General features: G+C 44.1%; 2 protein-coding genes and 1 long non-coding RNA gene across 3 annotated transcripts; 2 read left to right on the top strand and 1 right to left on the bottom strand.

The window, feature by feature from the left end:
- Nucleotides 1–13,388: 13,388 nt before the first annotated feature.
- LOC128022725 (uncharacterized) lies at nucleotides 13,389–14,434 on the bottom strand. The gene is made up of 2 exons (XR_008185983.1): nucleotides 14,378–14,434; nucleotides 13,389–13,580 (listed from the first exon to the last, which is right to left on the bottom strand). It is a non-coding gene; the product is annotated as an uncharacterized LOC128022725 (long non-coding RNA).
- A 67-nt stretch (nucleotides 14,435–14,501) lies between these two features.
- On the top strand, nucleotides 14,502–43,099 carry LOC128022696 (natural resistance-associated macrophage protein 2). The gene is made up of 17 exons (XM_052610493.1): nucleotides 14,502–14,636; nucleotides 16,147–16,266; nucleotides 24,173–24,243; nucleotides 25,009–25,097; nucleotides 26,189–26,308; nucleotides 27,211–27,330; nucleotides 28,730–28,836; nucleotides 29,556–29,626; nucleotides 29,702–29,769; nucleotides 29,845–30,000; nucleotides 38,868–39,026; nucleotides 39,357–39,443; nucleotides 39,779–39,898; nucleotides 39,971–40,120; nucleotides 40,196–40,269; nucleotides 41,583–41,736; nucleotides 41,835–43,099. The coding sequence occupies exons 3-17, from the start codon at nucleotides 24,198–24,200 to the stop codon at nucleotides 41,940–41,942; spliced, it is 1,629 nt and encodes a 542-aa protein (XP_052466453.1). The 5' UTR covers nucleotides 14,502–14,636; nucleotides 16,147–16,266; nucleotides 24,173–24,197; the 3' UTR covers nucleotides 41,943–43,099.
- A 17,451-nt stretch (nucleotides 43,100–60,550) lies between these two features.
- LOC128022718 (pro-FMRFamide-related neuropeptide FF-like) lies at nucleotides 60,551–62,743 on the top strand. Its single transcript, XM_052610526.1, has 3 exons — nucleotides 60,551–60,712; nucleotides 60,930–61,051; nucleotides 62,315–62,743. Exons 1-3 carry the CDS (start codon nucleotides 60,557–60,559, stop codon nucleotides 62,433–62,435), a joined length of 399 nt encoding a protein of 132 aa, XP_052466486.1. The 5' UTR covers nucleotides 60,551–60,556; the 3' UTR covers nucleotides 62,436–62,743.
- Nucleotides 62,744–72,089: the final 9,346 nt, after the last annotated feature.

The raw sequence follows: 72,089 nt of genomic DNA, 5'->3' as shown, positions 1-72,089 counted from the left end.
GATTAACTAGAACAGAATCGATAGTCGGAGTCAGGACTGAACTTATAAACTTGAGAAGTGAATTCTGATGGCTCCTAAACTGGACAGCTGTGAAGTGGACTCTGAGAGCTCGAAGACTGAAACGGGCTCTGGAGTGGATTTTGGGGGCTCCTGGACTAGAATGGATTTTAGAGTGCACTCTTGAGGGCTGTCAAACTGGAGTGGGTTCTTGAGTGGACTCTGAAGTTTCCTGGACTGGAACGGGCTCTGGAGTGGGTTCTGATGGATCCCAGACTGGAGTGAATTCTTGAGTGGACTCTGAGGGAACATGGACTGGAGCAGACTCTGGAGTGAACTCTTAAGGCTCCTGTACTGGAGCGAGTGAATCAGTGGATTCTGAATTCTCACAGAATGGACCAGCGGACTTGAGACCACCGAAGTAGACTTTGCTGCCCTCCTCCTTCTCTTCCTCTGCTTAAGTTTGGTAATGGATGACTGGTTCTGGGCTTGATTAGATGAGTAAGGTGTGGGTGGGATGGTCCCTGCAGATAGAGTCTGGTGATGGTGATTAACTTCTTAACTAATTAACTAATAACTTGATTAACTAACCTCTTTGAGCTGCAAATATCTAGATAAGTTTCAGAAATCCAGACACTTCACTAGTTCCTTCTCCCACTCCAAAGTGTGCCCTCTAATGTATATAAATGGCACACCAGATAGATCCTGTGACACTAGGATGTCACACCTCTTCTGAAAGACCTACATTGGTTGTCAGTTATTTTTTTAATTGGGTTGAAAATCTGATTACTTGTCTATAAATCTTTACATAATCAAACACCTTGCTATAAGTCTAATTTACTTTACCCATAATCCTTCATGAAGTCTAAATCTATCTGAAGACAATTCCAAGAACTCACTTCATGTGCCGGAGCAATAGAGTTGTTTCTGGAGCCGGTCCCAGTTTCTGGAACAGTCTTCCATACTATATTTTGGGTGGCTTCTTCTTTATCTGTCCTTAAAACATTTTAATTCATTTTAATGTCTTGTTTGCTCTTTTCTGCTTCTTTTTATCCTGTGTTCTTCCATTTTTTGTGTTGTGCAGCCTTATTGCTGTTTTTTAAATGTGCTTTAGAAATAAATTAAACTTAACTGTTTATGAAATATGGACTTATATTTTGGCTGGAAACAATGGTTTGAAGTAAAAAATGTCTTAATTATTTTCTTTTTCTTACAATGATGCAGCTTTCGACTTCACAATACATTAATTGATGGACTGGAGAGGTGTAGATTATAGTGATGTTTTTATCAGTAGTTTGGACTCTCATTCTGAAGGCAACCTCTCACTGTACTTATCAAGGTTTGTTTGTCTTTAAATTTACTTAATATGAAAAAAACACAGAAGCCTCATAATTAACCTCTCTGTACTGACTTCATAGTTCAGCAAACCTTCATAAAGTATTTGTTTATATGCATCCATATGAAAATAAATAATTGAAACTAAAAGTGATTGGTTATAAGACAAAAAAACAGAGACACATAAAATAAACATTTAATACAAAGAAAATATCAAAAACAATGTTTATTCATATCCAGAAATCATGTTTTACATGCTGAAGATCAGTTGTACTGTAGGTTTCATTTGAGGAGGGTCATGTTTGAGAATCTTCCACTGAAAAAACTGTTTAAACTTCTTGCCTCCATTTCTCTGAACCTGCTTGCCCAGGTCTACTGACAGCTGCCAGTCCTGTGTAGTTTGGAGAAGCCCTGCTGTTCCTTTCTTTGTACCTGGCTTTTCTCCGGTTCTACTGAAGCTGATGGTTTGCTTCCTAATTCTGGACTTTAGGCAGATGGAAACAGCACTAGAGATGCTCTCTGTGATAGTCTTGAGCATCTGATCATGAAGCCAGGGGTATCGGCCTTCCCCCAGAGCTTTTGGGCAACAACTTAATACGTGCTCAAGGGTCCCCTTGTTCTTCTGGCAGAGGGGGCATGCTGGTGATCCGGCCAAGCCCCAGCAGTGCAGGTTAGATGGGCTTGGAAGAACATCATAGACCACCTGGACCAGGAACTTGATGCGGTGCGATTTCTAGCACTGCATCCACATCCTCGTCGAACTTCTGCCACTCTGATGTTGTAGAGGCTTGAGGCCACTTGATCCTTCTCTTCTCCGATGGCTTGGAGGGACTGATGGCACCACTTGGAGGCTCTGGGCTATGTGGGGTGCTTCCGGGCCCTGCTCCTCCTCTGTCTCACCAGGCGCTAGTCCTGAGCATTGTGATGGTGGTAGTCTCTCCTTACATTTCATCTTTGTTAGATGGATCTTTGGGCCTCTCTCAATTTTGCAGATCTTTCCACAAAAACACTCTTTTCTCGTCAACGTTTGTCCATTGCTGTTGTTCGTTACAGTTCGTTTGTCTGTCCGGCTGGGGTGCTCACCCCCCCCCCCACTCCCTCGGGCTCCCCTGGGGGTATATTTCATATGTTTGTTCCGTAGCTTCTTTGGATCCTCCTTCACAGGAGGTGCGGTTAGGGTTGCTGACCCGCGCCGCCCTGGTTACCGTTCTTTCGAGCTGTTATTATATATTATGTTATTATTACAGTTATTATTATCTTTTATAATTATTAAAAGTAGATAGAAAAGAATAGGCAACGCTGGTGTTAGAGGTTGTTCTGTGTGAGGAAGGCAGACTTGATTGAACACAGCTCATTCACGTGTTTTTGCAATGAAAGGAAGAAGGGAAACTGTAGTTCTCTAAAAGAGATGGGTTGAGTTATACGTGCCTGTCTAAATGATGAGGGAAAAACACCAGTGTGGAGTGATGTGTTGATGATGTGAGTGAGTGCAGGTTCAACTGCAGGAGAAACGGTTAGAAGGAGATGAGGTGGAATAGGATCAAGCGGACAAGTAGTATGGTGATTATCAGAGATGTATAGTAACGAAGTAGAATTACTTCACTACTGTACTTAAGTACTAAAAGGCGGTATCTGTACTTTACTAGAGTATTATTTTTTTCCCTACTTCCACTTTTACTTCAGTACATACTTTCGAGTTGAATACTTTTACTCCGATATTTTTTTTATGTGCTGCATCGTTACTCGTTACAATTATAAAAATGTTACGAATCATTCCATTACAAACCACTGCCAGAACTGTAGATGGCATGGCAGGTTTGTTGAAGCTGGCACATCATTGAGCGAATCAAGCGATTAAGAAGACTGCGCGTGCTGACTGAACTGCTGTGAAGAGAGAGATGAACACCGAGCCGAGCCAGATAATGACTCGTTCACGAGTCAAGAACCGGTTGCATCGGTTCTCGGATGACCAGTAACGTTAGTTCTTTCTGACAAGAAACGTTAGTTTCTTTCTGTTCGATTCAATAAACCAGTTGAAGAAAACAGTTCACCGATTCTTTTGCGCTCGACGCAATGGTGTCATTGGCGTTGACTGCACCTGGGCTCATAACATTAACACAGAATCAGTTCAGAATCAATCACCAAAAGAATCAGTTCGGTTCAGACGCTCTGTTTGTCAGTTTGCTTCACGCTGAATCACACATGCGCAGTATCATCAGCTCCTCGGTTCACGAATCGGACGCGTCTGACAGAAACGGTTCTTGACTCGTGAACGAGTCATTATCTGGCTCTGCTCGGTGTTCATCTTCAGTTCTCTCTTCACAGCAGTTCAGTCAGTCTACTGTTTGATTCAATGAATTACTCCGGGATATGGTTTGTTTTAACTCAGTGGGAGTGTCAGACACATTAAAAAAGTTAACAGCTTAAGTCATTTGTAAATTAATGCGAATTGGAGACGCGAACCGTTTAAAACGATTCAGTTCGATTTGGTGAACTGTTTCAAAAATATACGGTTACATCTAATGATTCTTTTGTGAACCAGATATCACAAACTGCTTTGTTTTGAACTGTCTTACAACAGACACAGAAGAGAAAATAATGCTGAATAAAGTCGTAGTTTTTGCTATTTTTGGACCAAAATGTATTTTCGATGCTTCAAAAAATTCTAAATGACCCTCTGATGTCTTACGGGTTTGAAACAACATGAGGGTAAGTTATTAATTACATAATTTTGCAAATTGGGCTAACTAACCCTAGTAACCGTTTTTTGTTTACAAGAAGTTACAGTCAAAGGAATTGTGATTGTCCTTTAGGTTAATCATTTGAAATAGTAAAAACAATATGTTGAAACTTTTGCCTACTGTCTTTAATAGCTACATAACACAATACTTCTACTTTTACTTTCAGTACTTGAGTAGTAAATTTTAAAATAGACTACTTGCAATACTTAAGTACAAAAAATGTTGAATACTTTAGTACTTCTACTTAAGTGTGGTGCTTAAAGAGCACTTCAACTTCTACTCAAGTCACTTTTTTGATAGAGCACTTGTACTTTTACTCAAGTCTGGGTCTCTAGTACTTTATACATCTCTGGTGATTATGGGACGAAGCAGTATATGATTTTAATAAATTAAACTTTGTCGAAAACTGTCGACTACGCCACCCTAAATCAATAAGGAATATCAAAATAACCCAGCAATTAACACTAGGTCACGCATGTTTGTGTGTGCCCTGGAAGGTCAGAGACATGAGCACAACATATTTACCAATGGTCTTTTAATAAATGTACAAAAATAGTTAAAATATTATGCTCTTTTAAAAAAGAGTACAAGTAATGGCAGTTTACAAGAAAGGTGGTCACAGGAGGCAGTATGAAATAACTGTAAAAGGAAGTAGACGATACAAATCCTGTTTATTTGCTGCTGGCGCATGGAGCTATCACAGCAATGAGGAAGACACACCAGGGCTTTCAAGGTGGACTCAGATTCATGCAAACCCCATCCCTGAAGAAACGAGAGGGGGATCGATGAGAGAGAAGACCCATGCCTCACGAACGCCCAGAAGAGGATATCACTCCACATATAATTCTCACCAGCTACCTAATTCTGTTACAATCAGAAAGGATGAGTTTGGAGAATTCTGCCTCAGAGAGTGAAGAGAAGGATGTGAACGAGTGGTCAGTGATTCTTGCTGGTAAAATGTGTTTGCCAGTTTATGATGTTGTCATTTTATTAATAAAGAATGTGGCAAATTTGTCAGCTGGAAAATGTTTTAAAGAGCATGTATGTCACGGCACGTGATGCAATGAGGCAAGGAGATAGAACCAATTGCAGGTAGTCGTTTATTTAGGGATAATCCAAAGGGGTAAACAGTCCAGGCAGGGTCAAAACCATAGAATCCAAATCGGAACATAAACAGGACACGAACACGGGGCAAAGCAAGGCAAAGCAAAGCAAGGCAAGGCAAGGCAAGGCAAGACAAGGCAAGACAAGGATGACGGACATGAAGTAACATTACATTAAACAAGGACTCCGTGACACAGACTAAGACAGACTGGGTATAAATAGACAGAAGGATAATGAGGGAACAAGAGAACGGTGGGGGACAATCAATTACACAACAAGGAGGAAGGTGACCAAATAAGGGAGGAGGAAGTGATCTGGTGACAGACACCATGAGCAAGGAGGACATCTAGTGGAACCCCAATTAACAACAACCAAGACACTGTGACAGTACCCCCCCACTACGGAGCGGCTCCCAGACGCTCCATGACAAGACACAACACAGAGACCAGGAGGGAGGCGGACAGGTGGAGGCTTAGGGGGAGGGACGGAGGGCCGGAAAAGAAAAACATGGGGAACAAACACCAGAAATGTAAACATAAAACAGGGAGACCAGGAGGGAGGAGGACCGGAGGAGGTTCAGGGGGAGGGATGGAGGGCAAGACTAACTATGGGAAAACAGACAGAAACCAAACAGAAACCAAGAACACCAAACAAAGTCCAAGGAGGGCATGTTGAGGCGTCCACCAGGGCGGAGCAGAGGACCACCACAACAGTGTGGTCAGGGCGGAAGCCCCCCAGGGCGGAGCAGAAGACCACCACGTCCTCGTGGTCGAGGCCGGAGTCCACCAGGGCGGAGTGGAAGACCACCACAGCCATGTGGTAAGGGCGAGGGCCCCCCAGGTCCAAGCGGAAGACCACCACAGCCATGTGGTCAGGACGAGAGCCCCCCAAGGCGGAGCTGACCTCTGTGCGGCTGTACCAACGGGACTACGAAACTCCGGTAACCTCCTGGTGTCTTTACTGGACTCCAGAAGATCGGTGACTTGACCTGACTCTGGAGAGTCAGCGGTGACTAGACCTGACTTTGGAGGGTCAGCGGTGACTAGCCCTGACTCCGGAGAGTCCACCGAAACCTGACTCGACTCCTGAGAGTCCACCGGAACCTGCCTCGACTCCTGAGAGTCCACCGGAACCTGCCTTGACTCCTGAGATTCCACCGGAACCTGCCTCGACTCCGGAGAGTCCACCGGTACCTGACTCGACTCCGGAGAGTCCACGGGAATCTGACTCGACTCCGGAGAGTCCACTGGAACATGACTCGACTCCGAAGAGTCCACCGGAACCTGACTCGACTCCGGAGAGTCCACGGGAATTTGACTTGACTCCGGAGAGTCCTCCGTAACCTGACTCGACTCCTGAGAGTCCACGGGAATCTGACTCGATTTTGGAGAGTCCACTGGAACATGACTCGACTCTGAAGAGTCCACCGGAACCTGACTCGACTCTGGAGAGTCCACTGGAACCTGACCCGACTCCGGAGAGTCCACGGGAATCTGACTAGACTCTGGACTGTCTGTGAAGACATGAGGCGCCTTGGCTTCGGGCACTGTCTCTGGAACGGTTTCGGGCACCGCCTCGGTCAAGGCATCGGGAGCGGCCTCGGACACTGCATCGGGAGCGGCCTTGGGCACCGCCTCGGCCTCCAGAACTGCCTCGGACACTGCATCGGGAACGGCCTTGGGCACCGCCTCGGCCTCCGGAACCGCCTCGGACACTGCATCGGGAACGGCCTTGGGCACCGCCTCAGCCTCCGGAACCACCTTGGCCTCCGGTACAGCATCGGGCACCGCCTCGGCCTCCGGAACAGCCTCAGGCACCGCCTCGGGCACCGCCTCGGCATCCGGAACAGCATCGGGCACCACCTCGGGCCCCGCCTCGGGAACGGCAGCGATCCGCTCGAGAATGTCCTCCTGGACGGCAGCGGCCCGCTCGGGAACGTTCTCCAGGCCTTGAGGAACGGTAGACGTCCGTCTCCTCGTCCTCTGTCCTCTATGACCGCGAGTCGGTGTCACCTGTGGCGCTGGGTTGGCGGCCATCTTGTGCTGTGGCTCTAAGCTGGCGACCATCCTGTGCTGTGGTGCTAGGCTGGCGGCCATCTTGGGCCGTGGCGCTAGGCTGGTGACCATCTTGGGCTGTGGCACTGGACTGGTGGCCCACCTTGTCCTGTGGCGCTGGACTGGCGGCCATCTTGTACTGTGGCGCTGGACCGGTGGCCAATCTGGGCATTGGCACTGGGTTAGCGGCTCTCTTGTGCTGTGGCGCTGGGCTGACAGTTATCTTGTGCTGTGGTCGTCTGGTCAGAGGAGAACTGGCCCCCCAACTGAGCCTGGTTTCTCCCAAGGTTTTTTTCTCCATTCTGTCACCGATGGAGTTTCGGTTCCTTGCCGCTGTCGCCTCTGGCTTGCTTAGTTGGGGTCACTTCATCTACAGCGATATCATTGACTTGATTGCAAATTAAAACAGACACTATTTCAACTGAACAGAGATGACATAACTGAATTCAATGATGAACTGCCTTTAACTATCATTTTGCATTATTGAGACACTGTTTTCCAAATGAATGTTGTTCAGTGCTTTGGCGCAATGTATTTTGTTTAAAGCACTATATAAATAAAGGTGATTGATTGATTGATTGATTGCTGGATTGCTGGATTGACGGCCATCTTGGGTTGTGGTGCTGGCTCAGCAGCTTTGACGTGAACAGTCTTGGGAACTTCTAGGATCAGTGACAGCATGGAGAAATAGTCTAAAAATGATTCAGCGGCCATCTTGAGCGTTGGTGCTGAGCTGGTGGCCATCTGGTACTGTGGTGTGAGGCTGGCTTCATTCCTGCCTCGTGGTGCGGGGTTGGTGGCCATCCCCCGCAGCAGCGCTGGGTTGGCGGCCATCTTGTGCTGTGGCGCGGAGCTGGCGGCCATCTTGTGTTGTGGTACTGGGTTAGCGACCACTTAGTGCTGTGGCGCTGGGCTGGTGACCATCTTGGGTTGTGGCGCTACCATGGCGGGCGTGCGCTTCTTCTCACCTCTCCGTCCGCCATGGTGAGACGGTGGCTCTGACCCATTCCACAGAAGCCCCGGATCGAAGGGAGGCCATGGTTGAGAACGATGCCTAGTCTCCTCTCGCCCACTCCCTCCTCGGAGACCTCCCCTGGTCCCCCGGAAAACCACCAGGCGAGTTCCCTCAAAACCGCCTCTGTCCCGCTCTGTGGCTGGGGATGAGGCATGAGCAGACATACCGCTGGTTCTCTGTTGTGACTGAGTCCTTCTGTCACGGCACGTGATGCAATGAGGCACGGAGATAGAACCAATTGCAGGTAGTCATTTATTTAGGGATAATCCAAAGGGGTAAACAGTCCCGGCAGGGTCAAAACCATAGAATCCAAATCGGAACATAAACAGGACACAAACACGGGGGAAAGGCAAGGCAAGGCAGGTTCCTTGCATACTTTACTGTTACTGTTACTGTAGTGTTGTATTAGCTGCTGCAAACATATCCACAGAGATATGATCTACAGTGTTGGTCATCTTACTCAAAAAAATTAATTAGTTACAGTTACAAATTACTTCTCCCAAAATGTAATTGAGTTAGTAACTCAGTTACCACATTGTAAAAGAAATTAGTTACTCAGCAAAGTAACTGTGACACAATTTTTTACGTTCTATAATGCTATTACGTCCTATAACATCTTTAATGTATAACATGTTTATAATAACTGATTGAAGAATAAAAACACTAAGTATTTTTTAAAATGTTGTATTTATTTGAACTCAATAGATTGCATATGATATGCATAGAAATAAAAAGTGCTGTGTAAACTCAACTGGCAGAACCCCCCCCCCCCCCCCCCATGACATGAATTTGCGTCTATTATGAAGTAAATTTCACGAGCGAATGAAGAGTATGAACTAAAAATGTTCAAGCTTCCAACTATGCGTGAATAGCGCGATTTATTCGTGCAAGTTGCTTCTGATGTGAACCAAAGTCCTGTGTGAACACAGCATTAAATATTCAGTACAGTAACATGTTGGCATGTGTTGATGTGAGGTGGTTCATAAGATTTGAGTTGCTTGAGGGAGACTTGGATGAAGTGTTTTTTCCTGGGCATACCGTGCATGTTACAGAAACATTCTTGCCTTTAATTTCCAGTACTTCCAGTTCGAGAACACCATTATCGCTGACACTGTCTTGTGTTTAGTGCAGTGAGACAGCGTGAGCAGGCACCGTCCACCCAGCCAATCATCATCGGATTTACAACGGTGTCAGGCAGCTGATGTGTAGACACTAGCCAAAGCATGGCACCATGAGTGCAGGTAGCTTCATCAATGGCCAAATTATATCAATTATTATTAGGGTCCAAGCACCGAAGGTGCAAGGCACATATTGTATCCGTTGGTGTTCTTCTTCTTCTTCCGCCGCAAGTCTATGGTAGCCCATAGAACCGATTGCGGGAAAGTTGTATAATTTGGCACACTGATAGAGGACAGTCCCAACATTAACCATAGCTAATTTGAAGTCTCTAACTTCAACTCTCTAGTGCCACCACTTGACCAAAGTTTCAATATTTTTATGCTAATAACTTGAACCGTATGCCAGAAAATGAAAATTATGTTTTCTTCTGAATCCTTGGCTCATGCCAAGTCGAATGAATCCTCTTGACCTCTTGGTCAAAAGTGATAAGCCATTTAATCATATTACTAGTGGTTGTATTTATGATTTTTCAGCCATTTCAATTACATCATCCTAAAATTGCTGTAATTGCTCACTGTTGCATTTGGTGTGTTCCTCCATGCGATGCTTAGCTCCTAAATTTGCCGGTGGAGTGCTAGGCCCCGTAATTGCTGCTTGCAGCTATATTTATTCATTCATTCATCATTGTTAATGTTGTTTTATATTTGGGGGAGTTGGAGGGGGACAAAAGGTGGGGAGGAGGAAGGAAACATAGGAACATATGTTAAAGAAATGAAAGAAACACATATGTCTTGTTGTTTTCCTGGTTGAGTTGTTCTGTCCTCTCTTATGTCAATCTGCATGTGTATATATGTATATTGCTTGTATTGTGTAAAAAGGCATTTGAAATAAATAAATAATAAAACAACCACTTCCATCATAATAAATGGTCTTTTAGGCTTTTTTTTTTTTTTTTGCCAAGGGTATACGCAGCATTGGTCCTGAAGTCAGGAATGGAGGGGATGGGTTTTCTCTAAGACTATGTTTACACTAGTGCGCTTTCATTTTAAAATGCATAGTTTTTGCTACAGATACACCTGGCCTCCACAGCTGATGAGAGGTTGTGATGCACTCTTGAGAGAGTTGTAACACATCCAGATATATTATAGACTGACTTCTGCATATTCACACACAGCTCTAGGGACTCCAGATGGCCAAATAAAACAGGATACATCTAGATAATGTTCTTCTGTTGATTCACAACAACTGTCCAGAAAACTACACGCTCAGCACGTTATGTCAGCACTCTTCTTAAAGGTCCCGTTTTTTGTGCTTTTTTTGAAGCTTTAATTGTGTTTACAGTGTGCAATATAATGTGTTCATGTTTCGCATGTAAAACAACACAGTATTTTTCACACAATTCACCTATCTGTATACCGCTGTTTTCACTGTCATAAAAACGGTGATGACTTCCTTGTTCTATGAAGTCCCTCCTTCAGAAATACGTAACGACTTCTGATTGGGCCGGCGGTTCCTGTGTTGTGATTCGACAGCAGCGGAGCGCGCGGCCCTCCTGGAAACGTGATTGGTCTAGTTTTGAGAAGCAAGTGGGCAGGAGCATGTGCTGGAGATGTATTTATAATCACAGGAGCGCTTTTACTGACGAGATGCGCATTAAAAACGCATTAGATTTTTTGCACAGCCCTAACATCTAGTTAACAAAGCTAAACAGCGTTGCCCTTTGTGTAGTAAGTTACAGAAACTGTTAAACGCACCAACTTAAATAATAAAATACACTTACCGGTTGTGGTCCATAAACAACACCTTCTCCAGACAAAGAGGGAACTGCTCCATCTTTCAGGAATAATCTTTGTGTGAATCCAGCATTAAACTGATTGAGATTGAGAAAGTTGTCTTCAGCAAAATGTGTTTTACACATAAAATAGTTTTACATGTGGATTATAATTTTCGGGAACCGAGTTAAACATAAATTGTAACCATTGATCTCTAAGTACAGCGTTCCTGGGAAGCCCAAACAAAGATGATTGGACTCAGAGATGAAAATAACAGCGTTTCGACGACATGGAGACAAACACAAACACAGCTCTTCCTCCTTCTCTGACGGACCACGCCCCCTGTTTGTGTATTCATGTGGGAGGAGATGAGTCAAAAAACTGTTTTAGTGATGTCATTACTGCAGGAACTAGAGGCATGTAGTCCAAACGGGTAGTTTTTTTGTAGGCGAATTCTGTTAAATAAAATATCTCCCTTGGCATTGAACTTTGAGCTTTAGAATTTTACAGATATTATTTATACTCTAACAACAACATTACACACTAACTAAAGTTTATGGGATCACGAAGAACGGGAGCTTTAAGATAAGAAAAACAAATGTGTGTCATCATAACCTGTAATAACACGGAGAGGCCAAACAGCGTCTGACCACTTGAGTTAATTTTACATTTTTATGATTTAATTAATAGCTTTTCATCTGTTTACAAAATCCCTGCACTTCCTTCACAAAAGTGATAAACCAAAATATGCATAAACATTTTATAAATAATATTTTACAAACCAGCTGTTAAAGCTTTATTGAAAGTATAATACATTAAATAACAAATGTAATTAAATGTGAAGTGTATGCTACTACATTTTCATTACACAAATGTCCCATTAAAAATATCTACAAATTGATCTAAGTGATCCGATATCGGGTAGAAACCAGAGACGCTGTTCTAAATGAGCTTACATACATTAATAGGTAACAGCTTTCGTGTTTATCAGATTATAAATAGATTTCAGGAAAACCACTGAAATCTCAGCGCTTTTCGACACAGTAATGACGTAACGAGGCCTCATTCACTGAAACCATGTGACTCCGGAGTCCGGCGGTTCGCCTGCGGACGTCACGAGAGGGGCGTGTCCTGAAGAACCACGCGAGATGTCACAACGAGATGTTGTCGGGCTGTGTTCGAAACCGCATAGCCTCTAAGTAGGCACTTAGTTTCAATAAGTACTAACTTAACGAGCTCTAAAAGAGTACATACTCTACAGCCTGAATGCGTATGTGTGTATGAAGCATGAATGTGATCTGCTATGTTGATCCTGTGACCTACGAAGTTAAAACAAGCGCAAAATCTTAAAGATATGAGTGGCAGTTTTAATTAATCTATTTGTAAGTATCTTGATAATGATGAAACTTGCAAATGTTGTGGTCTTGTTGAAGAAACAGCTGCCGTTTTAGTCTGTGATTGTAGTATAGCCAATACTGTTAAAAGTTTTTTATCTTTTTAACTCCATTAATGTGATCAAGATTTATCCTTAAAGCTTTTTTTATTACGAAAACCCCAAATCGTTACCTCTTGAATATTTTGTTAATTATTTTATGTGCAAAATCTCATAAATGGCATAAATCTCCTGGTGTTTTCTTCTTTTTCCTGTTGAATTTAACGTTTCATCCCTTAGGCTTCTCATGATGAAGTATTCAAAGATATTTAACCTTGTCTGCTTTTTTTCTGTGTATATTATCTCATACTATGAACACATGACATTTTTATTTACCGTTTTATACCATTATGATTGCTCATTGTTAGATACAACCATCTTACCCTGATCTTTTATGTGATAAGTTTGGCAATAATAATAATAATAAAGAGGTACAGGCTAACACCTCACAGCATCACTGACTCAGCAGTCCAGTACAGTTTCTCTCAGCGACTGCAGCAGTGTCTGCACACGTCGATCAGCTGCTCGAAGATCTCCTCTCTGGAGAAGACTGATGATTTGATACTCTAATAATGGAAGTATTACTACTTCAAAATTAAGATTACCCATAATGAATTGCTTCTCTGGCCCATCCCAACGCTTACGTGCAATACTAATAATGATAAATGCCAACCAATATATATATCTTTTTTTCTTAAAATGACATTTTAGTAAAAGAAGCCAAATTTATTTTTTGTTGTGACATAGCTATGCAAGATTATACACTAGTTGAACAAATGCAGTCAATGTGAATACATTAATTGTCAGTAAAGCAATTAATACATGAATAAAATATTTATATTTTATTTACTGACAACAAGAAACATGAATAGATGATCAAAATAATGTATAAAAGTTAGCATCACAATAAATACATACATGTACAAGTCAACACCACATGAAACAAAGCGTCTACAATGATCTTGTATTATTCGATCCCTTTTCCTCGCAGGTCCTGCTCCACCAGAAGATCTGCAGCAGATGAACAGACATCAAGAATCAGAAAAGTGCTGTAACTGTTGGAAATTACAACAGTAAAAATAAACTTAAGATGTAAAAGCTGTTTTATTGATGACTGTAGAGTACATCATTCCTCCATCAGTGTCTCTTCAGCAGATAAACACTCGTGTGTCTCCTCTGTCATCTATCTGTGATATACTGCTCTTATTTACTGATGGAACTCGCTTTTTATCCAACACAGATGTTCCTCAAATTACCAATATTGCAAATGGACAAATTAGAGATATCGTATGTTTAGTTATTCTATATAGATCAGTTTGTTCACATGACTTACACTCATCTAAAGCAGTGTTGACAGTGTATTCTACACAATATCACACATATCACTCAGAAACCTGTTTCATCTCTATTAAAGGAGCTCATCTGCAATACTTCTCAAAGACGATCCTGTCAGATGATAAACAGACATTAAGTAATCGTCTTCAAGATGTGTATATGGTTTATGTAAATACACTTTTGAGACGTGTATTTGATGTTAGTAATGCATTATGAAACGTGTTCCTACAGCACATATACTATATTATGTAGGTCACAGACAGGGTTTAGATTAAGCCAGGATTAGGTTCAGTTACTTCTCCGTGAAACTGGGGGATAGCGTCTTTACACCTTTAGTTTATATGTTCCTTACTTTACTTCTAAGTTTTAATAGATCATTAATTCCATAAAAAATACCACTGTACGAAAATGACTTATACACTTCAATTAAAACAATTATTTTCAGGAAAAAAAAATAAAATAAAAATGCTCACCGTTGTGTCTCAATGTAAGCGGCCATATTGCCAACAACATCTCGTTTTGACATCTCGCGTGGTTCTGTGTGATTTGAGAACTTCAAGCCACGCCCCTCTCGTGCAGTTCAGCTCTGTTTGGAAGCTTGAGCGCGCGTCACCTCCGGGGTCGAGTCTGCTTGTGTCACCGCCACCGGCTCCGTGCTCAGATGCAGATCCTCACTGAAGGGTGACATTAACGGAGGACCCTCCTCATCCTCATCCTCATCCTCATCCTCAGGTGAGTGTGATTGACAGCTCACTCCAGGCGCTCAGTGTGGACAGATCAGACAGAAACAGTGTGTTACAGCAGCAAACATGTCTGAGAGTAGAGGTTGTACAGTATGTCGTTACAGAGGCACATCAGCGTGATTGTTGATATAACCATCACAGAACGTGTAGTGGTTTTAATGGGAACTGTATTGGTCCTGTGGCTCTCTATTGGTTATGTGTCACCTTCTGTTGGTGGCTTGTTAAAACCATTAAATCCTAATGGGAAATCTGCCAAAACACACTACAGGAAACCATTTGGAATGGTTTATGGGTTAATAGTTGCCGGTTTGTAGTGGACACCAGTAGAATATGTGTGATGTTTTCTGCTGTACTTCAGCAGATCTGTGTCTCACTGCATGTGTTGAGTGAGACTTCCTTCATCCTCATCCTCATCCTCATGAGTCCGTGTCACCAGAGTTTACAGGACTCAGTCTGCTCTGGAGAGATAACTCTGTACTTACTGAGGAAATGAAGCAGTGAGTCTGAATCAGGAGAGACATCTGCACAGATCAGACGAGCTCTGAAGGCTTGTGTTGTGACAGACAGGGGTGTATCACTGCAGGAAGGCTGTTGTTATGGAGTATGGACTCATATTTGAGCAGAAGGCAGTGGTTTGAAGCTGCTTCTTCTGTAGGTTTCACTAGATGTTACTGTGTGGAGTAATCTGGTGGAGTACTGTGATGTTTTATTACTGTAAACTCACTGAACCTGTCCTGAGCTGTTCATTTACACGATCGTTGTGAAATAATAATATACCTTCTGTTCCTTTGTGTGTGTGTGTATGTGTGTATGTGTCGGAGTGTGTGTGTGTGTGTGTGTGTCAGAGTGTGTGTGTGTGTGTGTGTATGTGTCGGAGTGTGTGTGTGTGTGTGTGTCAGAGTGTGTGTGTGTGTGTGTGTCAGAGTGTGTGTGTGTGTGTGTGGGTCAATGTGTCAGTGTGTGTGAGTGTGTGTGTGTGTGTCTGTGTGGGTGTGTGTGTGTGTGTGTGTCTGTGTGGGTCTATGTGTCAGAGTGTGTGTGTGTGTGTGTGTGTCTGTGTGTGTGTGTGTGAGTGTGTGTGTGTGTGTGTGTGTGTCTGTGTGGGTCTATGTGTCAGAGTGTGTGTGTGTGTGTGTGTGTGTGTGTGAGTGTGTGTGTGTGTCTGTGTGTGTGTCTATGTGTCAGAGTGTGTGTGTGTCAGTGTGTGTGTGTGTGTGTGTCTATGTGTCAGAGTGTGTGTGTGTGTGTCAGAGTGTGTGTCTGTGTGTGTCTATGTGTCAGAGTGTGTGTGTGTGTGTGTGTGTGTGTGAGTGTGTGTGTGTGTCTGTGTGTGTGTGTGTGTCTATGTGTCAGAGTGTGTGTGTGTCAGTGTGTGTGTGTGTGTGTGTCTATGTGTCTGTGTGTGTGTCTATGTGTCAGAGTGTGTGTGTGTGTGTGTGTGTGTGTCGGCAGGTGTGTTCTGTGCTGTTTATCAGAGATGTTTCTTGTGTTTTCCACAGATAGAATCAGCCGAGGTCACGAGCACTGTTTCCCAGAATCCTTCACTTCAGATCAGGTGAATGCAGGTGCACACTCTGAAGCGCAGTGCTTGGGATTACTGATCTTCTCTGGGTTTGGCTGTAAGTAGACGTTGTTTCACACACAGCTCATATAATACTAGGCTCCAGCGGCGGTGTTTAGGTGTGTGTGGTTAGCAGCATGTGTTCTGATCGTCTGAGCTTTCAGATCACTTTCAGTTAATGCTCTAACTAGTGCTTCTGATGGGAAACCTTCCTTAAGGTGCACCTAAAACACACGTCTGGACATTTGGCATTGAGATTTCATGAGTTTACATACAGCATTTATTAATGTTAATTTCAACATTCACTAAAACACTGAACTTACAAACAATGAGCATGTATATGTATAACTAACAATAACAAAGAGTTATAAATGCTGTAAATGTATTAATAAATTATGATTTTTAGTTCATATTAGTTAATGCATTACCTAATGAGAGTTTATTGTCAGAAATGCACTGATAGAAATTTTCTAAAGAACAAAACATGCAGACATGTGGACATGCAGTGAAACGAGATCTTGTGCCTCACAGGACCACGGTGTACATACAGATAGACATACAACACTGAAGTGAAACAATACAAACCTCTACACAACTAACCTACTGACAGATAAACGATTTATAAATATATAGACTATACGAGTGCTTCACATAATACTGTTCATGTGCAAAGAGAAACATAAGTCAAGAGGTAACAGTCAACAACATCACAGTCACATCATGAAGAAAATGAAGGGGATCAGTCACCGTTGAATAGCGTACTATATTTCCTTTAGGAGCACACAACTACTGTACAACATCAAATACCATACGTGTCTAAACCATATATTGTGTAATAAATCTGTCCCTATCTAGAGGCAAAACCTTTTAGATATCCATTCAACCCTAAAGTTCTGAATAACCACACATGTCCCGGGGTTATCACAGTGTTGTAGATGTTTCTTACAGTTGTTTCATCTACAGCGATATCATTGACTTGATTGCGAATACATGCACAGACACTAGGGCTGGACGATTATGGCCTCAAAGCAAAACCTCGATGAATTGAACATGTTACCTGGAATACGATTAATAAACGATTATTTTGTTTCTGTTTAGTTGTTTTGCCCTCGCAGTTCTCTGACAAGGTTTGTACTGTAAGCAGGGCCATAGCTGGGGTTAGCAGGGCCCCGGTGCAGGTCGTACCAGTGGGTCCTGTCTGAAAGTGTTTAATTTGAGTTCGTTCTGTTTATCTGTTTGTGCTATGTACAGTGTTTAAGTTTTTCAAGTTTGTAAGTGTCCAGGTACAGAAACTGAATAATGAAATGTAAAATAGCACTGTAAAAATTAAGACACCTTCAAGATTTCTCACATTATCAGTTTATTTGCTATAGTTTAGAAAATGGTAACAAAATTTGACTAGAACTCAAGACAGAGTTAAACTTTTAGAACAAATTCATCTTGATAATTTCAGATAACTTTGATTGTAATCCATTACATGTATTTCTATCAAACAAAATGCTTTGTTGGCCAATTACCAAGCAATGATTAATTGTGTTCAGTCTGTGGTGTGAAAAAGTTGCATTAGCAATTCCGCAAAGGAGAGCTCAGTTCAGTGTTACTGTGTGTGAGACGCGGCTCTCTCTCGTGCGCACCGAGCACAGCGCGAGTAACCAGCTACTCAGTTCAGCTTTTCTGCGTCTTGTGTTTGAATGCTTTAAAGTCTTTTGAATGGTTACGTTTGAAAGTGCCAAGGCTTAACCTGTTAAATGTCACTTGTTATATATCACTTGAAAACATAAAATCTCAAAATTCATCCTTTAAAACCCATTTTAAAATCAGACATTGCATTACCATGTAAATGGCACATCAAAATCATGTTACAAAATGTTTTCAGTCATTAATTATTAAAATTTAGGTTTGTATCATGCACATTCATGACTATCTTCAAAAACGTGAATGACAGTTAACAGGTTAATCACACGTGAAAATAATACACTTTCATGACGACACACAGCAGCGTTCTGTCAACTGTCCTGAGCATCTTTTTAGACTGGCCTCAGCCAGACGGTTGAGATCAACTATTAAAGGTGGAATATTTTTTCCTATTGAAAGCACGATCTGGCATCATAGCTCACTATCAGCAGTTGTTTTATCTATGTTAGTAACATTTCTTATAGATTATTCCTCGGTGTAAGAGATAAATAAAGATCAGATAAAGGTAAATTAGCACAGTACCAGTACGAGTGATTGCGTGTGTGAATTAGTCATTGTGTCTCTATATTATTGTGAAGCTGTGGGTTGTAAATAGCCTAGTTCCTTCAAAAGTAGAAAAATATGCTATAATAAGTTTTGAGATTCTAAGCTACTTTAGTGATCACAGAACAGCACTGACAACTAGTTTTTGCGTTCCTCTGTGAGCGCGATCTTCACAGCTGTTTATATGAGTGTTCGTGCCACAATGCAGCTGTGCGAACATGGGAGCTCGATATAATGATACACATCCCTTCATCTAATCGCTTACATGTCCAAATCATAAAACAAATACAACTAACAAAGTTTAGTGAAGACGCAAGGCTATGTGTTGAACCGGCGTTCACCTCCGTGTTTTGCTTTTATGCCACTGACAGGAGAGCAGAGTCATGTAGTATGACATACGCGGTAGTATGTTTTTAAGGGAGAAGTATTTACAGGATTAAAAAAACAAAATAACCGACATGGGAAAATTAAGTCGGTTAGAGGTTCTGAATTTCGGTTTCGATTACTTTTCGATTAATCATCCAGCCCTAACAGACACTATTTAAACTGAACAGAGATAACATCACTGAATTCAATGATGAACTGCCTTTAACTGTCATTTTGCATTATTGACACACTGTTTCATTGAGAGGTAGAACACTAATATTCTTCAATAAGGGTTTAAGCATGGGGAGAGCAAACACTAGGTGTTTTTCTCAATGTCAAGGAAGGATCCTTAGAAGCCAGTATTTCGAGGATGCTACGTCATCGACATCCGTCGAAGGACTGTTCCAATGTCGAGGATCCTCGGAATTTCAACCAAGGACTGAGTCCTTCGTTCGAAGAATATCCCATACACAGGAAAGGATGCATATGTGAATCCTTCGCGCTCTTCGCGCTCTCAAATCACCCACAATCCTATGCGCGCAGCTTTGCTATCTAACGTTAGTTCAAAAATTCAAAAATGTCGAACATTAACGTAGTCGGAGCGTTAACGGTTTTTATTTACGTCACCAAACATTTGTTATAATTGTAGTAAATATAAGTAAAGTTTGACGTTTAAATGCCAGTACAAATGACTACCGTATTGATATTGTAAATTATACAAATACAAATGGTTAACTGAACCGGACCTGTCATTTAACAATTGGTTGCGTCAACAGCATTTATTTTATAAATAACTAGTTACATTCACAGCGTTATTCAAACGGACCTTTTCACTGACGCAATGATGCAATTACGTGCACTTGCTAGCCTGTTCCATTTATGTGTTCTCCGTATGCTAAAGAGGACTCTCACCTAGCCTCTGAAGGAAGTGACTTGGAAGGATCAGTACTACCAAGGAAGTATCCTTGACATTGAGAAACGCCTACTCCCAGCTCACTAGTGTCCTTCCTCAAACTTCCTACTCCTCTTATTCTCTGATCTGGAGAAACTTCACTGATAATAACTCCCTTACGCCCCCTCATGACTGGGAGTAAAATTACCACTCACTTTAAATACTTAAGTAAAGTAACATCTTACTAGATATGTTACATTATTCAAATGTTTAAAACTTTGGCAGGCCCTTGCCCATTAGGAGCTAACTTGGCTGTAAATGCATCCCCTGCACGAGACAATGGGTGAGTACAAACCCAGACAAGTTCCCCTTATCGGAGGGTCTCGGTTGTCCACTCTGGGCTCTCATGACATTCTCTTTCACTCTTTCCAAGAACAATTGCTGGCCTTCAATAACTTCATATCCAGATTGGTCAGGAGAACGATATTGGAATTATTCCAGGGGTCCTTTCAAGAGCAATCTCTGATGGTTGTCCTTAACATATGATGCAATCATGACCTTAAGCCTTCTATTCACCTTTTCTGTCAAGTTAGTCTGCAGCTGGTATGCAGTGTTGAGTTTTTGAATTGCACCCCATTGTCTTGAGGTAGCATTTAAAAGTTGAGATGTAACCCATCGAGTAAAGATCTCCTTAATAAGAACATTAGTTATCAAAGGTGTTTGAGCTGACCGCAAAGGGAAGACCTCAACCCACTCACTACAGTAATCCACAGTGACCAACAAATACTCGTTCATCTTCATGCTCCTCAGAAACAGACCCATAAGATCAACACCAACCATATATCCAGGTTCTTCAACAGGAGTAGACTGAAGGGTTCCAGAAAGTTTGGATATGCACGACTTGTATTGCTGACAAACTTGGCACTGTTTATAGCAATCCCATACATCATGTTGAATTTCTGGCCAATAACACCCCATTGAGCAATCAATATAATGTTTTCATGCGCCCAAGATGCCCACTCAAAGGATTATCATGGGCAAACTGGAGAAATTGCTGCCGTAGATCTTTTGGGGTGACTACCTGCAAAGTATGGACCTTTTGACCACCAGGAATAGATCTAAACAGAAAGTTGTTTTGATCAACATATCTGATCGGTTGGGGGTCAATAGCGTTGAACTTCACTTCATCCCACAAAATCTGCAATCATTGGTCACTTTTCTGGCTTCCTAGTTTATTGGTAAACCTCCATTCACATCTTTTGCTTGGCATACTGCAACACAACAGAGTAGCTCTTCTTCAGGCATTGCATGGGACAGTGAATCATTCACTACATTACATCTCCCTCTCTGGTAACTCACAGTAAAGTCAAACCCCTGTAGTCTGATAGCCCACTTAGTAAGTCTTGATGTTGGGCGAGGATGGCTAAAAACCCAAGTGAGGGCAGCATGATCTGTGATTACCCCAAAGGGTCTCCCTTCCAAATACTGTTGCCATTTCTCATCCTCCTTCTTAAGTGCATGGAGTGGAGCAACACGTTCTGAAAAATACAGAATAAAGTGATGATATCACCCAACAAGACCTAAGAATCACTCATCATCTTTAACATTTTTGGGGGTAGGAAAATTCCTAACAGCATTCACTTTGGAATCTTCTGTCTTGATCGCTTCTTCCGAAATGAAAAGTCAGTGATTTTCTTAGTAATTTACACTTTTTAAGATTAAGTGTCAAGCCGGTGGATTCCAATGAAGGAAACACCTTCTTCAGATCTTGGAGGTGTTATTGAATGTCTCTGGGGTGAACGAAAATGTCGTCAATGTACACAAAACAGCACTTGCCTATAAGATCTTGCAGAACTTTATTCATCAGCCTTTTTGAACGTTACGCTAGCATTTTTTAACCCAAACAAAAGACGAACAAACACATATTGGTTGTACTTGGTGACAAAAGCAGTTTTCTGGATAATACTCTCATCCATTGCCACTTGCCAGTATCCACTCTGGAGGTGTAGGGTGCTGGATATCGTAGCTCCGTAGACAGACTCCAAGATATCTTTTATTTGAGGATTTGGGAAGCCATCCAGTGGAGTTTTAGCATTCAATGCACTATAATCCACACAGAAACACATTCCTCCATCCTTCTTGGGTACTAACACTACTGGAGCAGCCCATGGGGAAGTAGATGGACGTATTATACCTTTACTCAGCATGGCTTTGACAGCAATGAAATTTTGCTTATTGACGGGAAAATGATAGGCTCTTTTATGTACTGGCATAGAGTCGCTAGTTATGATCTGGTGCTTAATGATAAGTGTTTGGCCATACAGATCCATACAGACAGTCAGCCAGTTTAGCAGCAATCCTTCTAAACGCCTCTTCTCTGTTCGGGAAGCATCAGCGAGGTCTACCATCACCCACAATATCTGTGGATACTTGCACTATTGGCAGTGCACAGTATATGTTAACTGAGCGTACCTGATCAAAAAAAAGAGAAAAAGTGTAATGCTTCCTTCTGTCCAGGCAGTGAATACACAGAGGTGTTAAAATCCAGCTTGACTCTACATGACTCAAGGAACTCAAGGCCTAAAATGAGTGGAACAGCCAAGTCCTCATCTTTCATGATGAACAGTCGTTTGTGCATCCATTGTCCAGGGCAAATGTCCGTCCACGACTGGACTGCCAAGACTCTGTCTCTTCCTTCCATCTTCTCCATAATGACTCCTGGATTATTGAGTAAGAGCTACCTGTATCCACAATGGCTTCAGAAGGTTTGTTACGCAAAGTTAGTCAAGGTGAAAAGTTTGACATTAACTCTTGTCAACAATGCCATGCTGTGGTGTCCGGGCTTATCTTTGCTGTACTTATCTGGCCCCCCTTTCCTAAAAGATCTTTCTGCTTGCTGGTGCTTCCAGAAAGCCCTTTCCTCAGAAATCTCCCGCTCTATCAAAGTTCCTGTACGCACCAGGTCATCAAAAGTATTGGCTGTTCCTCTTAAAATGCTTGCAAGATGGGGATTACAATTTCTCAAGGTAGCCTGAAGAATCTCCTTTTCAGTCACGGTTGGTTTAAGCCTAAAACATTAAAGCTCTGTACTGGAAAGCACATTTTTGAATATCCTCTTCCTTGTTTTCTCTCTCGTATCCTCCTCTCTGCTTCAACCTCGTGATAATAGGGTAGGAAGGTCCGCAAAAAGGTAACCTTGAACTGACTCCATGTTCTAAATGTGCTTTTTCGGCCTCCCACCAATCTTTGGCTGTATGTGTCAGCACAGATGGTAATGTTGCAAGTATCTCAGCATCACTCACTGGACGTACAGCTAGGTTCTCTGCACACTTCTCCAGATAAGCTATTGGGTCTTCATCTACTGCACTACCAAACTTAGGGAATTCCTTTTTACAGCCATTTGTAAGACAGCTGGTGTAGCGTGGGAGGCAGTTGTGCATCTGACATTGATGTGGTAGTTGGTGTAGAAGCAGCTCCAACCGTAAGACACAACAAGGACTTGAGTTGGATGTCCATCCTTTTCATACTATCCATCACAGCTTTTCCCATCTCTTGCAATTGGTCTTCTAGAGATTTCTTCAGGAGTCTAGTTATCTTTTCTATTTAGCTATCCATCTTGGGCATAGACTCAGTGTTGTCTCATGCAGGAGATTCCGCCAAGACTACAAGAGATAAATATCCTAATACTAACAGTACTAAAAAATATAAATCAGCTATCCATTACAAAGGCTTCCATGAATTGTAACCTACCACTTGGGTGAACAACTGGGGAAAAGATTGGTGTTACACATAGATTTATTGGAAAGGCATATAGCACAGGATTGATTAAAAAAACATGCATTCAATTCACTCTTCAGGAAATTTGCTAAAGATGTGAATACATCAATGAATGTTATGAATACTCAACACGTATCAGTCTTGTTTACACTGAATTAAAATAAAATTACAATTATTCTCACCTGAAAAATGTTGGTGGCCAAGTTTCAGTGCTTCCCTAGTTTCGTTATTGATGTTTTAATCAGGCTGTTTCTGGATCACACATCTTTCACGCAGCATTTTTAGATAGAAGATGAAACAGACTTTCACAGACATCTCACATTTTTACAAACATTTCTTATCTGTATGTTAAAAAATAATAAATAAAACATCATTTATGATCATTTATATCATCATTTATGCATAGAAATGTTATTTACTGCTGTATTTTGATGTGACTGATGGAAGACGCGACTAAATAATCACAAACGTCATTGATTATTTTCACGATCGATTATTATCAGCCCCTAATCTGATCGTTTATGTGGTCAAACAGATGATACAGATATATAAAGTGAAATGTAAATGTGTCCCGTTCAGCAGACTGTGTATGAGGTTAATGAAGGATAAACTGAGTAATAAGTGAGCGTGCTCTATTAGTGTGGAGGATAACTGTGCTGCTGCAAGCGTGATGTCTGCTCATGTCTTTCAGACTCACAGAGACGCTCGAGGAGCTCATGAAGACTGAACAGGAGGAGGACGCCGCGCAGGAAGCTGAGACACGTATGATCACGTCTCATTCCTGCCCAAATCTGTTTCAATAAATAAACAATTAAAGGGGAAATTGTGTAACACTTCATTTTAAGGGGTTCTTGTTACATACCTGACATGAACTTACTATTATAATAACAATAAATTATGAATAATTACATGAAAGTCACCCTAATCCTACAGTAAGTACATGTGGGTAATTAATATTACTCCGTATAATTACACTGTAACAAGGACAGCTGAAAGTGAAGTGTAAGCAAAGATGGCTGTCTCTTCAGGAATAGCACTGGTCTGATGGAAACTGACCACACAAACACTGAAGTTATCCAGTGAGTTAAATATTACAACAGTGGTGCACTTAGAAGCAGTTTCTGAACCAAAGGCATGTACTGATCGGTTGGATGTCAAGAATCCCGATGTGTGTATGTGACTGTTATTACATATTTGTTGATGGCTGATATTTTAGAGAGTGGTCAATGTGAATCCAGCACATGTGTGATGGGATAACAGAAAAACTGTTGAACACTGAGCAGCAGATCGTGTGTTTTCACTCGTTCCTGTCTGACAGTGTGTGTGTGTGTGTGTGTGTCTCATAACTGGCGTCGTTTCCTCCAGTTGTACCGTGCTGGTGATGTCATATCCATGTTTATGATGTGTCATATGGTCTGCTGAACTCACTGACTCGGCTGTGGACGCAGACGTTGGCTGATGTCTGATAAAAGAGTGCGGTGGACTGTGCACTCTTGTGAAGCTGAAGGGATGTGTGCTGTGTTTCAGAGAGCGGCCCTGTGTCTGACCCGCAGCATGACCCCGTCTCCACATACTTCGAGCAGAAGGTTCCCATCCCTGAGGATGACGTACCAAAGGTACCTCCACGACCGAAAGACCAGTCCGTCTCATTATATTCAACAACACTACCAACTCCGTTTATACTCTTGACTTTGCTCTTTATTGTTTAATATCAAACCCTGCTTGAGATGTGATTTAAATAATCTTTTATTCCTCATCATATACACAAATAAATCAAAATTTATGTTATCTCACATCAGATGGATACTTATACTTTATCATTGATTTCCAGATGATTCGATGTTAAAGAAACTGTTCACTCAGAAATGAACACTAGCTGAAGATCTGTTCATCCTCAGTTCATCTGAGATCAGGAGGAGTGTGTTTCTTCATCAGGTTTGTAGAAATGTAGCGCTGCATCAGTGTCTCATCAATGGATGAATGGGTGCCGTCAGAATGAGAGTCTGATAAAAACATCACAATAATCCACAGCACTCCAGTCCATCAGTGAACATCTGGAGAAGACAAAACCTGAAACACATCCAGCATTAAGATGATTTTAACTAAAATATGAGTCTATAATAACACTTTCTCCAGCTGTTTGGACTCTCATTCTGACGGCACCCATTCACTGCAGAGCATCCATTGATGAGACACTGATGCAATGCTACATTTCTCCAAACCTGATGAAGACACACACTCATCCTGATCTCAGCTGATCTCAGTGTTCACCTCAGTGTAGACCGACTCACAGACGTCCAGTGTAACCGTAGACAAAGTGTTTCACGATCAGTCAGATCAGAGAAGACCGTGACACGTGCCATATTAAATGACCTTTCATCATCATAATAATAAGCTGTAAGGTATGGCAGTGCAGATTAATGAGCGACAGAGCTGTTCTCAGGCACGTGTGTGTAATCAGTGATTCATCCTAACTCATGAATTACTCCAAGCACGAGATCAATCATGATTTCCTCAAGCACAAAAAGAGGAAGAGACTCTGAAGAAGCACACGGAAAAAATAGACAAATTCAAAATGTTAGGAAAGCAATTGGTCAGCTATCATGAGGTCTTGAGAGGATATGAGATCAGCCACTGTTGGGTGATAGACCTGAGGATGGCACATGACCTCTCCAGATCTCAGATGTGATGCTCTTCCTCTCTCTAGCTCTTCAGCTTTCGTAAGCTGTGGGCCTTCACTGGGCCGGGTTTCCTGATGAGCATCGCCTATCTGGACCCGGGGAACATCGAGTCGGATCTTCAGTCTGGGGCTATAGCTGGTTTCAAGGTGAGTCCAGAGTGACCAGCACTACACCTTCAGTCACACGTCTGTCCTCAGCTGCTGACTCCTGATTCAGTCCTGTGGATGGTGAAATACTAGAAAACCAGTCCATTGCCAAACGATGTGATTCCCCTCTTCCTTTAGCAACACCAAGGTCACAAGATCAACTCAGAGAAAACAAGAACTGATACAGTGACTGCAAACACAAATCATTGCATACTCAGCAGAGCGGATGTCAGGCAGAAATGCATAAAGTTCTGGGGTTTACACTGACAATAATTGCCCCTAACTGTAATATTGAACACATCTTAATCATTTATATTTAGGAAACAAATATGATACCTGTAGAGAAGCACTGTTTCAGCTTTATGAAGGTCCTTTATCTGTGTGTCTCTGTGTGTCTCTCTGTATCTGTGTGTCTCTCTGTGTGTGTGTGTCTCTGTGTGTGTCTCTGTGTGTGTCTCTGTGTGTCTCTCTGTATCTGTGTGTCTCTGTGTGTCTCTCTGTATCTGTGTGTCTCTCTGTGTGTGTGTGTCTCTGTGTGTGACTCTGTGTGTGTCTCTGTGTGTCTCTCTGTATCTGTGTGTCTCTCTGTGTGTGTGTGTCTCTGTGTGTGTCTCTGTGTGTGTCTCTGTGTGTCTCTCTGTATCTGTGTGTCTCTGTGTGTCTCTCTGTATCTGTGTGTCTCTCTGTGTGTGTGTGTCTCTGTGTGTGTCTCTGTGTGTGTCTCTGTGTGTCTCTCTGTATCTGTGTGTCTCTCTGTGTGTGTGTGTCTCTGTGTGTGACTCTGTGTGTCTCTGTGTGTCTCTGTGTGTGTCTCTGTGTGTCTCTCTGTATCTGTGTGTCTCTGTGTGTCTCTCTGTATCTGTGTGTCTCTCTGTATCTGTGTGTCTCTGTGTCTCCTTCAGCTGCTGTGGGTTCTGCTGGGGGCCACCATCATCGGGCTCCTGCTGCAGCGTCTGGCCGCTCGTCTCGGTGTGGTGACCGGGATGCATCTGGCCGAGGTCTGCAACCGTCATTACCCCACGGTGAGCTCCTGACACACACACACTGGACACTGTCTGTAAAGCTCAAACAGCTCCACCTTCACACACTGCTGCAGTACGAAGCTTCTTAGATCTTTCCTTTAGTCTTGGACTACATTTATTTGATCAAAAATACAGTAAAAACAGAGAAATATTATTCTAATGTAAATCATCTGTGTTCTGTGTGAATCTGTGTTAAAGTGTAATTTATTTCTGTGATGCTCCGCTGTATTTTCAGCATCATTCCTCCAGTCTTCAGTGTCACATGATCTTCAGAAATTAGAATAATATGATCATTTACTGCTCAAGAAACATTTCTGATTAATATCAATGTTGAACACAGCTGTGCTGAACAATATTTTTACATTTTTCAGGATTCACAGATGAACAGGAAATTCAGGAGAACAGTATTTATTTTAAATGGAAATAATTTGTAACATAATAAATGTCTTTATTGTCAATTAAACTTCTCATCAGTTTAATGTGTCCTCGATGAATGAAAGTAAGATTAGAGTGATTTCTGAAGATCATGTGACTCTGAAGACTGGAGGAATGATGCTGAAAATACAGCGGAGCATCACAGAAATACATTACACTTTAACACAGATTCACACAGAGAACAGCTGATTTACACTGAAAATGTTTCACAACTTTTTCTATATTTATGATTAAATAAATGCAGCCTTGCCGAGCAGAGGAGATTTATATATACAGTCATGGCCAAAATACTGGCACCGCTGGTAAATCTGATCAATGAAGCTTGTGAAAATTCATCTGCTTTGTTAATCCTTTTGGTCTTTATTTAAATTATTCACAAAAATGTATCCTTTCATTGGATAATAAGAATTTAAAATGGGGGGATATATCATTATGAAATAAATGTTTTTCTATAATACACACTGACCAAAATTAACGGCACCCTTTTATTCATTACTTTTTGAAATCTCCATTTGGTATAATAACATCTCTGAGTTTTCTCCTATAATACCTGATGAGGTTAGAGAACACCTGACGAGAGATCAGAGGTCATTCCTTCACCCAGAATCACTCCAGACATTATTATCCAATGAAAGGATACATTTTTGGGAATTTTTAAAATAAAAGATCAATGCAGATGAATTTTTACAGCCGCCTTTGATCATATTTACCAAGGGTGGTGATATTTTTGGTCACGACTGTGTGTGTGTGTGTGTGTGTGTGTATATATATATATATATATATATATGGAAAAGAATCCTTCTGAAAATCTGGATTGATTCTCATTATAGTAAGGTTCCCACACTGATATTGTGCATGTTGTTGATGGTGTATACAGTGTTACTGGACACTGGCAGATGTCTGCTGCTATCTGTGGGCTGAGAGCTGTGTGGAGACGCCGGTGTGTGTGTGTGTGTGTGTGCAGGTGCCGCGGATCATCCTGTGGCTGATGGTGGAGCTGGCCATCATCGGCTCTGACATGCAGGAGGTCATCGGCTGTGCCATCGCCTTCAACCTGCTGTCAGTGGGCAGGTACATCATCATCATCATCATCACACGATCACAGCTTCAGCTGTCAGGGATGTTACAGTACACATTCACTTCTGTCATTACTGCAGAACACTCCTCAGATCAGATCAGATCAGATCTCTATAGGGCTACGAGTGTTCTGATGCTAATGTGTGGGACTCCATCTAAAAGCCTTTTCCTCTCACATATTCAGTTACAATAGAGTTTTCTGAACTATTAGACTATCCTCAGCTCATCCCAGATCAGGATGAGTGTGTTTCTTCATCAGGTTTGTAGAAATGTATCACTGCATCAGTGTCTCATCAATGGGTGCTCTGCAGTGAATGGGTGCCGTCAGAATGAGAGTCTGATAAAAACATCCCAATAATCCACAGCACTCCAGTCCATCAGTGAACATCTGGAGAAGAAAAAAGATGAAACACATCCAGCATTAAGATGATTTTAACTCAAATACAGAGTCTATAATCCAGAATAACACTTCCTCCAGTGAAAAAGTGTTCTGTCTGAATCAGGAGAGAAATCTGCACAGATCCAGCAGCGTTTAAACAGATCTAAACTAATCTGTGAGAGACAACAGCAGATGCACTTTCAGCACAGTTGAAAGCAGCTGTAATTGTCCTTCTGATGGATATGAAGTAGCTCCTCAGTGTGTGTGTTATAATCAGTGATTGATTGAGGATTTGTAGAAGCGCAGCTCACTGATGGCTGGTGCTCTTCTGCAGGATTCCTCTGTGGGCCGGAGTGCTGATAACCATCTTCGACACATTCGTCTTCCTGTTTCTGGACAAGTACGGTAGGTCAGCGCTGGAGGAGGATCGCAGCGGCTGCTGTCGGGCTCTAACGTGACTGTCTGCTCTGTGTTCTTCAGGTCTGAGGAAGCTGGAGGCGTTCTTCGGGCTCCTCATCACCATCATGGCTTTCAGCTTCGGTTACGAGGTTGGTGCAGCTGCAGGTGTGTGAGTGTGTAAGCGCTCGGTGTGTGACGTGTGTCTCTGCTCTGCTGGTCTGCAGTATGTGCGTGTGGCTCCTGACCAGGCCGAGGTGATGAAGGGCATGTTTGTGCCGTACTGCAGCGGCTGTGGAGCTGCGCAGCTGGAGCAGGCCGTCGGGATCGTGGGAGCCGTCATCATGCCTCACAACATCTACCTGCACTCCGCTCTCGTGAAGGTCAGTCAGCACAGATGAAGTCTGAATAAACCAGTCCAGCATCTCTAGCGTGTTACGTGTGTGTGTGTGTGTGTGTGTGTGTGTGTGTGTGAGTGTGTGAGTGAGAGAGTGTGTGCGTGAGTGAGTGAGTGAGTGAGTGAGTGTGAGTGAGTGAGAGTGAGAGTGAGTGAGAGTGAGTGAGTGAGAGAGTGTGTGAGTGTGCGAGTGAGAGTGTGTGTGAGAGAGTGTGTGAGAGAGTGAGTGAGTGAGAGAGTGAGTGTGTGAGAGAGTGAGTGAGTGAGAGAGTGAATGAGTGAGTGTGAGTGAGTGAGTGTGCGTGAGTGAGAGAGTGAGTGTGTGTGTGTGAGTGTGTATGTGAGAGTGAGTGAGTGTGAGAGAGTGACAGTGTGTGTGTGAGTGAGTGAGAGTGTGAGTGAGTGAGTGTGTGTGTGTGTGTGAGAGAGTGAGTGAGTGTGAGAGAGTGAGAGAGTGACAGTGTGTGTGTGTGTGTGTGAGTGAGTGTGAGAGAGTGACAGAATGTGAGTGAGAGAGTGTGTGTGAGAGTGTGAGTGAGTGAGAGAGAGAGAGAGAGAGTGAGTGTGTGTGTGAGTGTGTGAGTAAGTGAGAGAGAGAGAGAGAGTGAGTGAGTGAGAGAGTGAGTGTGTGAGTGAGTGAGTGAGTGAGTGCGTGAGTGAGTGAGAGAGTGAGTGTGTGAGAGTGTGAGTGTGTGTGAGAGTGAGCGAGAGAGTAAGTGAGAGTGAGCGAGAGTGAGTGAGTGAGAGAGTGAGTGTGAGTGAGTGAGAGTGAGTGAGTGTGTGTGTGAGAGTGAGTGAGAGAGAGTGTTTGAGAGTGTGAGTGAGTGAGTGAGAGTGAGACTTTGACTTTGACAATCCTTTAATTTACCATTTTTCGGACAAATTACATAATTACATTACTACACATAATATAACTACACACAAATTCCACCACACCATACGTAATAAATATTACAATTTAAAAATTTTCTAAACACCTCACAGTTTAAAAACAGATCAGAAAAACAAACCATTCGTTGTTTAAGAGAAATAAAAACAATTAGAAATTAATTTGCAGAGAACCATCAATATCAATTTCACATAAACACTTTTCCACTCCCCAAGTATATTTAAATGTTTCTATGTCTTTAATCAGTTGATAGTACGCATGTTCCACCGTTAGCCTTGATTTGACTAAACCCTTTAAGATAGCCACTGCATCGGTTGACCCCACACCATTTAGTTTACCTTTACGTGACAGCCATATTGCCATTTTGGCCTGCCCAAACAAAAAGTTTAGCATCACGTGGATCTGCTTTCTATTTTTTTTATACATGGGTCCATAAATAAAAAGTACAGGTGAGAACACTTCTCCTAAAATTCTACACCATTCTTCTATTTGAGATAGCAAAGCTTCAAGTCTACCACAGTAAAAAAACAAATGCAAAACAGTTTCTGTTTGCCCACAAAATAGACATTCCTCCCCTACCTGTGGATCAATGTGTGCTCTGTATCTGTTTGTGGCTATTAAACCATGCACAATTCTCCACTGAAGGTCCCCGCACCTTTTTTCAATGGGAGGTTTGTACAAGGTCCCCCAGCTTCTTTTAGGGGAAGTGCCTGGTCCAAAATCCTCCTGCCATTTAGATTCTTTTAGTCCTTCTAAAGAGTTCATATGTGAGACTTTGACACATGTGACATACAGTGCTTTTTTCCCAGTTTCACTGAAAAGTTCCATTTCAGGAGTCTTGAAGGTAAGCAAAATCCCTTCCCTTTCTTGAAAAGCATTAAAAGCAGGTGCAATTTTTAACTCTGGGAAAGGAACATCTATATCTTCATTTGATGTCTCCAAACCACGTTTAAAATCCGTTGGCAAACGTTCAAAGAGCTCATTCAACAGTCTCTGTGTCAAGCGAATTGACCTCACCCCCAGCTTAGCGGCCAGCATCTCAGCAGACATCCATTCATTCGTTGTTATTAAATGTCCAATCTTTGTTATTCCAACATTCCTTAAAACAGTCCTCATTGTTGATGACTTCAAATTGTCCAAGTCCACAACAGGGTTGTACAGCAGGGGTTCCTCTCTCATCCAAAGGCCTCTCACATCCTGGAGATTCCTTGATACATTTAATATTTTCCAGGCTTTCAACATAGACTGATAAAAAGGTGTCAGTCCAGACAAATCCATTCCTTGAGTGTCCATTAGAAAGAAATGTCGGTCTAGCCCCATATTGCCTGCTTTTCTTAAGAGGGCACAAGCTACTCCAGTCCAGCTTACATCTTTTCCATAAAGTAGTCTTTTTGCCGTCTGAAGCCTGAAAGTCTTTATTCTGCTTCTAATGTCCACCAATCCTTGGCCTCCTTCTTGTCTAGGTAGATATAACGCAGATGCTCTCAGCCAATGTTGACCAGACCAGAAGAAATTCACCAGACGTTTTTGAACACTTTCCACCAATTCCTCAGGGGGTTCTAAGACAGTCATTTTATGCCATAAGGATGAGGCAACAAGGTTGTTGCAGACCAAAACTCTTCCCCTGTACGATAGCTGGGGGAGCAGCCAATGCCAGTGAGACAACCTTGCACTCACCTTTTCCATCAGGCCCTCCCAATTCTGTTTCTTATATTCCTCTCTACCTAAAAATACCCCTAAGTACTTTAACCCAGCCCTTCCCCACTGTAATCTAGCTGGAAGCTGCGGTCCATTATAATCCACACCACACCATAGTGCATCACTTTTATCCCAATTTACTTTGGCAGATGAAGCTTTCCCATAACTCAGCAAAATATCTTTTAAAACCTGAACATCATATCCATTTCTTAAAACCACAGTGATATCATCAGCATATGCTGAGATTTTCACACAATCATTACAATTTAGAACATTTGTCTGTAACCCCGTTAGCTTTTCTCTCAATTTACAGAGGAGAGGTTCAATGACCAAACTATATAGTTGCCCTGAGAGTGGGCATCCCTGTCTTATGCCTCTTTGTACCTTAACAGGAACACTTAGTCCACCCGCCATTTTTATCATACATGTGGCATTATTATACAACAATTTTATCAATGAAACAAACTTGTCTCCAAAACCAAAAGCCTTTAAAACCTTGAAAAGAAACTGGTGATCAACTCGATCAAAAGCCTTTTCCTGATCTAATGATAAAATTCCTATATCAACATTATTTTCCAAGGCATAATCAATAACATCACGCACTAAATGCAAATTATCAGTGATACATCTATCTTTTATACAATAGGATTGATCTTTGTGTATAATTCTGTGCATTATCTTGTTTAACCTGTTAGCCAAACACTTTGATATTAGTTTATATTCGGAACATAAAAGTGCAACCGGTCTCCAGTTCTTTATTAAGGTAAGATCACCTTTCTTGGGAAGTAGGGTTAAAACTGCTCGTTGACAGCTTTTAGGCATCAAACCTATTCGAAAAACTTATTTTAGTACTTCGTGGAAATCAGTTCCAATTAAGGTCCAGAAGTGCTTATAAAACTCGCCAGGTAGACCATCTATACCTGGGGTACGACCTGAGGCAAGTCCTGATACCGCAGCACTTAATTCACCAAAGGTAAGTTCTGAATCCAAAGTTTTTTTATCTTCAGCGTTTAAACAGGGAAGGTTCTGTAAAAGTTCATTCTGGCTCTTCTCATCTGTGTTTTCAGCAGAATATAACTTAGAATAAAAGTCCACTGCCAATCTTCGCATTTCTACGGGATCGCTTGTATCATGACCATTACTGTTTTTCAAACTAAGCATTTTATTTTCTTGTACACTTTTATGTTCCAAGTTAAAAAAAAAAGAAGTAGGCCCATCCATATCTTTCAATAACATAAACCTGCTCCTCACAAGAGCACCCTTAACTTTCTCATTTAGAACAGAACTCAACTTTAATTTCTTATCACTCCACTCTTGTACATACGCATCAAGATCTCTCATCATGTTCTCTTCAATGACTAGAATTTCTTTCTCAATCCCTTCCAAAGTTCGTTTCAAACACAAAGTTGAGTAAGATGTATATTGTTGACAATATTCTCTTATATGTGTTTTACCAATTTCCCACCAGAGAATTATGTTTTCATATCTGCATTTTTCGCTTTTCCAAGTTTCCCAAAAATGCTTAAAGGATTCACAAAAAAACTTATCTTGAAGTAACTTTACATTAAAATGCCAATATGACCTCTTATTTCTTCTCGATATCAAAGTACAGTCAACAGTAATAAGCTTGTGATCAGTAAAATATGTGGGGATAATAGCTGTATGTACAACTCTATTTTTCATATTATTTGATAAATACAATCTATCTAAACGTGCAGCTGAAATTCTCCCCTCATTCACCTTTACCCAAGTATATTGTTTTACCATAGGATTGTTTTCTCTCCAACTATCCGTGAAGTTAGAAATTTTTACAATGTTAGCTAAAACCGTAGGTGACTGAAAATTAGGTTCTTCTCCATTTCTATCAAGAGATGGATCAAGTGTACAGTTCCAATCCCCTCCTAAAATGATCAAATCATTAACCTGCTGTTGTTTTAAGAAGATCTTCAATTTATTAAAAATATTTATCCTATCAGATCCAATATTAGGTGCATATATATTAACAAAAACAAAAAACAGACCATTAATATCAGCTCTAACTGCCAATAACCGTCCTGGTTCAATTTCTTTTTTTGACAGAATTCTAACTTTAGTGGTAGGAGAAAAAAGAATTGCAGCTCCTGCACTCAGGTTAGTCCCATGAGTAAGAACACACTCATTACCCCACCACAGTCGCCAGTCAACCTCATTATTCATATCACTATGAGTTTCTTGCAGGAAAATCACATCTAAATTTTTCAACCTGATAAATTCTATTATATTTCCTGCCTTCTTCCTATCCCTCATCCCATTAACATTTAAGGATCCCACCCGTAAAGTGTCCATCAGAAGAAGAGAGAGAAAAAAGACAGACAATAAGAAAAGCGTATTACCCATAGTGATTATTAGTTAGATTTTTTACCCCTCTTTGGTCCAAATTTTTCAGTTTTACCTTTATGTCGAATTGCAGTGATGTGTTTTCTTAGTCTAAAACGCTTCTGCTGTGAAAGCTCTTCATGATTGCTATGTCTCCTTGCCCACATAACAGATGTTATAAACTTCTCCAAGTCTGGAAAAAAATCACTAACTTCAACTTTTCTACCCTTCGTTTCATCAAGAAATTCACTGATTTCAGCCACAGTATACAAATCTTCCTTCGCCACTGTTGGCATATCTACACCTTCCACCCATTGATCATCATCTTTCATGCTATCATCTGTACATTGAGACATTCCATCCAACTCATCTACTGAGCCTTCCTCCACTGTTTGTACATCTGTCTGTGTCACATTCTCAACCACATCTTCAACTTCATGATTTGAATGCCTGACAACAGCATAACTACATCCAGCTTTCTCACCATCGCTTTCACTCACCTCATTATCCCCGATGATTCGTTCAGCAGGCCTTTTCTCTGTCACTTTTTTTCCTGCCGTTGTAATTTCCACGATATCCGAACTGTTGTTATCTTTTGACGATCCGCTCTCGGTTGAAACGACAGGCAAAGGCTGTTCATTGTCCACTTTTTTGTGCGGGCAATAGAAACGTTTGTGGCCCAAATTTCCACATTCGAAACACTTAAGATTATCAGTACTCGCATACAGCATATATGAACTTTCTCCATGACTCACGCGGAACGAAATCTCTAAAGTGCGCTCGGGAGAAGTGAGAAACATCAAAACCTGCCGCCTGAACGAAAGGACGTGTTTCAATGCCGTGTTTTTACATCCCAGCGGGATCATTCTAACTGGACTAGCAATTTTTCCATAACGAATCAACTCTTTAATGATGGCTTCATTTGAGATGAAAGGTGGCACGTTTGAAATTGTTACTTTCGTGGCCGGAGCCGCCAAGGGAGTCACAGGCACAAAAGTTTCATTGATCCAAATCCCGCTCTCTGTCAGCTGATTCACTAACTGTTCCGTTTTTAAAAACACTACAATCGCCTTGTTCATTCGTGATGCTGAGAGAATATTCTCAAAACCAATCAATTCTCCCACCACCACGAGAACATCCTCCACGCTAACACCGGGCTCGACCACACACCTGCACCCATTTCGCATGGACACGTGTGGGTTTACCTGTGCAGTGTCAGATGCCATACCGTCACGCGACAAAAGCCGCGAGCGGCTAAAAATACAAAAGTACTTTTACTAAATAATAATTAAATTTAACACCAAAGAGGGGAACAAAGAAAAAATTAGATAAGAAGAAAAGTTTTTTCGCTCGCTCAAACCAACACACTCCACTCTTCCACCACACTCGCACATGCGCACCCTCTCGCTACCCAGCATGCAACACACCAGAGAGAGTGAGAGTGAGAGAGTGAGTGTGTGAGTGAGAGTGTGTGAGTGAGTGAGTGAGTGAGTGAGTGAGTGTGTGTGAGAGTGAGTGAGAGAGTGAGTGTTTGAGAGTGTGTGTGAGTGAGTGAGAGAGTGAGTGTGAGTGGGTGAGTGAGTGAGAGTGTGTGAGTGAGTGAGTGAGTGAGAGTGAGTGAGTGTGTGTGAGAGTGAGTGAGAGAGTGAGTGTGAGAGTGAGTGAGAGTGTGTGAGTGAGTGAGTGAGTGAGTGAGAGTGAGTAAGTGTGTGTGAGAGTGAGTGAGAGAGTGAGTGTGAGAGTGAGTGAGTGAGTGAGAGTGTGTGAGTGAGTGAGTGTGTGTGAGAGTGAGTGAGAGAGTGAGTGTTTGAGAGTGTGTGTGAGTGAGTGAGAGAGTGAGTGTGAGTGAGTGAGTGAGTGAGAGTGTGAGAGTGAGTGAGAGTGAGTGAGTGTGTGTGAGAGTGAGTGAGAGAGTGAGTGTGTGAGAGTGTGTGTGAGTGAGTGTGTGAGAGAGTGTGAGTGAGCGAGTGAGCGTGAGTGAGTGTGAGAGAGTGACAGTGTGTGTGTGAGTGAGTGAGAGTGTGTGTGTGTGTCTGTGTGTGTGTGTGTGTGTGTGAGTAAGTGAGTGAGAGAGTGTGTGTGAGAGTGTGAGTGAGTGAGTGAGTGTGAGTGAGTGAGAGTGAGAGTGAGTGAGAGTGAGTGAGTGAGAGAGTGTGTGAGTGTGCGAGTGAGAGTGTGTGTGAGAGAGTGAGTGAGTGAGAGAGTGAGAGAGTGAGTGTGTGAGAGAGTGAGTGAGTGAGAGAGTGAGTGAGTGAGTGAGTGAGTGTGAGTGAGTGAGTGTGCGTGAGTGAGAGAGTGAGTGTGTGTGTGAGTGTGTATGTGAGAGTGAGTGAGTGTGAGAGAGTGACAGTGTGTGTGTGAGTGAGTGAGAGTGTGAGTGAGTGAGTGTGTGTGTGTGTGTGTGTGAGAGAGTGAGTGAGTGTGAGAGAGTGAGAGAGTGACAGTGTGTGTGTGTGTGAGTGAGTGTGAGAGAGTGACAGAGTGTGAGTGAGAGAGTGTGTGTGAGAGTGTGTGAGTAAGTGAGAGAGAGAGAGAGAGAGAGAGTGAGTGAGTGAGAGAGTGAGTGTGTGAGTGAGTGAGTGTGTGCGTGAGTGAGTGAGAGAGTGAGTGTGTGAGAGTGTGAGTGTGTGTGAGAGTGAGCGAGAGAGTAAGTGAGTGTGAGAGTGAGCAAGAGTGAGTGAGTGAGTGAGAGAGTGAGTGTGAGAGTGAGTGAGTGTGTGTGTGAGAGTGAGTGAGAGAGTGAGTGTTTGAGAGTGTGTGTGAGTGAGTGAGTGTGTGTGAGAGTGAGTGAGAGAGTGAGTGTTTGAGAGTGTGTGTGAGTGAGTGAGAGAGTGTGTGTGTGAGAGTGAGTGAGAGAGTGAGTGTTTGAGAGTGTGTGTGAGTGAGTGAGTGTGAGTGAGTGAGAGTGAGAGAGTGAGTGTGTGAGTGAGAGTGTGTGAGTGAGTGAGTGTGTGTGAGAGTGAGTGAGAGAGTGAGTGTTTGAGAGTGTGTGTGAGTGAGTGAGAGAGTGAGTGTGAGTGGGTGAGTGAGTGAGAGTGTGTGAGTGAGTGAGTGAGAGTGAGTGAGTGTGTGTGAGAGTGAGTGAGAGAGTGAGTGTGAGAGTGAGTGAGAGTGTGTGAGTGAGTGAGTGAGTGAGAGTAAGTGTGTGTGAGAGTGAGTGAGAGAGTGAGTGTGAGAGTGAGTGAGTGAGTGAGAGTGTGTGAGTGAGTGAGTGTGTGTGAGAGTGAGTGAGAGAGTGAGTGTTTGAGAGTGTGTGTGAGTGAGTGAGAGAGTGAGTGTGAGTGAGTGAGTGAGAGTGTGAGAGTGAGTGAGAGTGAGTGAGTGTGTGTGAGAGTGAGTGAGAGAGTGAGTGTGTGAGAGTGTGTGTGAGTGAGTGTGTGAGAGAGTGTGAGTGAGCGAGTGAGCGTGAGTGTGAGAGAGTGACAGTGTGTGTGTGAGTGAGTGAGAGTGTGTGTGTGTGTCTGTGTGTGTGTGTGTGTGTGTGTGTGAGTAAGTGAGTGAGAGAGTGTGTGTGAGAGTGTGAGTGAGTGAGAGAGAGAGAGTGTGTGTGAGTGAGAGAGATACAGAGCTACAAAATGGCCATAACGTTGTAATCAGAAGAATTACATAAGTTATGCTATGAGATGAAATGGTTTTAATTGGGCATTAATGGGTTTAAAGAGTGAATACTGAAATACCAAATTGTCGTGTCATTCATTCAACTGATTCATTCATTCTGAATGTAAAGTTACTGAACCATCGACTCAAAATGTGTTGGATGGAAAGAGTTTCCTACTTCTTCTTTTTGATCAAATAAGTACAGAAATGAGTGTAACTTGTTTGTGTATTACTTCTGTAATTGGGTTTTCTGTATTTGTCATGAAGTCCATCTGATGTGTGGTTGGTTATTCAGCGTGTTTTCTTCTCTTCAGTCACGAGACATAAACCGAGGAAACAAGAAGGAGGTGAAGGAGGCCAACAAGTACTACTTCATCGAGTCCTCCATCGCTCTCTTCGTCTCGTTCCTCATCAATGTGTTTGTGGTGGCCGTCTTTGCAGAGGCCTTTTATGGCAAGACCAACATGGAAGTGGTGAGCACTTTCATATCCGCTTCTTTCAGTGGGATACTTGACTGTTTCACGTCTGAGTTTGTGTGTGAATTAGGGCTGGGCAGGGTGACCCTACTGTTTTTACTATACTGTGTATTTCCTGGTATGCAAATATATCTAGTAATATATCACATTTCTTTTTTTCCTCCGTCTCACACACTAGTGAGATCAGTTCAGAGCACTGTTGAAAGAACTGTTGAAACTGTGTGAACACACAAACACAAGTTCTCATACTGTGAAATCAGTTTTTGGTCATGTGACCCACCCCAGTATGATGTGTGTCTCATCACTCCATTCATATTTTCTCTTCAGGGTCAGAAGTGTAATGAAACAGGAAGTCCTCACAGTGAGCTTTTCCCAGCCAACAACCAAACACTGGAGGTGGACATCTACAAAGGGGTAGGACTCAAACGCATGCTTTACGCCAGATTGGGAATAACCTCACACTGACAGTCACAGAACACACTCCCCTGTGAAGGGAGTCCCTTTTGTGTTTCCTGTAGCTCATTCTGTAGATGATGTGCTCATGGCTTCGGTTCCCAGGAACACTTTGAACACAGTGCAGGTTGTTTTGGTCAAAAGCAATGATGGAAACTGAGTAACAGCGCCACCTGTTGGTCAAAATGTCATATTTACTAATTCATCTTTGGCTTTCAAAGCAGGTCATCACTGCACATGTTATGTTGAACTCTGTGTGCTTGAGAATGATGGAAGCGCTCTGTCTGTGATTGAAGGGGGTGGTCCTGGGCTGTTTTTTCGGCCCGGCTGCGCTGTATATTTGGGCTGTTGGGATCCTCGCCGCTGGACAGAGTTCAACCATGACAGGGACCTACTCGGGTCAGTTTGTGATGGAGGTAAGTGCTTCTCCAGAGCGTTGGGTTCACTGTTTGGGCATGTTTGAAGGCCTCCCTGTCCCCGGCTCCCAGGGCTTCCTGAACCTGCGCTGGTCACGCTTCGCTCGTGTGCTGCTGACGCGCTCCATCGCCATCCTCCCCACGCTCCTGGTGGCCGTCTTTGAGGACGTGCAGCATCTCACCGGCATGAACGACTTCCTGAACGTGCTGCAGAGCATGCAGGTACTGGTGTGTGAGGTGTGGAGCCGCTGCTGGACCCAGCACATCTTCTGACCTCATGTTCTCTGTGTTGACCAGCTGCCGTTCGCTCTGATCCCCATCCTGACCTTCACCAGCCTGACCTCACTGATGAACGACTTCGCCAACGGACTGTGAGTACCCTGTTATCAGAACCAGAGATCTGCTGAAGAAGGGGAGACGAACATCAGACACGAGTATTGCACTAGTCAGGTGTCTGTCCTTTAGCAAGCTTTGATACTTCACTACTTTCCAAGGCATGCTGTTTTAAAATGACACTTTCCAGGCCTAGAAAAGTCATGGAAATGTACTTCACACGTCTCTGTGTAATAGAATATATGTTTAATCAGGCGCTGAATCTCGCTGTGGGATTGTGCACTGCTTTTATAGCATGTCAGGTTAGTTAGTTAATAAATCCTTCACTACGAGAGCTGAGATACAGCGCTTTCACTCGTGTTTGGGACAGTTCTTCTAGTTCTCATCTGCAGGTCTAAGTCTAGAGCTTTGGTTGATCTCAGACTCCTCAGCGGTCACATCCAGAGCCCACTCACAAACACCTCGTAACTGCTACGGTTTCCATTGCTCCTGACTCATGAAACGGTCGGTAAGAAATGAACAAACTACTATCAGTGACGCTCAGAAAGCTCAGAAGGGTCCAGACTTTAGACTTTGTCCTGGAGCTCATATCTCAGTACACGCTCAGTAGATGTTATCTTTATTAGCAAACCCTATATCTGATGTCTAAACAAGTTCATTCTTGCCTAAAAATATGTCTAAAATTACATTCTGTGATGCAATGACACGTCTGCAATGACACGCGCTAACATTCATGTAAACTAATGGAGCATCGGGTCACGAGTATTGTCTGAAAAGGTCATGGAAATGTGACTGCAGCAGCAGTGTGTCGTTCATGAAGCCTGCTGAAGTAGTGGATAACTCTCCCAGTGCATTATGGGTGTTGTAGTCTTTCTCTCGTCAGGTAGCACTGATCTCAACAGTGTTCTTATCTCTCACTGCATAGACAGCCAAGCTTTGTTGAAAGCCCATTCCTCCAGCGGTCAAGTTCCCCTTCAGGATCCTCATATTCGTGTTTAACAGATTAGAGATGGATGATGATATACAGTAGTTTACATGATAAAGTAGGGCAAATATATCGAACTTTAAACTCTTTTGCATTGTGCATCAAAGGCTGAAATGTTTTAGGTGTCACAGTTGGAGTAGGTAACTTTAAGTCAAATCTAAATGAATAATGTTGAAATAACCCAGATGAATGGCCATGATGTGAGACGATGAGGAAGAATGAACAGGTCATATTCTGGAGGTCAGTGATGAAACGGTGTTCCTCAGCTCTTCAGGGATGACCTGGAGTCCTGGTGGTGTGTGACACACAGGTTTGAGTGTGCTGTGATCAGTAGATCTGCTGTAGGTGACCGTGTTGTGTTTGCAGCGTGTGGAAGATCGGCGGGGGGCTGCTCATCCTGCTGGTGTGTGCCATCAACATCTACTTCGTGGTGGTGTATGTGACGGCCCTGGACAGCACCGTCATCTACGTCTGCTCCGCCCTCCTCTCCATCATCTATCTCAGCTTCATCCTCTACCTGGTGAGAGATCTGTCTGCTTCACCGTGAATGACCAGAGCAGGAACAGAAGAGTCTCAGGGCTGACCTGTGTGTGTGTGTGTGTGTGTGTGTGTCCGCAGGTGTGGCACTGTCTGATCGCTCTCGGCGTCTCCTGTCTGGACTTCAGACGGTCGGTTCAGTATCCGCCTGCTGTTCTTGTGGATGAAGAACCAGAGCTTGATTCCTGAGCCAAACATCTGATCGTGTCCATCTGTTCTTCTACTGTGAGGAACGTCCTTACTGTGACAAACAGCACAATCCAAATATTTGACTTTATCTTTGCCTCCTTGCATAAGTTCCTGATCCCTGTCTCCATGTTTTATAGAAGTTTATGACTCACTAACTTACTAATGACTGTACCAAGAACAAATGTGCTGGTTAACTGCTCTCAAGATGATCTGGAGTTATTTAAAGGTTCACAGACATTTGTTTTTATGAGTATAAATTGCGTGTTTTAATACCTGAATGAAAGAGAAATCAGTATTCATATTCCTGAAGGAACTGTACACCAGCAGTGAAGTGAGATACCTCACACAGAGACTGTGCTTCTGACACTAGATCACCCATCCAGCACTGACTGAGGTTTCACTGAGAGTTCACCCCGGAAGGACACACCTGCATCAGTTCTTCTGGTGAACACAAAGGTGAATGATTTTGAAGAACATGGATAACCAAAGAGTTGACGGTAGCCATTGACTTCCACACTGTGGAAGAAAGTAGAGTGGAAGTCAATGGGAATTCTTCAAATCTCTTATTTTGTGTTCAATCAAAGATAGAAAGGTTTGGAATGACTGAATGATGACCGTTTAGTGGTTCTTTTTTCTTCTCATTTCAAGATTCTCTTATTGTTGGCTGTTCATTTGGTTTAGGAGCATCACTACTTTAAACCTCTGTTTGATCAACATCTGTCAGTACTAGCAAGAGTTTATATAAGAAATATAAAGCAACACAGTTCTTGCAGTTTTTTAAAGAAGGAAGCAACAAAAGGGCCTTTAATGTTTCATGGTTTTGCCATGTTCTGAATTCTGATGTGTCTTCATTAGATGTGACTGAAGGTTAAATGTTTCCCTCAGTGTCAGATGTGATGTGAGATGACTTTGATTTAATGTTTCTGCACTTGTCTGGTAATAACAGATGTAAGTTAATTTGGTGTCTGACACACATACTTGTTCTGCTATATGTTTTAATCACATTCCCTGCTGTCAAACACAAGGAATAATTAATATATATAAAGATATATTTATGTTTTAAGATACGAACCATATGTGTTTGTAGCTGAAGAATCTGACAGGTCTGTACACACTGTACTCCGATAGCTGACGAATTAATAAAAGCCCAAAATGTTTTGATGTTGTTGAGATGTGTTTAGTGCTACACAGTTGTGTACTCGAGTGAGCTGTCTGTGTCTGAGACACACTAGACCACATTCAGCTCAATAATCATTGTGACAGCACTCAACAGAGGACATGTATGGACAAAATAAATGTTTATGACAAGCCTTGAATCAGGAATGACATGAGGATGAGGAAATTTAACAGCAGTACGTTTTCTCCATTCTAGCTCAAAACCTATGCTTTACTCTCAAGTGCTTTTCTACGTGACAGAAATGCAGTATTAAGTGTGTTGCAATTGCTGTGAATTCAGTCTTATCTATCATTACTGGTTCCTGTCTTTTTTTTTGTTGTTGTTTTGTTTTTATTAATTTACTCCATTTTAAGGTCCTTAAACCAGCAAAACATCGACAGAAGTTGATCCCAGTCCAGCCCTGATTAAAACTATTTAATTCAGTCTCTAATTGTTACGGAATACCACAGGAGGCTGAGGAATAACAGAAAGACAGTTTATTGAGGCACAAGCAGAGGAGCGGGTAGTGCTGGGTAGAGTGATATGGAGTATGGCAGTGATGAAGTGATCCATAGTAGCAGGGTAGAGACCTCGAAGGAGGGAGATGTACCACACACACACACACACACACACGCAAGGAGAAGGCTGGGGACTTCAGGAGATCGCTGGAGAGAGGTAAGTAGAGATAGAGTTAGTTCTTAGAGTTAGCATACAGGTAAGACCTTGTTGCGAACGAGACCAGACCCTGACTGAGTCCGTGTGTGTCTGGTATTTGTAGTGCAGAGGTGATTGGCTGATGATGAGGGTCAGATGGAAGTGCTCAGTATTCAGGTGAGGGCGTGCGTGGTGAATGAGTGGAGGTGGAACCTGGCGTGTCTGTAACAGTACCCCCTTCTCCACGGCCCGCTCCTGAGGGCCGAGGACCCCGACGACGTGGTGGACGTCCTCTTCCTCTGGGAGCTGGCCGGTTAGGATGACTGGAGTGGAAGGTGTTTAGTTAGTTCGGATGCAGGATGTCGTTGCGTGGGACCCATGAACGTTCCTCTGGACCATATCCTTCCCAATACACTAGGTATTCAAGTTGTCCACCACACCGGCGGGAGTCCAGGATGTCTCTAACTTCGTAAGCAGCACCGATTTCTGGGAGGACTGGAGGGGGGCTTCAGCTTCGCCAGGTTCTGTGGAGGGAGAAACAGGGGGATGGTGAGGTTTCAGGAGAGACACATGGAAAGTCAGGTGAATCCGGTATTCAGGTGGTAATTAAACTTAGTAAGTGACCTGATTTATCTGCTTAAGGATGGTGAATGGGCCAATGAATCTGGGACTTAGCTTGCGGAAGGGCAGGAATTGGCGGATGTCCCGAGTGGACCTTCTAACCGGGTTGGTATATAGGGGCCTCGGATCGGCGAAGGTTGGCTGTCATTCTGCGCCTGCGTAGGGCCCGCTGGAGTTGGTGCTGTGCCGCGTCCCAGACCCCCTCGCTCTCCCGGAGCCAGTAGTCGATGGCGGGGAAATCCGAGGGGGCACCTGACCAGGGGAAGAGTGGAGGTTGGTAGCCGAGTACGCACTGGAATGGAGTGAGTCTGGTGGTAGGTTGTCGCAGGGAGTTCTTTGCGTACTCGGCCCGCCCTAGGAACTGGTTTTAAAGGAACTGGATAGACCAGGAGTGGAGCGGTCATAAATGCCTTATTGAGGGAGTTGAAGGGCTCTGTGGTGGCTGGAGTCCAAGAAAGTGATTTAGGCTTATTTCGGAGGAGACTAGTGAGAGGGTTGTTGATGGCACTGTAGTTCTGGATGAACCGTCTGAAGAAATTGGCAAAGCCAAGGAATCGTTGGAGTTCAATAAGGACCACTTCCGTCAAGTATATTTAAATGACAATTATAATTGCATACAGTTAGTGTTGGCGTTATGGTTATGTTCTGGGCAACACTCCACACGCCTGTCCATGCAGCCATGCTTGGACAGAGCGGGGAAAGCAGCAAGACAAACCCCCCTGGGGTACAGAACAGAGCCATAAGCATACATAATTACAATACTCAATTACATGAGTTGTAAACAAAATGTCATGGAGACTGCTTCCAATGAAGACACTGTAAAGAAAAAACAAATTAGATCAGATTACAGGTTCAGTTGGTGGAGTTGGGGTTGGAGGAGGGAGTTAATTGCAAGCAGCAATGCGATGGAGAGACACTGAATAATGGGAATTTAAATAGACTGCAGGAGATAGGTTTCAAGAATGGATTGGTACATGTCAGGAACAGCTGACTGTCAGCTGATGCAAGCGTGACTCACGTGACCTGACTGAACTAACGCGATGCTCGATTTCAATCAGGACCACTTCCGTCAAGTATATTTAAATGACAATTATAATTGCATACAGTTAGTGTTGGCGGTATGGTTATGTTCTGGGCAACACACCACACGGCTGTCCATGCAGCCATGCTTGGACAGAGCGGGGAAAGCAGCAAGACAAACCCCCAAAACAACCATATGCCAAAACTCCCCAACACAACTGATGCAATTTGAATGGCCAGCAATGAGAAATGTTGCTTGATGCTATATTTATGGGGGAAGCATCACCAAACTCGGAGAAAAGCATACAAGCATGTTGCTTAGCTGCTAATGCAAAATATTTAAGAGAACAGTATGGGGGGGGGGGGGGGCATACAGCCCTAGCAGCAGCAGCAGCCTAATACGATGGAAGTTAAGTATAACATGCTGAAAAATCACATTAAGGAGGGGGGGTGGGAGCGTCAACCAAAGTTAAGCAATTGAGGATGTGCAACAATTATGTTCTTGGAATGCTTAAGCAGCTGTGATTGTAAAGGGGGAAGCATACGCCCCTAACAGTAGCAGTCTGATATGATGGCAGTATAATCCAATTTTATGCATCTACCATGCTGCAAAATTCACAAAGGGGGAAGTGTCACCCCAAGTTAAGCAACTGAGTATGTGCAACAAGCATGTTTCTTGAAAATGGTTAAATCTCATGCCAATCCAAAGTACCCACAGAGCAGTACGAATCCCCATCTCCAAAAGTCCCCAGCCTGGTCATATCTGCAAAACAAAAATACAGCTTCCGATTCTCTCTGGAAAACCAAGCTCCTGTAGGCATGTTGTGGGCGGAGCTATAATACTGATTTGTGTTGTTTCCATAACATATATTCACTTATGTGCTGATTTCCAACAAAAGACAGAATCTGATGCATTTGTACTTACCTGACTGGGGTCTTCCACCATGTTTTAATAGCAAACAATGTGCAAATCCAGTGTCCACCTGGTCTTGTTTATAAAACATTCATCACTGAAATGGCGAAAACAACACTTGCTACACTCCATTGCTGGCCCAGAAAAGCAACTGCATCCATGGTCCATGTAATGCTAGGTCTTTTGAGAAGCTGAATGTGGTAAACTTCCCCTCACTTTCAAAACACACTTATTTGGAGACATTCTCAAACAATCCTATGCAGTGCTGCCAACGATTTCCTGATGAAGCATGTTTACGGGCGAGGTCTCGCTCTCCTCTGGTCGAGATGTGCATGGGCGTGCTTTCCCAAGAGAAATGTTCATAAGGAGTTCCATCATCGTCTACATCATAGACCCATCATCAAAAACTACCGAAACTTTTACCACCCAGAAATAAGATTTCTCCACTCATCCGAATTGGCCATGTTTAGCATGAAAATCCATCTCTTTAACACTGAATAACTCTGAATCCATGAAACAGCATTGTAGCCCCCCTTTAAGCAAACGTGTGATACATACGACCCCTTGCTGCGGCATGAGGAACACGTAATATGCATTAATGCTGTAGATTGCATAATGGAGGGTAGTAGTCCAGCAGGGGAAGCATGCACCCTTCGGAAACTTAGAATGGTGTCCAGTATAAATGAAAATGCTCCATAGAAACACCTCCCTCAGAATAAAAATGCCTAAACCGAAATGGTAATCTGTTGAGAGGTAGGATAACCTTCTAGAACCAACTAAATGAAATCCAGCCATGTAAACATGTTAAACTGATTACTTGTACCCAAATAATCGCATCAATAGTCGGTCATCAGAATGGAAACGTGATGTCGGCAACGCTGTACATTCAGTGATTAGTAGAAACTGACATTACAGTGGACACTGGGAAATCGTGGACAAAGATAATAAAACTCCAGTTATACAATAACACACATTAAAATGGAATCTGGAATCTCATGACCAGAGCAGAAAGCTGATGTAATAAGTAAAGCACAATTAACTGCTTTTCAGCTTAAAAACAACACTATGGCTGCATCTGAAAACTTAGGTAGATGAGATTGCTGGATTGCTGTTTAATCATTCAATGACTTTGCATGCAGGGTTTTTTTTTTTTTTTTTCAAAGGCACATCATGCAATGGATTTCGGACGGGCTTCTGAGGCAGAGTAATGGTTTAATGATCAACATCAAAATATAGAGACTTTGGTTATAACTAAGTGGATATTTCATTACTGCAATATTAATTTCTCGCTTGAAATTACATAAGTGGAAAACGTTGTTCAGAAACACACATTTACACACAAACTGACCACCGACCGCAACTTTCAGACACCATCTTTCATTTTTGGCTGTCACAGAATGGAACGCATGGGGTTGTGGAATATCAAAGGCAGCGAAGGATACATCTATGCTGCCTTCAAAACCGGCCAGATGAAGTCATCTCAGGAGACAGGAAATGAAGCTGACATTGATTTCGGACGTGCCTTGAAGCCTTCCTACCTTGGAATGTGACCTCCGAAGGCAGCATTTTTTTGTTTTCGTATGGAGCTTATGATAGTGAATAGCTCAATGAAGACACTTGACCAAAATTTGCCTGTTATTGTATGAATTATTATAGATTCTTGTACCCATTTGTAAATGTTGTAAGATAGCTCATTGCAAGCACTTTGCATTCATAAGCTGCCCCCTCGTGCTTCATGTTTTAACAAAACTTGGAGAGAATAATGTATTTTACCATTAAAATTGACCCTTTATATATATATATCATAAAACTATTTATTTCGGAGCTGCATTAAAGGTCTTAGGCAGTTATTTCCCCTTGCTGAATTGACATACCTTGGTGTTTCCCAGTTTTCCCTCTTCATGCCATTAACATTATTCTGGATGTTTTCAGCCAGCAACATTACAGAACCTTTAAAGGGGGTGTGAAATGCTATTTCATGCATACTGAGTTTTTACACTGTTAAAGAGTTGGATTCCCATGCTAAACATGGACAAAGTTTCAAAAATTAAGTTGTACGTCTGAAGGAGTATTTTTGTTCCCAAAATACTCCTATCCGGTTTGTCACAAGTTTCGGAAAAGTTTTTTTCGAGTATGGGTCTGTGTGACGTTAGATGGAGCGGAATTTCCTTATATGGGTCCTGAGGCACTTCTGCCGGAAGAGCGTGCGCTCCCATATAGCGAGGCTGAGCACAGGCATTTCACTGATCAGAGCGATTCACTGATCAGAGCGAGAGCGTCGCGAAATGTCACAAAAGAAGTGTGTTTTTGGTTGCGAGGGCAAGACAACCCTGCACAGATTACCAAAAGAGAAACAGCATTAAGGGACCAGTGGATGGAGTTTATTTTTACAGAGCATCAACGGAGTTGTGCAAGTGTTTTTTTGTTTGTTCCCTGCATTTCGAAGATGCTTGTTTTACAAACAAGGCCCAGTTTGACGACGGATTTGCGTATAGTTTATTTCTTAAGGATGATTCAATCCCAACGAAAAAGGGTCACGATCGTGTGTTGGAACCGCAGGCGGTGAGTAAAACTGCTTCAAATATCTCTGCCTCCTTGTTAGTGCGTCCGCCTCCCAATCGGAGACCCGGGTTCTAGCCCCGCTCGGAGCGAGTCGTTGCTGCTGCTGCTCTCGTTCAGTTTCAGCCTCAGGATCTGATTCTGGATCATAAATAAACGGCTGAATCTGACTGTTAGCCATGGTTTGTTTTGGATGATGGTTTTTTTCCCTCACGTTAATGTCACAACTTCCAAACGCTCTCAACGCAAAAGCCTACTGGCGCTCGTGATTCTTAACTCCGCCAACACGTCACGCCTCCAGCCGGTCGTGTTTTTCCAGGAAAAATCAGTACAGACTATCTTTCTCTTATGAATATAATAAAACTAAAGACTTATAATAAAACTAAAGACTTTTTGGAGTTATGAAGGATGCAGTACTACTCTATAGGTACTCAAGATTAACAGGATATTGAGTGAAAACGAGCATTTCACCCCCCCCCCCCCTTTAATGTTCTCATGCTTCACACGACAGTATCAATAATTCTGTGTGACATCTGAATGGCTGAAGCGGTTTATCACTTTACATTGTTGCGCAAACGCAACACTGTGCGGGAGACTTAGCTCTTGCATTCAGCTGGCGGATGCAGTGCGTTGCGCCGCCTCACACTTTTTTGCAGTTTGGTGTAATTTAGAAAACGGTGCCTAAAGTGGGGGAGAACTCCCTCGCTTCGGCGATCAGATCTCACTCAACCGGTGTCCTGACATTTTATCCTACCCTGTCATATTTTCCTACCCGGGTTTACTGCGCACGCGCACATCAATATCGCGTCCTTTGTCTCATGCTAAACAATGATATTTAATGTATCTGCATTACTGTAAGGGTAGGTTTAGGGTTGGGGTAGGTGTAGACTTTAATAAAAACGCAATCTAATTGGTAGAAACTAATATTTATTGTTGGTTTCCTGTAACTGTATCCCTTCTAACTACAACCGCGAATATAACACATAATTACTGTATTTGCAGTTCTGTAAGGGTATGATTAGGGTTGTGGTAGGTGTAGACATTAATAAACCATAACTTTACAGTAGCATTTTTCGTTGTGGAATTGTACTACCCACTGTTTTAGTGGGAGGTAGGAAAATCTGACAGCGTAGGACAAATCGACAGAACATCGGACCAGAAATGTCCCGGTGCACCTGATGGCATTTGAGCGGATTCTCTCGCTGCAGTGGACACGCGCACTCAGTAGATGATGGGCGAGGAAATGTGAGATGACAGAACTGATAATGCACCAATTACAACAAAGAACCACTAGTTTCTCAACTGTATGGTACACCTTTAAATGGAACGATTCCTGATACTAAATTACAGATTTTGCGAAGCAACAATACAAGTGAGTATACACTTTTGGCCCCGACCACAACAGTGGTACGACAGGAGATGGCATTGGTCATGTGAACTGAACACGGTCACTTACACACTGAGCACACGAATGAACACTACGGTTTCAATATTAGTCTGCTAATTCCAAACAAGTGCGAGCAGCTATTAAAAATATGAATGCAAACCCGTTTTTTTCTGATAATTTGCATATCATCGTAGCCACTTATGTCCCAAAAACGAAACACGAGCACATGTAAACACCACATCGGATTAGATAACGTCTCATATGGTCCACCGAATCTTTAAATCTGGATGAAGAAATAAAATACATGTAAACATGGCTATTTTTGTCACATTCTTATAAGCCTATGTATAGAAGCCATAGAGCGACAAATGCCTGCTTTTGAAGCTGCATGCATCTGAAAAACAGTTAATGTGACCTCAACCTTAGAAATAAACACCAGTGACATTGATATTTCGCCGCTAAATACAGTGAACTGAAAGGCTTACACCAAAATGCTGGTCTCGTTTAACCCTGTTCTCATTTCTTAAATGGCGTGTTGCATGCTCTAGCTGCGTATTGCTCCAGGTGTATGAACACAGATGTATAAATGCTGCTGCAAATATGCTTAATATTCATTCCTGCAACCGATGCAAAATCACGTTAACCACCAGGCAACATACACAGCGATATGGATTAAAAAACATTGACTTATCTTAGACGCAGATTTCAGATGTTCTGAAACAAACTGCAACAGTTCGATTTGCAAGAACCGATGCAACAGTTTGATTTGCAAGAACCAATGCAACAGTTTGATTTGCAAGCAGCGATGCGATCAGTTAATTGCAAGCAGCAATGCGATGGAGAGACACTGAATAATGGGAATTTAAATAGACCGCAGGAAATAGGTGTCAAGACTGGATTGGTACATGTCAGGAACAGCTGACTTTCAGCTGATGCAAGCGTGACTCACGTGACCTGACTGAACTAACGCGATGCTCGAATTCTTTGATGGTGGTAGGAGTGTGCCAATACCTTACGGCATTCACCTTCCCCTAGTCCATCCGGATGCCACTGCTGTTGATGTTGTAACCAAGGAACTGCACTGAGGGCTGATGGAAGGAGCATTTCTCGGCCATTAGGTAGAGCTGAAAGACCCTCAGGCGTTGCAGGACCTCCACAATGTGGCGACGATGTTCCGCTAGGCTCCGGGAGTATATGAGGATGTCATCAATGTAGACGAGGAGGAACTTATGGAGGAACTCCCGGAGCACCTCATGGATACAATCCTGGAAGACGGAGGGGGCGTTAATAAGTCTATACGGCATCACGCAGTACTCATAGTGGCCAGTAGGGGTGATGAAGGCAGTTTTCCCCTTGTCCCCCTCTCATATCCGGATGAGGTTGTAGGCGCTGCGGAGGTCCAACTTGGTGAAGACAGTGGCATCACGGAGATGTTCCAGGGCTGCTGGGGCGAGGGTAAGTGGATATCGGAATTTGACGGTTATGTTGTTAAGAGCCCTATAATCGATACAGGGTCGTAAGCCTCCGTCCTTTTTTGTCGAAGAAGAAGCTTGAAGCAGCAGGGGAGGTAGATGGATGAATGTAACCCTGGGCCAGCACCTCCTTGATGTATTCCTCCATGGCCTTCTCCTCCAGAATGGAAAGGGGGTAGATCCTTCCTTTAGGCACTGGTTCACCCGGCAACAGATCGATGGCACAGTCCCATGGCCGGTGTGGAGGCAGCTTGGAAGCCCGTTTGGGGCAGAAGACGTCACTGAAGGGGGTGTAGGATGTAGGGATGGAAATGGATTGGTTTTCCACTGGGCTCTCAATTGAGGAAGTATAAACTGGAAGAGGTGCAGGGGAAGGTTTGGCTGGGACAGGACAACCAGTGATGCAGCTCTTGAAACAGGAAATTGCCCCACTTCAGGATTTCGCCCGTCTTCCATGAGATGACAGGGTTGTGCTGCTCCAACCATGGGCGCCCTAGAATGACGTCAGTGGTGGATTCCACCATAATCAGCAGATGGATCAGATGGAGTAGTCCGGTTTGGAGGGTAATGGGACCCACACTATAACACACACAACGGCCTTTCAGTTATTGTGTGGACCGGGCAGGCTGACGGCGTTACCGTGGTAGTGAGTTTGAGGTGACGGTACAGGGCGCCTGAGATGAAGTTGCTGGCTGACCCAGAATCGAGGAGGGCGGAAACTGTAAGAGTGATGTCAGCGGCAGTAAGTGTCACAACAGTGGTGAGTGGTTTCATTTGGTACTTTGAAGGGAGAATGGCACACACCATAGGACGAGGAGGACGGAAGTGCTCGCATACAGAGATGATATCCCCCGGGGATGCACAGTAGAGGCATAGATTCTGGGCCAGCCATCTTTTTCTTTCATCCGTAGAGATTTGATAGGAGTCGACTAGCATAGGTTCGTTGGCTGGTTCTGGGGAGCTGATGGCCTCTGGTCGGCAGAGTGGTGAGGTGGAATACGCCTGGCCCTGGTGCTCTTATAAGCAATACTGCATACTGGTGGCGAAGCAGATGGAAATGAGTATGCAGTGAGATGCAACTGCACTCGAGGTTCCAATCCCTTACGGTAGGTAGTCATCAACGCCTGTTTGTTCCATCCACTGATGGCCGCTAGAGTCCTGAACTGAAGAGCATATTCATTGACAGACATTTTCCCTGTTTAAGGTTATACAGCTTCTCACCAATTGACAAGTCCCAAGCTGGTCTGCCAAAAACTTCTTGGAAATGGTAAATGAAGCTGGAATAAGACTGGATAACTGGGTTATTCTGAGTCCAAATTGAATCTGCCCACAGAAGTGCTTTACCTTGCAGTTGAGAAATTACGAATGCTACCTCGGATCTTTCGGTTGTGTATAAGTGCGGTTGCATCTCCAGGACCAGCGAGCATTGAAGGAGAAAACCGCTGCAATCCTCCGCCGATTCAGGGTAGAGCGCCAGTCTGGCCATGGGACTGGCTTGCACGGCAGGTGAGGAAGTGCTGGCGTCGTTTACGGAAGTGCTCGCTGGTGTTGGGGATGCGGGTAGAGTGGTGAGTGTCCTACGTAATGCATCCACCAGGTCTTGAAAGGGGTCCGTGAGGCTCATGCTTGTGCCAATCGGTGTTGGTCCAGTCTTCTGGTACGGAATACCACAGGAGGCTCTGGAATAACAGAAAGACAGAGGAATGGGTAGTGCTGGGTAAAGTGATGTGAAGGCTGGCTGTGATTAATGGGTCCGTAGTAGCTGGGTAGAGATGTCAAAGGAGGGAGGTGTAACACACACGCGCACGGAGAAGGCTGGGGACTTTAGGAGATCGCTGGAGAGAGGTAATTAGAGATAGAGTTAGTTCTTAGAGTTGGCATACAGGTAAGACCTTGTTGCGGACGAGACCGGACGCTGACTGAGTGCGTGTGTGTGTCTGGTATTTGTAGTGCAGAGGTGATTGGATGATGATGAGGGTCAGGTGGAAGTGCTCATTATTCAGGTGAGGGCGTGCGTTGTGAATGAGTGGAGATGGAACCTGGCTTGTTTGTAACACTAATACACTCGGCTGAAATATAAAGTAAGTGCACTTTAAGTGCACTGTCAACTGTAAAATACATACTTCTTTTGTTTCCTTTTTTCAGGTTTACCTAGTTGTCCAGTTGTAATTCTGCTGGTACACTGATTTCTAATTGGGCAAATGGATTGTGTTTCTTTCTCCAGAACCGAAGTGAAATCCCAAGAAAATGGCGGATCATTTTACAGTGGAGACAAATGTACAGTTGCTGCATCACCGTTGACCACAGTGTTAAATACGACAGAGGACACTTTAATGCATGGCCAGATTTAATTTACTTCTAAAGTAAATGGTTTAATTTGACAGTAAAACTTTGAATGATACATTATTTAAAGGTGTAATTAGAAACATAGTCATGAAAGTTTATTTCATTTATATTATGTTGTTTATAAGTAGAGACACTCTTAAGATCTGAAGAACACTAAGAAGTGCACATTAAGTAAGCACACTTGACAATCATCCACAGGGAAACCTGTAAGAGATTAGCTGTAGAGTGGTTAAAAGATCAGCTTCAGAGAGCTGTTAGAGTAAATCCCCTGTAAAACACAAGGGCTCTCCCCAGAGACTGGGACGGGTCCCCAAACCCGGGGCTAAATGATGATCAGTAAGATCTGACGTGAACAGTTCTGCTGTCGGGACGGGAGAGATCAAGAAAACACTCGTTTCTTATCACTATATAGACGCTATATTGATATCTCACCAGAGTTGCCAGCTGTTGTTATATGCAATAATATTCAGTCATTTGTCTGAGATGTATTTTCGCTCTCATGCGGAGGAGATTCAGCGCACACACAAACATGTAAAAATGGCCGGCTTGGAGAGTATTCCCTTACAGTTTATGTCTTAAGTGGATGTTAACATATCGGAGAAAACTCATTATATTTGTTAATATATGTTCACTTTAATATATACAAACAACAAAATTACTCAGATCTCTCAATCTGATTAACATTAGCATTAATCTATCCAATCATACAGTGAAAACTATAGCAGTGTTCATTTACATTTGATTACTTAATTAGATTTATTTAGTAGGCTATATTACTCAACTGAACAGTAATGTCGGTAGACCTTCATAGAAAAGTTAATGTTCTTACCATATCTCATTTATATAAACCACAAAAAATGCCTGAACACTGGTGCATTTACAAATTAATGTTTTATTCATTTCATCATGTTTCATGCTCCGTCTCACGTTTGTTCATTCAAACACATCTGGGAGATGCTTTCATCCAAAGCATTTGGTGTAGAAACAATCTCAGAAATGTGAAGTATAGAAAAACTGAAATAGTGTTTTCTTGTAAAACACTTCAATATTTGTAAAAAATATATATTTTTTTGCATTATTTACAACTTGTTGGGCTGCAGTAAATGGCATCAGATGAATGCATGATGTCCTAAAGATGGACCTTATTAAATCTATATTTAAGACAGACACATGCTCTGATACATCTCAAACACTCATCAGCTCTTCAGTCTGTAATCTGATTAGTAGTCATGGAGGTTAATGGACGTGCTGCGTAGTTTCATCCCCGATGACATGAGCAGCACTTTAATGGCAGATCCCAGTGTGTGTGTATGACAGGCATCTGTAACAACCTCTTTAAGAGGGCAAAATATATTTTTCCATTGATGGCTATTCAAAAGTTGCTGTGTATTCTACCATAGTAACGTTGCTGTAAACATTTAAAACATTATATTAGGGTCACACAGGCTACTCCTGAGGGCACTGCATAAAACTGCTTGAGAGGGACCTTATCTTTAGACATAGTTAAAGTTATATAAATTATATAATATAATATATCTATAAATCTGATAAAACTAAAGGCTCAGAGGTATGAAGCATGCAGTACTACTGTCCTCTTAGATTCCCCTGTGACAGGCAGAAAGTGTGTGTTTTGTTCACTTTCAGAGTGTCACTTTTCCTGATTGATATGAAAGGAGCAGGCCAGTGTGTTGAGCATTGTCAGCTGTTCTGTATAATACAGAATCATCACAGAAGTGCTCTGTATGAAGTCCATACAGAACACAGTTTGTCTCATCTTCACAGACATATGACCACATAGACCATATTGATAATTACACATTCTTTTTAGATAAATCACTTTTTGGCAGGGGGGTGTGGTTTAGCGAAGTCTGCAGCGGGAGAGAGAATCAGGAGACGAGCGGTAGGTGAGTGGTTTGGGCAAAAATTATCATCACCTGTTTCTTGTTCCAGTAATTGGCGTGGAGAGAGTATAAAACGCCAGGAGAGACGGAAGCAAGTGAGAGAGAGACGGACTGCTGACCCGAACCGGAGACGGAAACCGGAAGTAGTAAACCGAAAGTGCTCTGCCAATGTGTCAGAATAAAAGTCACCATTTGGTGTTTGCAAAGTTTTAGTTGTTTTCTGTTAAATAAATACGTCAGCAGTCCGGCCGACCCCTTTGTCCTCTTCCTTGCCGCACACAAACTTACTACACTGGTGCTGAAACCCGGGAAGGAAGAAGGAGCGCCGTCGCCGCCATGCAAAGCCCGTCCTCCACGCTGCTTGCGGATATCATCGCCTCCCTCGCGGTCCTGCACCACAAACAACACCAGGCCCTCCTGGACCTGAGGACCGATCAGGAGAGACGCTTCCAGGCCATCGTTCAGGCCCAGCAGGAGGACCGCGAGAGGTTCCGGAGCTGGATTGATCGGGAGGTTCGCGCCAAGGCTGCCGGGCCGCCCGCCGCCCCCATGCACCTGCCACTTCACAAGATGGGGCCCCAGGACGATCCAGAGGCCTTCCTGGAGCTGTTCGAAAAGTTGGCGGAGGCCTGTGGGTGGCCCCGCGAGCAGTGGCCGGTGCGCCTCATTCCCCTGGACTTGGACGAGGCCGGCCGACCCTTCGCGATGGCCTAACAGCTCCGGGACTCCTGCCGCAAGTGGCTACTGGCCGAGGGAAGTGACATGACGTGGTGCTGGAGCAGTGTATCGCTCGGCTTCCCAAGAAGACAGCCGAGTGGGTCCAGTGCCACCGCCCCACGTCGCTGGAATCGGCGTGCCCAGGGGTCAGCGAGCCCCTGCCCTCTAACTCTCTCTCTCCCCCCTCTCTCGCCCGCCCTGTCCGTTTGAGGTCGCACGACAGGTCGGAGATCTCGATTATGAGGTAATACGATCCGATAGGAACGGGTCCCATCAGATCTACCACCTCAACCTCCTTAAAAAATGGAATGAGGCAGAATCAGTGATGTTGGCAACGGTGATTGGGGGGTGAGGATGATCTCGGGCCAGAGCGAATATCAATCCACTATCCCTCACCCTGGCTCCGGGTGGAGATCACCTCTCGCCGTCCCAACTCACTGATTTAACGAAATTGCAGGCAGAGTTTGCCGACGTCTTCTCACCCCTACCTCCTCTGGAGCAGTCTCAGGATGAGACGTTAAAGCATGCATTTCAACAGGTCCGCTCCATCGATGGCCAGCCTCTCCAACCTGCCCTCCCGCTCACCTATCCTTATTTTGCCATTTTAAAAGACCGGCTGTATCGAGTGACCCAAGACCCTCGGACAAAAGTGAATACAACCCAATTGTTAATTCCGAAGAGCCGCAGGGAAATGCTTTTCCATGCGGCTCATTCTAACCCTATGGCGGACCATTTGGGACAGGCAGCAACACTAAATCGCCTCATGACCCATTTCTTTTGGCCGCGCATTCAAGACAACGTGTGCAGGTGATGCGCGTCTTGTCCGGAATGTCAGTTGGTGAACCCACCGGCCGCCCCAAAAGCGCCTTTGCGCCCTCTTCCCTTAATGCAGGTCCCCTTCGAGAGAATTGGTATGGACCTCATCGGGCCATTAGAGCGATCGGCACGAGGACATCGCTTTGCATTAGTCATAGTTGATTATGCAACACAATATCCTGAAGCGGTGGCCCTCCGCAACATTTCCGCTAAAAGTGTTGCGGATGCCCTGTTTCGTCTTATCTCCCGGGTAGGGGTTCCAAAAGAAATCCTCACCGATCAGGGCACGGCGTTTATGTCACGTACGCTACGCGAACTGTACGGATTGTTGGGCATTAAATCGATTCGAACTAGCGTCTATCACCCACCAACCGACGGCCTGGTCGAATGATTTAATCGCACACTTAAATCCATGATCTGTAAGTTCGTTCACAAAGACGCCAAAAATTGGGATAGGTGGCTAGAGCCCTTGTTATTCGCTGTGCGAGAGGTCCCGCAAGCCTCCACGGGGTTTTTCCCCCTTCGAGCTTCTCTATGGACGCCTGCCCCGGGGGGTGCTTGACGTACTGAGAGAAACTTCGAAGGAGGGACCATCTCATGGCAAAAACAAAATTCATTATGTGCTGGACTTGAGAACAAACTCCACACATTGGGGCGGCTATCAATGGAGAATTTGTTACAAGCCCAGGACGGCCAGAGCCAGCTATATAACAGGGGAACTAGGTTACGCAAATTTGCACCAGGATGATCTCGGGCCAGAGCGAATATCAAACCACAATCCCTCACCCTGGCTCCAGGTGGAGATCACTTCTCGCTGTCCCAACTCACTGATTTAACGAAATTGCAGGCAGAGTTTGCCGACGTCTTCTCACCCCTACCCAGCCGTACTAACCTCATTCATCACCATATCGAGACCGAGCCGGGCGTGGTAGTTCGCAGCCAGCCGTATCGTTTACCTGAGCACAAGAAAAAAGTAGTTCAGGCTGAATTAAGCGCTATACTGGACATGGGGGTAATAGAAGAATCTAATAGTAACTGGGCGAGCCCGATAGTTTTAGTTCTGAAAACGGACGGCTCAGTCCGGTTCTGTGTAGATTACCGCAAGGTGAATGCTGTGTCGAAATTCGACGCGTATCCAATGCCGCGGGTTGACGAGTTGCTTGATCGGCTAGGCACGGTTCGTTTTTATTCGACATTGGACTTAACAAAGGGCTATTGGCAGATCCCCTTGCCTCCATTGTCCAAAGAAAAGACAGCTTTCACAACGCCGTTTGGATCACACCAATTTGTTACCCTTCTGTTTGGCTTGTTCGGGGCCCCAGCTACCTTTCAGCGCTTCATGGATAGGATTCTGCGGCCCCATGCTGCATATGCAGCTGCCTACCTGGATGATATCATTATATTTAGTAATGATTGGCAGCGGCATATGCAGCATCTGAGGGCTGTCCTGAGGTCGCTGAGGGGAGCGGGGCTCACGGCCAACCCAAAGAAGTGTGCGATTGGGCGTGTGGAAGTAAGGTATCTGGGCTTCCACTTGGGGCATGGACAGGTGCGTCCCCAAATTGATAAGACAGCCGCTATTGCGACCTGCCCACGTCCCAAGACCAAAAAGGAGATAAGGCAGTTCTTGAGGCTGGCGGGATATTATAGATGGTTTATTCCTAATTATTCGGACCTCACCAGCCCTTTGACTGACCTTACTAAAAAGGAGGTGCCAGATATGGTCAAGTGGACGGAGCCGTGTCAGCAGGCCTTTACTCAGGTCAAGGCGCTCTGTGTGGTGGGCCGTTGTTACACTCTCCTGATTTTTGTCTCCCTTTTCTGTTGAGACGGGCGGTGGGGGTATGTGGCAGGGGGGGCTTGGTTTAGCGAAGTCTGCAGCGGGAGAGAGAATCAGGAGACAAGCGGTAAGTGAGTGGTTTGGGCAAAAATTATCATCACCTGTTTCTTGTTCCAGTAAATGGCGTGGAGAGAGTATAAAACGCCAGGAGAGACGGAAGCAAGTGAGAGAGAGATGGACTGCTGACGGACTGCCCGGACTGGAGACGGAAACCGGAAGTAGTGAACCGAAATTGCTCTGCCAACGTGTCAGAATAAAAGTCACCATTTGGTGTTTGCAAAGTTTTAGTTGTTTTCTGTTAAATAAATACGTCAGCAGTCCGGCCGACTCCTTTGTCCTCTTCCTTGCCGCACACAAACTTACTACACACTGTTTTATTTGTTTCGAGGAAGGCATTAAGACTGCTCCTTCCTGCTTCCACTCACACTAATGCCAATGCCCTTCTACCGGAGGGAAGACCTCTTTCACTATTGTAAGCTAATATTGTTAAACAGAGAAAAAAAGACTTATAGCATATTGGTAAACTTTGACCTCATTACTGAAGAACAAGTTCAAGCACCAAAATCAGCCCAAACTAACTCTTAAATTGATAAAATATGCATTTTAATTCATTCATTTGCTACATGGTTGCAATAAAATTATAGTTCACAATTTTTAGTGCGCTTATTTAAAACAAAACAAAACAATGCTTTATTGACTGACATTTAAAAGACGTTTAGCTGTTATGCTTTCAAATTTTAAGCCATATGTATGTATTTTCACAGTATATTCACCTTAATTACTACACCCCTTGTGCAGTCACAATTCTATAGTGGTGCAGTTTTTTTTTTTATATGACATTTTTGTACATAAATAGGTTAAACAGAACTAATATGATTTTTCTGAGAACACACACTTAACTACAGATATGGACATGACATAAACTGTGTGGTACAGAACAACTATTTTGAGCATCCATTATTTTCCTATAAAGAATAACCATTTTCCATTATTTGGCTTTTCTGAAGTTGGCAACCCTGGTTGGGAGGTGTATGTGCTGATCTGTTAATGAGATTTAATGAGTGTGTTGATCTCCTGTGGGTGCCAGCATCACAGTTGGACCCTCATCTGTCTCTGGGGTCAAACGCTGTCTCTATATAAGGACAGTCTCCAGATCTGCTCCACACACTATAACCCCAGTGCAGGTACACATGAGCCTGTAGCCCTGTCGAGATGGAAGCGGGCGTGTGGTTCATGCTGCTGGGCGTGCTGCTGGTCATGACTGATATGGGCCAGTCCATCCCTAAAAATGACATCCTGGAGCAGAGCAAACTTCTGCTAGAGTCACGCGAGGACGCAGACAGCGACAACATGCTGGAGAGTCGAGGGGTGAGATGCACACGTTTCTGTGTTTGATGGTAAAGTTCAGAAGTGCAAAGCAGCAGGTAGATGCCTATGGCTATGAAATAGGGTTTGGAAATTTCTCATGTATTTAAAGAATGTTCCCCACAGCTTCCTCACTCAGTTGTAGCATATCTGACTGGAGCCATTCAAGTAAAAGAGCAGATGAGTGTTTGTGATGATGACTGTCACTGATATGTAACAGGCCTCTGAGGAGCAGATGGATCAACTTCTGGAAGATCGTCTTCTGGTGGAGATGTTGCGCTCTTTACTCCACGGCTCCCAGAGATACGAACGCAACCCTTCAGTGCTGCACCAGCCACAGCGGTGCGTAAACTTTGATTGTATGTCATGTATTTAAATATATTTGTAATTAATTGCACATTTGAAAAGTTTCTGAAAAATCAGAAATTCAGAATTCCAAAATTTCTGGATAGTGTTGGATATTTTCCACTTTTTTGCGACCCTAATGTTAATCAAAATAAGTGTTCTTCTTTAAAGCATAATGGAAAATTATCAGATCATTTATTTAAAATTTACTTTAATACTTTTAATTTTACATTATTACAAAGCATTTTTTTAAGTGTACTCAAATGTTTATAGAAACATCATGAAACTCTCTTGCTTTAATTCACTTAAGTGTCCTTTCATTTAATTAATTTGATATTATTTGCAAATACTGTTTTTATTATTATTATTTGTATTATTTGTAAGTACGTATGCCACTAGTGCACATTTAATACAATTAATCACACCTTTTTTTCACGAGGGCATCATTAGCATGTCATCATAACCACATCTTTTAAATAATCATCTAAACAATAATATCAACAAGGTAAAAAAATATATATATTTTTAGAGAAATAGTTTTAATATATGTATTCTTACTACAATACCTATTTATTCATTTTGTAGATTATTTTGTCCGAAGCATTTTAACTATGCTAAAGCATTAGTGAGAATAAGGTAATAATATGAGAAACGGATCAATGCAGAATTGATGCAGAGTTTCTGTTCACTCACCATCAGCAGGAACACACACTTGTATAAGTGAGTGTAAATCCAGTGGCTGTTCTGCTTGCAAGCACAAGTGAGTGAGTGTGGTTTTTGTGGGTTTTGAATGCATACAGAGGAAAGATCACAAGCAGATCATTGAAATAGTCCAGCTAAAATACATGAAAAGATCATGACAGTTAGAGCTGCACATCATTGATGTAGCAGTGGTGGGAAACATGCAGGAAAGGTCTTAGTAATGTTAAAAGAGTAAAGGACCCAAGACTGAACCCTGAGGTACACCAGTGTTTAGTTGATGTGGCATAGACACTGCTCTCCTCCAACAAACTACCCTGAAAGACCTGGGTTGCAGAGAGCATTTACCATGATGCCTAGTGTCATGTTCATTGGAACAGAAGATGTTACTGTGTCAAAGATGCAAGTGGATCCTCTATTCAGCTGTACTCTAATATTAAGACCAGTTTTAACATTTCAATGATGGTGGAAGATTGTGGGTGGTCTGTAAATTATGATCTGCCATAAATATGACAAAAATATCCCCAGGATTCACTTTGGCATTGTTCTTCTGGTCTGCAGGTTTGGTCGGGGGACTCGGACTGGCTTGTCCACAGAGGAAAGGATACAGTCTCGGGACTGGGGGACGGTTCCCGGACAGATCTGGAGCATGGCTGTGCCACAAAGATTTGGCAAAAAATAACACTATCCATCATAAAAACTCAGTGAGGTCTTTAGAGTCTTGTAATTATTAGATCTCAATCACCTATAAGCATGTCATTCTCCCATTCTTGTCTCACCTACTAAACCAATCCAAGACAAGCGGTCACTCTTCTGTGCATTTCAACAAACCCGTAATATTGATTATAACACAGCAAAAAAATTATATTTATATGCAGTACTTATTTCATACGTTTTGAATGGGTGGGAGGAAATAGTCATTCATCCACTGTAAATAATATGTGTTGTATATTGTATTTTCTGGCTATAAATAAATAACCAGCTGCTTCATAGACGTTTCTGGCTGTTCTTATTCTTGACACTTTGTCTACAGTATTGGTTGAGTTTCTTTCTTTCTTTCTTTCTTTCTTTCTTTCTTTCTTTCTTTCTTTCTTTCTTTCTTTCTACCAACTAACCAATGTTTGCCAGATACATTTTCATGGGTCAAGGTTTGTGATGTGATGTGGGATGCAATGATGAGACATTTATTGTATTTGATTTAATTTCTAGGATATTTATATGCATAATTTAAAAGTTATGGTTAATAATGATAACTACTTTCCGCAACTAAGCATACACGTATTTACTCAAAATGTTTATAGTGGATAAAGTCATGCTTCTTTTGTCACACTGATATCATCTGTTCTTTGAGCCAAAGAAAATTATTTTTATTATTTTTCCAAAGCATTTAGAATGACACATGACATTTCCAGTTCCTGATCACCAGTGAAACGCATTGATTGGTTTAAAAGTGAACACTAAAATGTCCAAATCAAAAATCTAATTATTTAATCTTCCAAGAACTATACTTGTGAATGATTGCATGATTACATTATTAAATATTAAATACACTGGGGGAAGTTACACATCCACGAAAGACACAGAGGGCGAGACAGCATCTACCACAGGAACAGAGGACGAGACAGCATCTACCACAGAAACAGGGGGAGAAGCAGCATCTACCACAGATCAGAGGATGAGACAGCATCTACCACAGAAACAGAGGGCGAGACAGCATCTACCACAGAAACAGAGGGCGAGACAGCATCTACCACAGAAACAGAGGGAGAAGCAGCATCTACCACAGAAACAGAGGGTGAGACAGCATCTACCACAGAAACAGAGGGAGAAGCAGCATCTACCACAGAAACAGAGGGCGAGACAGCATCTACCACAGAAACAGAGGGCGAGACAGCATCTACCACAGAAACAGAGGGAGAAGCAGCATCTACCACAGAAACAGAGGGTGAGACAGCATCTACCACAGAAACAGAGGGAGAAGCAGCATCTACCACAGAAACAGAGGACGAGACAGCATCTACCACAGAAACAGAGGGCGAGACAGCATCTACCACAGAAACAGAGGGAGAAGCAGCATCTACCACAGAAACAGAGGGCGAGACAGCATCTACCACAGACACAGAGGGAGAAGCAGCATCTACCACAGAAACAGAGGGCGAGACAACATCTACCACAGAAACAGAGGGCGAGACAGCATCTACCACAGAAACAGAGGGCGAGACAGCATCTACCACAGAAACAGAGGGAGAAGCAGCATCTACCACAGAAACAGAGGGCGAGACAGCATCTACCACAGAAACAGAGGGAGAGGCAGCATCTACCACAGAGACAGAGGGCGAGACAGCATCTACCACAGAAAAAGAGGGCGAGACAGCATCTACCACAGAAACAGAGGGCGAGACAGCATCTACCACAGAAACAGAAGGAGAGGCAGCATCTCCCACAGAAACAGAGGGCGAGACAGCATCTACCACAGACACAGAGGGAGAAGCAGCATCTACCACAGAAACAGAGGGCGAGACAGCATCTACCACAGAAACAGAGGGCGAGACAGCATCTACCACAGAAACAGATGGCGAGACAGCATCTACCAGAGAAACAGAGGGCGAGACAGCATCTACCACAGAAACAGAGGACGAGACAGCATCTACCACAGAAACAGAGGGAGAAGCAGCATCTACCACAGAAACAGAGGGAGAAGCAGCATCTACCACAGAAACAGAGGGCGAGACAGCATCTACCACAGAAACAGAGGGCGAGACAGCATCTACCACAGAAACAGAGGACGAGACAGCATCTACCACAGAAACAGAGGGAGAAGCAGCATCTACCACAGAAACAGAGGGAGAAGCAGCATCTACCACAGAAACAGAGGGCGAGACAGCATCTACCACAGAAACAGAGGGCGAGCCAGCATCTACCACAGAAACAGAGGACGAGACAGCATCTACCACAGAAACAGAGGACGAGACAGCATATACCACAGAAACAGAGGGCGAGACAGCATCTACCACAGAAACAGAGGGAGAGGCAGCATCTACCACAGAAACAGAGGGCGAGACAGCATCTACCACAGAAACAGAGGGAGAGGCAGCATCTACCACAGAAACAGAGGGAGAAGCAGCATCTACCACAGAAACAGAGGGCGAGACAGCATCTACCACAGAAACAGAGGGAGAAGAAGCATCTACCACAGAAACAGAGGACGAGACAGCATCTACCACAGAAACAGAGGGAGAAGCAGCATCTACCACAGAAACAGAGGGAGAAGCAGCATCTACCACAGAAACAGAGGGCGAGACAGGATCTACCACAGAAACAGAGGGAGAAGCAGCATCTACCACAGAAACAGAGGGCGAGGCAGCATCTACCACAGAAACAGAGGACGAGACAGCATCTACCACAGAAACAGAGGACGAGACAGCATCTACCACAGAAACGGAGGACGAGACAGCAACTACCAAAGAAACAGAGGGCGAGACAACATCTACCAAAGAAGCAGAGGGAGAGATAGCATCTACCACAGAAACAGAGGGCGAGACAGCATCTACCACAGAAACAGAGGGAGAAGCAGCATCTACCATAGAAACAGAGGGCGATACAGCATCTACCACAGAAACAGAGGGAGAAGCAGCATCTACCACAGAAACAGAGGGAGAGGCAGCATCTACCACAGAAACAGAGGGCGAGACAGCATCTACCACAGAAACAGAGGGCGAGACAGCATCTACCACAGAAACAGAGGGCGAGACAGCATCTACCACAGAAACAGAGGGAGAGGCAGCATCTACCACAGAAACAGAGGGCGAGACAGCATCTACCACAGAAACAGAGGGCGAGACAGCATCTACCACAGAAACAGAGGGCGAGACAGCATCTACCACAGAAACAGAGGGCGAGCCAGCATCTACCACAGAAACAGAGGACGATACAGCATCTACCACAGAAACAGAGGGAGAAGCAGCATCTACCACAGAAACAGAGGACGAGACAGCATCTACCACAGAAACAGAGGGCGAGACAGCATCTACCACAGAAACAGAGGGAGAAGCAGCATCTACCACAGAAACAGAGGACGAGACAGCATCTACCACAGAAACAGAGGACGAGACAGCATCTACCACAGAAACAGAGGACGAGACAGCATCTACCACAGAAACAGAGGACGAGACAGCATCTACCACAGAAACAGAGCGAGAGGCAGCATCTACCACAGAAACAGAGGGAGAGACAGCCTCTGCCACAGAAACATAGGGCGAGACAGCATCTACCAAAGAAACAGAGGGCGAGACAGCATCTACCACAGAAACAGAGGGCGAGACAGCATCTACCACAGAAACAGAGGACGAGACAGCATCTACCACAGAAAAAGAGGAAGAGACAGCATCTACCACAGAAACAGAGGGCGAGACAGCATATACCACAGAAACAGAGGGAGAAGCAGCATCTACCACAGAAACAGAGGACGAGACAGCATCTACCACAGAAACAGAGGACGAGACAGCATCTACCAGAGAAACAGAGGGCGAGACAGCATCTACCACAGAAACAGAGGGAGAAGCAGCATCTACCACAGAAACAGAGGGCGAGACAGCATCTACCACAGAAACAGAGGGCGAGACAGCATCTACCACAGAAACAGAGGGAGAAGCAGCATCTACCAGAGAAACAGAGGCTGAGCCAGCATCTACCACAGAAACAGAGGGAGAGGCAGCATCTACCACAGAAACAGAGGACGAGACAGCATCTGCCACAGAAACAGGACGAGACCGCATCTACCAGAGAAACAGATGGTGAGACAGCATCTACCACAGAAACAGAGGGAGAAGCAGCATCTACCACAGAAACAGAAGGCGAGACAGCATCTATCACAGAAACAGAGGACGAGACAGCATCTACCACAGAAACAGATGGTGAGACAGCATCTACCACAGAAACAGAGGGCGAGACAGCATCTACCACAGAAACAGAGGACGAGACAGCATCTACCACAGAAACAGAGGGCGAGACAGCATCTACCACAGAAACAGAGGGCGAGACAGCATCTACCACAGAAACAGAGGGAGAAGCAGCATCTACCACAGAAACAGAGGGCGAGACAGCATCTACCACAGAAACAGAGGACGAGACAGCATCTACCACAGAAACAGATGGTGAGACAGCATCTACCAGAGAAACAGAGGGCGAGACAGCATCTACCACAGAAACAGAGGGCGAGACAGCATCTACCACAGAAACAGAGGGCAAGAAAGCATCTACCACAGAAACAGAGGGAGAGACAGCATCTACCACAGAAACAGAGGGCGAGACAGCATCTGCCACAGAAACAGAGGGCGAGACAGCATCTGCCACAGAAACAGAGGGCGAGACAGCATCTGCCACAGAAACAGAGGGCGAGACAGCATCTGCCACAGAAACAGAGGGCGAGACAGCATCTGCCACAGAAACAGAGGACGAGACAGCATCTACCACAGAAACAGAGGACGAGACAGCATCTACCACAGAAACAGAGGGCGAGACAGCATCTACCACAGAAACAGAGGGCGAGACAGCATCTACCACAGACACAGAGGGCGAGACAGCATCTACCACAGAAACAGAGGACGAGACAGCATATACCACAGAAATATAGGGGGCGAGACAGCATCTACCACAGAAACAGAGGGCGAGACAGCATCTACCACAGACACAGAGGGCGAGACAGCATCTGCCACAGAAACAGAGGACGAGACAGCATCTACCACAGAAACAGAGGGCGAGACAGCATCTACCACAGAAACAGAGGGCGAGACAGCATCTACCACAGACACAGAGGGCGAGACATCATCTACCACAGAAACAGAGGACGAGACAGCATATACCACAGAAATATAGCGGGCGAGACAGCATCTACCACAGACACAGAGGGCGAGACAGCATCTGCCACAGAAACAGAGGACGAGACAGCATCTGCCACAGAAACAGAGGGCGAGACAGCATCTTCCACAGAAACAGAGGGCGAGACAGCATATACCACAGAAACAGAGGGAGAGACAGCATCTGCCACAGAAACAGAGGACGAGACAGCATCTGCCACAGAAACAGAGGGCGAGACAGCATCTGCCACAGAAACAGAGGACGAGACAGCATCTGCCACAGAAACAGAGGGCGAGACAGCATCTGCCACAGAAACAGAGGACGAGACAGCATCTGCCACAGAAACAGAGGACGAGACAGCATCTGCCACAGAAACAGAGGACGAGACAGCATCTACCACAGAAACAGAGGGCGAGACAGCATCTACCACAGAAACAGAGGGAGAAGCAGCATCTACCACAGAAACAGAGGGCGAGACAGCATCTGCCACAGAAACAGAGGACGAGACAGCATCTGCCACAGAAACAGAGGACGAGACAGCATCTGCCACAGAAACAGAGGACGAGACAGCATCTACCACAGAAACAGAGGACGAGACAGCATCTACCACAGAAACAGAGGACGGGACAGCATCTACCACAGAAACAGAGCGAGAGGCAGCATCTACCACAGAAACAGAGGGAGAGACAGCATCTGCCACAGAAACATAGGGCGAGACAGCATCTACCAAAGAAACAGAGGGCGAGACAGCATCTACCACAGAAACAGAGGGAGAGGCAGCATCTACCACAGAAACAGAGGACGAGACAGCATCTACCACAGAAACAGAGGGAGAAGCAGCATCTACCACAGAAACAGAGGACGAGACAGCATCTACCACAGAAACAGAGGGAGAAGCAGCATCTACCACAGAAACAGAGGGCGAGACAGCATCTACCACAGAAACAGAGGGCGAGACAGCATCTACCACGGAAACAGAGGGCGAGACAGCATCTACCACAGAAACAGAGGGAGAAGCAGCATCTACCACAGAAACAGAGGACGAGACAGCATCTATCACAGAAACAGAGGACGAGACAGCATCTACCACAGAAACAGATGGTGAGACAGCATCTACCAGAGAAACAGAGGGCGAGACAGCATCTACCACAGAAACAGAGGGCGAGACAGCATCTACCACAGAAACAGAGGGCAAGAAAGCATCTACCACAGAAACAGAGGGAGAAGCAGCATCTACCACAGAAACAGAGGGCGAGACAGCATCTGCCACAGAAACAGAGGGCGAGACAGCATCTGCCACAGAAACAGAGGGCGAGACAGCATCTGCCACAGAAACAGAGGGCGAGACAGCATCTGCCACAGAAACAGAGGACGAGACAGCATCTACCACAGAAACAGAGGACGAGACAGCATCTACCACAGAAACAGAGGGCGAGACAGCATCTACCACAGAAACAGAGGGCGAGACAGCATCTACCACAGACACAGAGGGCGAGACAGCATCTACCACAGAAACAGAGGACGAGACAGCATATACCACAGAAATATAGGGGGCGAGACAGCATCTACCACAGAAACAGAGGGCGAGACAGCATCTACCACAGACACAGAGGGCGAGACAGCATCTACCACAGAAACAGAGGGCGAGACAGCATCTACCACAGAAACAGAGGGAGAAGCAGCATCTACCACAGAAACAGAGGGCGAGACAGCATCTATCACAGAAACAGAGGACGAGACAGCATCTACCACAGAAACAGATGGTGAGACAGCATCTACCAGAGAAACAGAGGGCGAGACAGCATCTACCACAGAAACAGAGGGCGAGACAGCATCTACCACAGAAACAGAGGGCAAGAAAGCATCTACCACAAAAACAGAGGGAGAAGCAGCATCTACCACAGAAACAGAGGGCGAGACAGCATCTGCCACAGAAACAGAGGGCGAGACAGCATCTGCCACAGAAACAGAGGGCGAGACAGCATCTGCCACAGAAACAGAGGGCGAGACAGCATCTGCCACAGAAACAGAGGGCGAGACAGCATCTACCACAGAAACAGAGGGCGAGACAGCATCTACCACAGAAACAGAGGGCGAGACAGCATCTACCACAGACACAGAGGGCGAGACAGCATCTACCACAGAAACAGAGGGCGAGACAGCATCTACCACAGAAACAGAGGGAGAAGCAGCATCTACCACAGAAACAGAGGGCGAGACAGCATCTATCACAGAAACAGAGGACGAGACAGCATCTACCACAGAAACAGATGGTGAGACAGCATCTACCAGAGAAACAGAGGGCGAGACAGCATCTACCACAGAAACAGAGGGCGAGACAGCATCTACCACAGAAACAGAGGGCAAGAAAGCATCTACCACAGAAACAGAGGGAGAAGCATCATCTACCACAGAAACAGAGGGCGAGACAGCATCTGCCACAGAAACAGAGGGCGAGACAGCATCTGCCACAGAAACAGAGGGCGAGACAGCATCTGCCACAGAAACAGAGGGCGAGACAGCATCTGCCACAGAAACAGAGGGCGAGACAGCATCTGCCACAGAAACAGAGGGCGAGACAGCATCTACCACAGACACAGAGGGCGAGACAGCATCTACCACAGAAACAGAGGGCGAGACAGCATCTACCACAGAAACAGAGGGAGAAGCAGCATCTACCACAGAAACAGAGGACGAGACAGCATCTACCACAGAAACAGAGGGAGAGGCAGCATCTACCACAGAAACAGAGGACGAGACAGCATCTACCACAGAAACAGAGGGAGAAGCAGCATCTACCACAGAAACAGAGGACGAGACAGCATCTACCACAGAAACAGAGGGAGAAGCAGCATCTACCACAGAAACAGAGGGCGAGACAGCATCTACCACAGAAACAGAGGGCGAGACAGCATCTACCACGGAAACAGAGGGCGAGACAGCATCTACCACAGAAACAGAGGGAGAAGCAGCATCTACCACAGAAACAGAGGGCGAGACAGCATCTATCACAGAAACAGAGGACGAGACAGCATCTACCACAGAAACAGATGGCGAGACAGCATCTACCAGAGAAACAGAGGGCGAGACAGCATCTACCACAGAAACAGAGGGCGAGACAGCATCTACCACAGAAACAGAGGGCAAGAAAGCATCTACCACAGAAACAGAGGGAGAAGCAGCATCTACCACAGAAACAGAGGGCGAGACAGCATCTGCCACAGAAACAGAGGGCGAGACAGCATCTGCCACAGAAACAGAGGGCGAGACAGCATCTGCCACAGAAACAGAGGGCGAGACAGCATCTGCCACAGAAACAGAGGACGAGACAGCATCTACCACAGAAACAGAGGACGAGACAGCATCTACCACAGAAACAGAGGGCGAGACAGCATCTACCACAGAAACAGAGGGCGAGACAGCATCTACCACAGACACAGAGGGCGAGACAGCATCTACCACAGAAACAGAGGACGAGACAGCATATACCACAGAAATATAGGGGGCGAGACAGCATCTACCACAGAAACAGAGGGCGAGACAGCATCTACCACAGACACAGAGGGCGAGACAGCATCTACCACAGAAACAGAGGGCGAGACAGCATCTACCACAGAAACAGAGGGAGAAGCAGCATCTACCACAGAAACAGAGGGCGAGACAGCATCTATCACAGAAACAGAGGACGAGACAGCATCTACCACAGAAACAGATGGTGAGACAGCATCTACCAGAGAAACAGAGGGCGAGACAGCATCTACCACAGAAACAGAGGGCGAGACAGCATCTACCACAGAAACAGAGGGCAAGAAAGCATCTACCACAAAAACAGAGGGAGAAGCAGCATCTACCACAGAAACAGAGGGCGAGACAGCATCTGCCACAGAAACAGAGGGCGAGACAGCATCTGCCACAGAAACAGAGGGCGAGACAGCATCTGCCACAGAAACAGAGGGCGAGACAGCATCTACCACAGAAACAGAGGGCGAGACAGCATCTACCACAGAAACAGAGGGCGAGACAGCATCTACCACAGACACAGAGGGCGAGACAGCATCTACCACAGAAACAGAGGGCGAGACAGCATCTACCACAGAAACAGAGGGAGAAGCAGCATCTACCACAGAAACAGAGGGCGAGACAGCATCTATCACAGAAACAGAGGACGAGACAGCATCTACCACAGAAACAGATGGTGAGACAGCATCTACCAGAGAAACAGAGTGCGAGACAGCATCTACCACAGAAACAGAGGGCGAGACAGCATCTACCACAGAAACAGAGGGCAAGAAAGCATCTACCACAGAAACAGAGGGAGAAGCATCATCTACCACAGAAACAGAGGGCGAGACAGCATCTGCCACAGAAACAGAGGGCGAGACAGCATCTGCCACAGAAACAGAGGGCGAGACAGCATCTGCCACAGAAACAGAGGGCGAGACAGCATCTGCCACAGAAACAGAGGGCGAGACAGCATCTG

This window comes from Carassius gibelio, chromosome A11, assembly GCF_023724105.1.
Source record: "Carassius gibelio isolate Cgi1373 ecotype wild population from Czech Republic chromosome A11, carGib1.2-hapl.c, whole genome shotgun sequence".
NCBI lineage: Eukaryota > Metazoa > Chordata > Actinopteri > Cypriniformes > Cyprinidae > Carassius > Carassius gibelio.
Note: the sequence above shows the minus strand (reverse complement) of the source record. Positions and strands in the feature narration are given on the sequence as shown.

Excerpts from the sequence above, each read along its gene's own strand:
- LOC128022696 (XM_052610493.1), top strand. The coding sequence starts at position 24,198 with ATGAAGACTGAACAGGAGGAGGACGCCGCGCAGGAAGCTGAGACAC. Across the intron at positions 25,098-26,188 it reads CTGAGGATGACGTACCAAAG|CTCTTCAGCTTTCGTAAGCT; the intron begins GTACCTCCACGA and ends TCCTCTCTCTAG. Across the intron at positions 30,001-38,867 it reads TGCACTCCGCTCTCGTGAAG|TCACGAGACATAAACCGAGG; the intron begins GTCAGTCAGCAC and ends TCTTCTCTTCAG.
- LOC128022718 (XM_052610526.1), top strand. The coding sequence starts at position 60,557 with ATGGAAGCGGGCGTGTGGTTCATGCTGCTGGGCGTGCTGCTGGTCATG. Across the intron at positions 60,713-60,929 it reads ACATGCTGGAGAGTCGAGGG|GCCTCTGAGGAGCAGATGGA; the intron begins GTGAGATGCACA and ends GATATGTAACAG. Across the intron at positions 61,052-62,314 it reads GTGCTGCACCAGCCACAGCG|GTTTGGTCGGGGGACTCGGA; the intron begins GTGCGTAAACTT and ends TCTGGTCTGCAG.